Source organism: Rhea pennata, chromosome 4 (genome assembly GCF_028389875.1).
Source record: "Rhea pennata isolate bPtePen1 chromosome 4, bPtePen1.pri, whole genome shotgun sequence".
Lineage (NCBI taxonomy): Eukaryota > Metazoa > Chordata > Aves > Rheiformes > Rheidae > Rhea > Rhea pennata.
Window position 1 is genome coordinate 29,640,097 of NC_084666.1, and position 61,799 is coordinate 29,701,895.

Sequence of the window (61,799 nt, forward strand, 5' to 3'; positions counted from 1 at the left end):
CAAAAACTGTTAGCGGGAGATGTGATGTGATCACACAAGCTTTGTTCCTTAGGAAATCAGCCTAAAAATAAATCTGAGGGTAGAAATCTGAGGGTGCCCACCTTCTGCCAGATTGTTTTCAAAATCTTGTTGGACTTGTTATTTCCAGACACTTAAATAGAGACATCAGTGACAAATGCAGGATATTCTAATGGGGATATTCATCTGTCTTGATAACTATATATCTCCTATCTTTAGACTCTTTCAGCTGTGTATTTATGTTTGCTCCGTTCTTGGCTGGCAGCTTGTTTACATCATTTATGTCTTCATCACTTCTAAAGTAGGTTATTGAAATATGTTCCTCTGGAGTTAAGTATAAGCAGCATCCTTTTGGGTTTTGCATGAAGCTGCCTGCCTTTTGCAGATCACATGTGTATAATATGCAGCACCACAGGTAGAGAGGAAGCACGTCACCAGTAGCCAAATGTCATGCAGTCAAACCTAGTTTTGAAACAGGGAAGTTTTCCAGCTCCAGACTTTCCATTCTTCTTCAGTTGTCTATTAATATATCCAGTTTAGACACCTAAATAACCTTTTCTGCTTCCTGAAACAAAGTTTGGAATCTAAATAAAATTGTCAGTACCTAAATTTAGCTAACCTGTTCTCCAGCTAGTTTGTCAAATGACATAGTTTTATCTCACATGTTGATCACAATCTCATAATTAAGTATAATTTTATAAGCAGTAAATTGAAGCATTTAGTGTTCATGAATATAAGGAGTAGGTGTGCACATCTCTACGTGTCTTCTCTTCCTCACCAACGTGGCCACCAGTGTTTATGAGCTACCTGCAAGTGCTGGTCTTTCACACTCAATCCTGTAGGCCTCCTTTTCTGCACACCATGCAATCACATCTCTCCTTCCTTGCTGCATCCTGTGTTTTCTGCAGCACGTTGGCCTGTTTCTCACACCTTTTGATACAGCCACAAGGCCACTGCATGCCGCACATACACGTATGTCAGGCACGGGAGGCACCTGCGCTGCCCACCTTGCTCCAGCAGCATCTCGTCGTGGGAAACATAGAGGAGGAGACAGCTCAGAAGGGAGCAGAAGGAAGGACGAAAAGGTCTGGCACACCTGGCTTGGGACAAACTGTAAGATATAGGTTTGCTTTATACCAAAAAAAAAAAAAAAAAAAAGAAGAAGAAGAAGAAGAAGAAGCACACCTACAAATATGCAGATGGTAATATAAGGGTAGCAGTGATCAAATTTCTCTGTTTACCATACAGTGCAAAAAGAAGCCACCTAGATTTTCAAAGAGACTGAGGCTAGACTTGAGAACAAACTGCCTAAGGGATAGCAATTAATCAGAGGGGAGCGGCATGCAGAGAAAATAGGAAATTCCTACCTTTGCAAAGGGGAAGTTCTGGATGTTTTTAGGGACAGGATAGGCTGACGTCTGCTAGGGCTAGCCTGGGTATAACTGACCCCTTGGTGTTGCAGAGGGTTGGGCAGAGGGACCTCAGCTCAGCTCCATTCCCCTGTTCCTGTGTTTTCTGCTCCTACAACTTTTCTCTTCGAAGGAAGACACAACTAGAGAGAATGGTGAGTTGGAGCTACCGTCGTCTGTGTCCCTGCATGGGGCAGTCAGCATGGTCAAGGAGTTCAAGTCGAGAAGGCTTCTAACGACTGAAAAGAAGGTACCACGGAGAATAAAAGGGAGCCTGCGAGAAAAGGAGCCTGACAAGGTATGGAGTGGGGAAAGGTTGGAGGAATGGGATAAAGGATGTATGTAGGAACCCTCTCCTGGAGACACTAGGTGGCTCTGCAGCCCCGAGGAAAGCTTGCTTTGCTGGGCATGCTTCGTTTCTCTTAAGAAAATGAAGACAGGGACGCAATATCGATGATAATGGTTTCAGTTTTTCTATTAAAGAGGATGAGCAATGTATTAACAGTAGCTCAGCTCTCCTGTAATAAAGTATTTAACTATACTCATGTATTTTGATTGCATGGGTTTCATAACAGCCTTTAAAATATTTCATTGAACATTTCATTTGCACATGTATGCACTGTGCAAAAGTATGTGTTGTATCACTGTATATCACTATATCACATATGCATCAGTATATATCACAATATAAAGTAAGACTACATAACATAGACGAGAAAATGCCTTCTGTCTATTGTCTTCATGCCATAGATAATCTGAACATTAAGTACTGTCAGCACTGAATTCCACTATTAGTGCTTTTTACAGCAAGTTATCTTTAGGACTAATTTCATGATTTCCCTCTATGTCCAACCATGATGGCCAAGCCTAACTGCCTTTAATAATTTGCTCCAATTTGTGTCTGGGTCAAGGATTTTCCTGGAAATCAAAGCCCTCTCTGGGCTAATTCAGGCCATGGAGCAGGACTCGGGTGGTGGAAGTCGGTGTCCCAGGGTTGCACAGCGGTGGCAGAGCCCCTGCAAGGGCGCCCACGCCAGAGACGGCTTTTCTCTCTTCTGCCGGCGGTTGCTCGGTGAAGGGGCCGGAGGGAGCCCGGACAGGCACGCATACATGTGCCGTGCTAAAACACATCGCTCCCCTCTCCGCCAGGGCTGAGGTAGAGCACTGCAGGGCAGGGGCTGGATTCTGAACAGACGCAAATTGAGATTTATGTCTCAGAACTAGCTTCTGAAAACCTGTTTGTTTTCAGAAATATTCATCAAGCAGCAAACACTTGTTTCCATGAATTTTTAGGCTGCATAATTTTGTGCACAATCCACTTCTGCCTAGTTTCAGCACATGGTTGCACCTCATGGCTCCGTCTGTACCGTACTGGCAGAATGAAACATTTTAATAAAAACCGCTAATGTGATCACACCAGACCTAAGCAGTTACAGGGAATGAGAGTAGCTCAGCAGTGGGCTGATGTGTTGCCAGACACCAGACGAGCACACCGCAGTTTGGGTTTGAGGAATGTTAAAGAGTCTGACTGTGATACAGAATTCATAAACGTCAACCAATTTGACTCCATAAATAAGCTTGGTTGTTGACTCTCTCTCCAAAAATGTATATGCTTTTTTTTTAATTGTTTTTCCTACTGCTTTTACTTTCATCAAATAGGTAGACAGAGATCCATCAAGTCAGAGCTTCCTAGCTATAAAGTATCTGTGCCCAGAAAAACATTAGCATGAAGGTAATAGATTATCAGAGAAGAGTGAGAAAGAACCTCAGGTTCTGCTAGGATTCAGTCTGCCCGGACACAGAGAGGCTGCCCTGCTTATCTGAGCGTATTGCAAGAAGCCACTACAAACCTTGGGGTTTTTTTGTCACTTCCTACTTATCTTTCTGGAATTGTTGCTGGTTGCTGGTAAGGACCAGCGTCTTTGTCGGTCCAACCACAATATCGCTGCTAAGGAATGTCGCCTTCCTCCTGCTGCTCTTCCTTTGCCACCTCACTTTGAGAGCTGTCATGAGCTTCCCGTCTCCTGAGGCATCTCGCCAGGTCTCTGTGTTCTCATCTTCAGGGGCCTGCATGCATCCAGGGTTCAGATTCGGTGAACAGGAATTATACCAGCTCACATAAATGGCCTACTTACTTTTCAGAAGATAGAGTATGCTACTAATATGCCTGAGCGATATCTAAATTTGTTATTTACATAGCGATTTAAAAATCTGACTGAGAGAAATCTTTCTCTAAACAATGACGTTTAAAGACTGTGTGACTACTGTATCCAGGTAGAGTACTGGTTTTGTGTGAACTGCCTTACGTATTCTGCAATATTCAGCTGGTGATGGCTTAATTAAAAACAGTCATGATGTTATGCATCAGAGTGAAGCAAAGCCTACTACAAAAAGCAGGAGAAAACTGTCTTACTTCAGAACTATCCACTTCTTCCCAGGCCAGGACAGATTTTTGTATTTTGGGGGATTATATTTAGTCTTACATTTCTTGTAGTGCTTTTGTTTGCATCTCAAGGTCTCCCATGAACTGCACTTTTGTCATTACCGCATCAAACACCAGCCCCTTGATGCTGTGGAAGAAAAGTGTAAAGCACCTGTCCGAGAGTTGCTCGTCCCATTTAATAGTCTTGCTTGTATTATTCTGTGTAGTGTTAAGGCAGGAGCACATAAGCAGGACAGGATCCCATAGCAATAAACACTACAAAATTGGAAGTGAGACACAGTTCCTACATCCAAAAGCTTTACACCAGCCTTTTTTTCTCATCAGACTGAAGCTGGTTTATTGGTGCCTTGAGGTTTTGTGGATTTATTTTCCAGGTGCATATATCCATATGAATAAACTTAACAGATAATAAGGAAAGACTTTCCCTCACTTCCTCCTCCTCAAATGATTCTATATCTTGGTGTGAATTTCTCCTGAGTGTACAAGAGCCATGAAGGCAGTGTGTGCTTCCTGAGCACTCAGCAGGATTGCAAAACAGCTGATGAAAACTCTCGGTGCCACTGAGCTTGGTGCAGTGATACGTAATTCCCGGACACAGCAGCAAGACAGAAGGAAACATACTGCTTGTACCTTACAGTTTGTAAGTACTTAAACTTAATACTCTTAAACGAGGTGGGTTTTAGTACAGACACAAATGGTGAGAAAGCCATGCCTGGAGAGCAGGAGCAGGACTGTACTCTGCAAACCCTCTCCAGAGTCAGTACCATAGGAGCTGTGCTTGAAAAATAATCCCGCTCTGTGGCAACCGCAGAGGTTTAGTATGAACTTTGAAGGCACATGCAAGGGAGAGGAAGCAGAGGACTGTTTTTCTCTGTGTAAAGCAGAGATAGCAGAGACCATGTACATTCTGTGATCACATTTTATCGGGGACGCTGAAGTTCTGCAGACGCTGCAGAAGAGGACTGCAGTGACGGCGAGAGCCTGGAAGACTCAAAGGTGATTTGGCTGCAGTGAATTTACCTTCACAGGGAGAAAAATCCCAGGTCCAGGGGCACAACAAGAACTAGCAGCTGGACACTGAAGCCAGATAGACTTGATCACAGAGTGATCAAGGGTAATTACCAGTAATAACAAACCACCAGGGGAAGAAGAAGTGGTGCACTCTCCAGCTCTTGCCAGCTATCAGACTCCATCCAGATATTTTGCAGTGAAACTTGAGGTTCTCGTATATTCAGCAAGTCACAGCACTGAGATAATGATCCTCCCTAGCTCGGTAGTAGGGTCAGGCTGGCTCCAGATGAATTATCAGATGTCTTTGGGACACCACAACCATTGCAGCCAGCCGAGGAGCAAGGTGTGCCAGCCAGATGGAGGATGCAGCAGCATGCCTGTACCTGCTCGTGCACCTGAGCCGGCCTGCACGGCATTTGCTCGGCTGCCTGTCCCTGGCCTGTGTAGTGCTTGCTGCTCCCCACTCGCATGACCAAGGAGCATGTGGTCCAGCAGGCGAGGGGACTATCCCTGAACCTGGGCTGGTGCCCCCTTACTCTTGCGCCACACTTGTGTCTGAAATGTGGCCAGATTAGCTTAGCTAGAATTTTCTTTTAAGTAACAGCTGTTACTTACCGTTCTTTCTCTCCTTGGGTTTTTTTTTTTTTTTTTTTTAATGACAAACTTTCCAGCCACTGCTTTTGAGAGCTGACCCAGCTGCAGACGCAACCGAAGGCCAAACGGCTATGGCAAACCAAGTCTGTGCTGCAACTGGAGGGAAAAGAAACACAGCAAGCTTGATCTGACCTAGGCTGTTCAAATAAAGCTGCATGAACTTTCACACTTTATATTGTTTGTTATGATGTTTTCAAAATGAACCACAGATGTTTTACTTTGTTTTTTTCCCCTGGTTGAGTCACCTATTATCCAAGCCAGATCTGGGCAGCTCTAACAGGAATCACAGTGAAGAATTCTCCAAAAGAAGGTCAATAGTTTATTTGATTTTTAGATCATCTTCTGCACATACCTAAAAAGACAAAGGAACCAACCTAATCTCCACTCATGAGAGGGTGCAAAACAGGGTGAAGCAATGAATCCTGTCTGGACTGCTTTTGCTGCCTCTAACTTAAATAGAGCCAATTAGAGTATGTTAGGACTGAGTTTTACCCACAGCTTGCCTCCAAACGTTTTGCCCTGTTACTGTTTAGGAATAGGAGAGACTGAAAAGTTATTGAGGCAAGCTTTGTCCTCTTCAGTCCTTTTGAGCAGCTGGGATGCTGTCGAGCAACTCAAGCCAGAAGCATGACGTAACCTGCCTCTGTGATGGCAAATGATTAGAGATGTGGTCTGAAAAATGCCAGGTGTCTCAGCAAGACATGGAGAAACCCCTTACTTTTCCCTTTGGAAAAAAAGAAAATAGGTGCATATTCTCTGCCAAAACAGATCCATCTCTCTTAAAAGGCAACAGACTACTGCAGCATCCTTTGGGGAGACATGGATGAGAAAATACAATTCTCTGGTAAGAGTTAAACTTGCTCTCCTTCAGCTGTCTGAAGAGTCCTTCCTAGAAAGGAGAATCAAGACCTGGCTATGGAGTGCTGCTTGAGAGAAATAGATGTCAGCTCACTTGAAACAACTGTTCCCGTCCAAACACATCCACAGTTTTTTTTATTGTCTGCTTCGGGTGTTTGTTCTCAAAGAGCTGTGTAATAATACATCCAGATCCCCCGAATGCATGTTATAGCTTTAACAGAGCATTGTCCTTGGAAAGTTTTCAAAGTGTTTCTGGATATTTGCAGTATCTGTAGTTAGCACACTCAAAGCCAGAGTGATTCATTTCCTGCCCAGTGGCCATTTGTTGTTTTGTACATTTTTTTTTCTTGGCTGCACCTTCACAAGAATAATGGAAAAATCACTATTTGCAGATAACGAAAGTGAAGGAATTAAAAATTAATGCATTTAGCAGAGAATTTCAGGCACAAAACTCACTAGAAAATGCCAAAGGAGTGCAGTACTTGATATTGCATAGTCATGGTCAGTGCCTCCATCTCTACAGTTTGGGATCAGCAATTTGGAGTCTGCTAGAGCTTTTGGTTACTTCTACAAAGTTCTTGAGCAGCTAAGAGAAGAAACCTGGATTAAAGCTTAACAATTGATACTTCAGTGTAACTCAATTTTCAGCAAGTCTGTTAACCACTTCTGCTCTGAGTTTTTAGTGGCTTGGTGATTTCTTGTTCAGAAATGCAGCACCTCTGGAGGCTGTCAGAGGCAACATGCCACCCCACCTCTGACACTGTAAAAATTATTGCTTCACAGAAAGGTTGAGGTTGGAAGGAGGTTCTGGAGATCACCTGGTCCAATCCTCCTGCTCAGAGCAGGTTGCTCAGAGCTGAGCCCTGCTAGGTTTTGAATATCTCCAAAGGTGGAGACTTCACAGTCTCTCTGGGCAATATATTACAGTGTTTCATCACTATCACAGTTAAAAATCTTTTTCTTATGTTTAAATGGAATTTTCTGCATTTCAGTTTGTGCCAATTGCCTTTCTTTCTGTCATGGGCGTCACTGAGAAGCATCCAGCTTCTTCTTCTTTACTGCCACCCAGCAGGTATTCATACACACTAGTAAGACCCACCGCCTGCCACGTGTCTCCTCTTCTCCAGGCTAAGCAGTCCGAGCTTTCTCAGTCTTTCCTTGTCCAAGAGATGTTCCCGTCCCTTAATCATCTTCATGAGCCTTCACTAGACCTGTTCCAATAAGTCCATGACTTTCTTGTACTGGGAAGCCCTGAAGTGAACACAGCTGTCTAGATGTGGCCTCATCAGTGCCCCCAGGCACTGTCCACCAGGTGTCCACCAGGTGTCCACCTGGACCCCAGGGCCTTTTCTACAAAGCTGCTTTCCAGCTGGTCAGCCCCCAGACTTTACTAGTACTTGGGGTTATTCCTCCTCAGGTGCAGGAATCTGCACTTCACTCCTTTTATGAGGTTCCTGTTGGTTCATCTTTCCAGCCTGTCAAGATCCCTCTGAATGGCAGCACACTCATCTGGTCTATCAGCCATGGCTCCCAATTTTGTATCATCTGCAAACTTGCTGAAGGTGTACTCTGCCCTATCATCTGTCCTGTCATCCAGGTCATTAATGAAGATGCTGAATCTGCTGTCTTTGAGAGAAGTGATGCCTGGCAGGACTGCTCAGCTCTGTTCATTGCAATCTGTTGGAAGATGAACAGAGATGGAGCATCTATCAACACCTGTGTGTGAATGGTGCATCTCTCATGGTGTTGCAGAATGGACCCCCTGGAAGACAAACTGAATTATCCAGCTCTTGTACAGATCACCAATGGGCAGCTTGGAGACAGCCACCCGGGGAAACAGCTGGGAGTGAAGAGGAAGGCGTGGGGCTGGGGGTTTGGAGGGAAACAGATGACTCTACCTGAGCTGCTAGAGGATCTGCAAAGTCACGTATTCTTAGTGGATAAGAAAGCTACCAAGGACTTCCAGGATAAATTGGCAATAAACCAATTTACAGACATTCAGCTGGACTTCAGCTTGTGGATCAAGGTCAGTGGCTGGAAGCCAAATGACTCCAAATGGCTGTGGAATTTGCCATGTTACTTAAATTTTTTGTTGTGGTAGTGCGCCAGAAAAGGAAGCAGGTGCTAGAAAGGAAGATGGGTGCAGATCACTATAAGCCTAGTAATTTCAGCCCTGTTTTTTTGCTGAGAAACAGTGGTTCTGATATGACTCGTGACAAACCGAGAAGAATCGGAAGACAATGAAATTCGATTTGTAACGTTAGTGAAATCAATCACAGTTGTCTAGAATAGGACGATCACTCAGTTGAATGCTGGTACATTAAAAATAAGAAATGGTCATAAAAATAAATACAAAACAGAAGAGGACAGAGCATCACACATGGAAATCACTCTCTGAGGTGAATAAGGGAAAGGACATTGAGCAGAAGTGGAAATATTTGAGGGTATAAAGATCAGTTTTATTGTTAAGTTTGAATGACAAAAGAACAATTGTGGGAGTTTTGCTACCAAGCACACAGTGCATAAGAATAGCAGACACCACAGCAGAAGACAGGTCACATAAGATAGTCTGGAAAGTGAAAGATTCAAAAATTGAGCTGTCTTTCACATCTAAAATTGGTGGGAAGTGTGTTCTGTTCCAAAATGGCAAAAACTGTGGCTGAAAACCAAATAACTTGTTGCTCAGAGAAGAGGTGAAATCAAAAATCCATGCAGACAGCATTATGGCTTCTGACTTTATAATAAAGGCCAGGAATAGCATAATAGACAAAAATTTGATTTTCAACAGAACTAGTTAAACTGTTTTAAGAAACTGCTCTAGCAGCTATCCACTGTGAAAACTACCTAGAAAAGTGAAATTGGGGAATGATCAAGCAAGCTGCACCCTGAGACCAGCATCTGAGCTGGCCTGAGCTGGCAAAGTTCCTGCGGAAATGAAACGAGAAATTTCATTTTCTTGTAGATACACATATCCAACAAAGACAGTCAGCGTCATTGTTGGGTTTTCCTTGAAATCCACTCATTGGCCAACTGTTTACACGAGGAAAGGACCTGCTCTACCCAGGGCTGTTCGTGTCCGTACTGCTCTCTGTTCCCACGGCGCTCCCTGGGTTGTGCTGCGGCCAGCGCTGGGATCTGCAGAAAGCCTGGAGGAGTCTCACCACGCGCACTCTTCTCTTTGCCTATTGCAATAGTCTGGACAAGAGTTTGAAAAGGATGTTCTTGCTACATAACAAACATTTTTACCATAGCAAACCAAGGGTGTGTTTACACTACTCTCTGCCCTGTGGAAAAAATTGTTTGTCACGGATCTCACTGAACTTTCTGAACTCACTTCATTTGCAATTCAATAAGAACTAAAAATAATAATGTGGATAATCTAATGGCTGATCAGCAGATATCCTGACCACCCTCAGTTGTAGAACATGTGTCCCACGTACGCTAGATGCACGAGAAACACACAAGCTCTCCAGCAGCAGGAGCTTTTTATCTAGGACAAGGGCAACATTTGTGAGCTGTAAAGGCTCTCAGCGTTATCCTGCGCAGCTGATGTGGTACAGAGACCTTCCTAGGACAAATGGCAAACATTGATCTCTTTCCCTGATTGCATATCATGTCCAAGCGTGGAAAAAAATTAAATAAACCCTTGGATTTCATACGCACAGGAGAAATCTTGGAGAAAAGAAAACAGGAAAGCATTTGTAATATTAAAAATAGATTGCTTCCTGGAAGTAAGAACCCTGGTGATCTTTTTGACTTGTTTTTTATCACGTTAAAGCACAGCCAGCCAGCTCTTGACTTGATGTGGAATTTCCCTGAAAAAAAAGATGGTATATTTTATAATTTACTTTGATTTATATAGAGATAGATAGTGATTTAGATGATTTTATATTATATATATATATGTAAATCTATGTAAAAGATCTAGAAAAATATGCTTTTATAGGCTCTGATATGAAATACCGACTTCAAAGCTTGCAGAGAAGTTATCTTTGCCTTAAAATTGATAGATGCTGTCAATGAGAGCAAGATAAATATTCCCCTAGATAATGAATGTCCAAGAAAACAAGTGTTATTCGGAGGAGCTGGGCATTTCCAGTAGAATTCCCACAAGAAATATTGCTGGAAATGGCAGAGACTTCAGAACAGGAAAGCTCTTTAGTAAAGGTCTTTAAGGCTACACTCCGATCTGAAACACGCATAAGGGATACGTACTCAAATAAATGCAGTTCAGCTAGTTCACTTGTCATTACAATTGTACAATGTGGCATCCTGGCTAGCATCACTTCTCCATGAGGATCATATAGCTACACCAAATAAATACAGTGCAAATTTGCTATAAAGTGGGGAGGTCAGCGCTGCGTGAGAATTTACACATGTAGCAAGTAGACTCTAGAGACTGGGTACAGGAAAGGCATGCTCCAGATTGCATTGCAAAATCTTTGTTCTTATTCCTGCTTTTTTATGTTCCCAAACTTACAAGTGAGAGAAAACAGTAGACAGAGGCAAAACTTGGAAGTGGTTTTTGATTTTGATTCTCATTAATTTCTTCTGTTACTCTGAAAATGTGGAGATAGAAAATACGCTTTCTAGATTGATGTCTCTTCAGACATAATCATGTTTATTAGTTACACGTTAAAAACACTTTTTGCCTAAAAATAAGTGTAGATGTTATTAATGGTTTTGCAGTTTTCTACTTGGAAAGCATTGAAGTGAGGAATTCTTTCCTCCAGAAGAGACACAGCTGGAATAAGTTTTTAAAAATTATTTCTTGCTTTTAAAAAAAGTCATTACTTGAATGTTTTTCCTCTTTGCATTTCTACTAAACCTCCTCTCAGGTTTTTCAAGGTGAAAGGAAAGTGCAGCCTGAGTTTTCCACTGGTCATTGGGCACTTGTGAGGTCTCTTGCTCCCCGGGCAGCTTTGGGCACAGAAGACCCACGAGTGCCTTGAGGAAACAGGAAGACCTTTCTCATACAGCTTTTTCTGCAATGCGTTTTTTTTTTTCTTTTCTTTTTTTTTTTTTCTTTAGTGCTGAAGGCAATGGTAGTTCCTGATATCCTCCAGCCAAAGAAACCCAGCAGTCTGCAAATATCACTAAAGATGCTGCATATTTTCTTGTGTAGGAGCTTTTTCACGCGATCATTGAAATATGCCTAACTCTAGACCTGGCACGACGAGTACGACGGGCTCAGCTGCCGGAAGAGCCACGTGCTCGTGCTGCTGTTTCAAATCTCTGCCCTTCACCTTCCCACCTGTAAAATGGGGAAAGTAGGTTTTCAAGCCTTCACATGAAGAGTTTCACACACACCTGTACAGTACATGTTAATCGTTTTTAATTTTATTTTTGCCACATCTCTGCATTGTTGGTGTCACCTTGTCATTGCAGATAAAAACTCGCATGACAGTGGGAAAAACGTCTGCAGAAATGAATGAGTAACATTTCATATTTGACAAACTCTTTTGCTATGTACATTTCTGAGTTTCAGGGGCAGCTTGAAGCCCATTGTACAGAACTGCCCTGTTGATCCCTGGAACACAGACTAATTCCCCGTGAAATTAAGTGTTTATATGCACCTAAGTTGTGTCCTCATACTTTGACTAGGATAAACACTGACCAAAGTGGTTTATATGCGAAGGTTGTTTTTCTTCTGAAAGATGATCTCTAGAGTAACTTCAATCAACAGAAGTGCAAAGATGAATGATGATTTTCTTTTTCCAAGGATCTTTCAACAGATCAGCTTAAAGTGCCATTCTTAAGTTATGCCTAATTGCATGTAAATGAATCACTCATCTTTGGCTGTTAATTACAAGTTTTTATTAGTCAAACATTTTTTTTTCTGTGAAAATATTAAACCTCAAGATCAGGACACTGTCTGTCATTTTTATTAACTAGATAAATATAATTTTAAAAGCATGCAACAATTCCAGGACAAGAAGTACCAATAGCATGCAAGCGGTGATGGCAAAATCAGTTCATCCATGTGCAAGCCTGTGAACGCTGAAATGGGCAGCTGTTATCCTTGAATTACTGGACATGGGTCAGTGTTAGAATCTCATTCCTCCATCCCATCTCACTTCACACCCTCCCAGGCATGCTTCTCAGCTAACTCTCTGCTAACACTGTGTAGAAAAAGACAATAAATGCAAAACGATAGGAGATTTCCAACCAGCCCATTAGGCTGGAGAAATCCCTTGGAGAGATTGCCCCAGCCATAGTGTTCACCTCGGCCAAAGTGATAAGACAGTCTCAGCCCAGCTGCCACTTCTGGTCTCTTTTTGTGGCACTCCTCCAGCCTCTCCCACAGTCGTCCTGTTTGGCAGCCAGGAAGAAACAAATCTGCTGCCTTGCTTGTTCGTCTTTGCCTGCCCTCACTTCATCCTGGAGGTGGAGGACATTGGTCTCCCAGCCTTGTTCCCTTCCCTGCTCCTGTGGTTGGTGACTTCTCAGCCTTGCTCACCAGGGGCAGAGACACGAATGTTCAAGCACTGCTTCAAACTCCTCATGTCCCTGCAAATGGGAATTGGGTTCTTGAAAAACTTATCTCCTCTTATACTCCCTTTTAAAATCTTGAAAAATTAATCAAAATGGCTGTCCCAGACCCAGGGGAAATTCATATGGGTTTAGAAGAAACTATTCAGAAATGAAAGGTGTCAGAGGGTAACAGTGACTTAATACTAATTTGGATCTGTTTCTACCAGAAATAAAAACACAGCAGGAACCTGATCTTAAAAAACAGAAGCCAAAGCAAGTGATCAGAACAGATGCAAACTGACAGGAGCAGAAAGAGAAGCAACCGCCTGTTTTACCAAATGAGGAGTGCCAAGTTGGGGAACTAGGTGGGCAAGAGGCTGGCAGGGCATAGTCCCAACTCCACATGCAGAACCTGGGGCTGATCAGACTACCCAGTCTACAAAGCAGGTGAGTTCATCTTTCCCTTGAAGGATGGCGTCCTGGGGCTTTGACAGCTGATGCAAAAGAAGATCCTATTTCTTTAGAGAAAGTCATCAAATTCTTAAATGAAAGTCAAAACAAAATGCCAATTACAGCCAACTCTGTAGAGTATCACATTTCAGCTTGCTGTGAAGGCCATAGTCTCCATACTGCAGAGAAAGACATTTTTTAAAGATGTACAAGATGTGGATTTTTAGGCTTAGAGACCACAAAACAACTGAAAAAGAACACAAATATTTTCAGTTCAGACAAATCCAAATAACAAAAGGTGAGTGGATGCTATAGAGTCTTCACCTACCTTCACTTCATCCCAGAGGTGGAGGACAGCAGTCTCCCAGGCTGGTTGTCTCCTTCTCTTAACCTACAGTGTGGTCTCAGCCTTGCTTCCCAGGGGGAGAAGCAAATGTTCAAGCACTTTTACAGACTCCGTATGTCGCAAATGTGGCCTCACCAGTGCCAAGCAATCAGTGGGAAATACTCACTTCCCTTGACCTGCTGATGATGCCCTGACTAATGCAGCCCAGGGTGCAGTTAGCCTTCACTGCTGCAAGGGCACTTCTCTGGCTGATGTTCAACATCTCGTCCACCAGCACCTCCAGGCTCTCTGCCGCAGAGCTGCTCCCCGACCAACCATCTCCCAGCCTGTGCTGCTGCATGGGGTTACTGCACCCCACACGCAGGACATTGTGGTGCTCTGCAGATCCGTGTTGAACATTGCAAGGTTCCCCTTAGCCCACATTAGCTTGTTCCTCCACTATCTCAAGGTCTCTCTGAATGACCTGTAAAGAGATGACAGTCCCCTAACATTTCTGCCCCACACATCAAGCTACATACACATCAAATCCTGTATGACCGTGAGAGGCATACTTCCTGGGACTGTCAGTGTGATTAGTCTGTGGTTAGGTACTGGGCATCAAGTTTTCTTGACCCCTTGTCATGAAACAACCGTACCTGACCGTACATGTGAATGTATATGCCCTGTGACTGTTTTCAGGCATCCAAATACTAGTGTATTCTCACAGTGAAAGCAGGGGAAAGTGCCAATCATTAGGTTAGATGGTGCTGACAGGTGTGCCTCCTCCTTTTTCCTTTTTTGTTTTCTTTTTGCAGTATGGCTTTTCGGTTTAAGAATTGATTGAGGTCCATAATCCTGTCCTTTTTTACAGGGGAAATGCTGTAATATCTCTTTCTGCATTATCAGCTTGATATTACGCCAGCAGAATGACAACACTTCCATTAATCTCAAGGAGCAGGAACGAACTTCTTTGTTATCTTTCATTTGCCATTTATTATGATGGGAAGAAACCCACTTAACAGATATACTACTTAATGGATGACCAAGGAGGTTATGGAAAGGTAAGCAGTAGTAATAATGATTGTAATGGTAGCAATCAGAAGCCAATAAAACACATCTGACGCTGACCTCAATTAACACCGACATGCACTCTCATCTCAGCAGTAATATCGAGTAACTGCTACAACATAGTTAAAGCCCAGAGCTCTGCTTTCAAGGGACCCTGGTGACAGTTCTGTTTTCAAAACAAACAATTAGAGGCCACAAATCAGGATACCAAGTTGAAATGTGGTCTCCTGAGGGCCTCGCGATCCTGAGCTTGAGCCCTCAGATAAACACAGTGCTGTTACAGAGAGATTCACATTGCTTCTCTTATTCCAGATGATAAACAGGTGTAACCTGCAGTCTTAAAATCCTGCCAAGAGCGGAGCAAGTATCTATAGCTGGGATGACACAAGCTCTGTTCCAGTTTATAATGGCAGATAATATAAGATACTTATTGAGTAGCAGGCTTAACCTTTGAGGTTAAAAAGTTCAAAGCAATTTGTTGAGAAAAGCTAAGGGCTCACATTAACAAGTCTCAGAAAGGATCCTGACAAGGAGATGTGCCTGGACTTACAGTGGTATAGGAAATGCTACAGTCAAGAACAATATTCATGGTGGGTAGCTAAGGCTGCACATAAAGTATCATTTCTGTTGTATTTAGAAGCCCATTTCTGTAGCAAATCTCCCAAGGGTGAACACTTTGGTCATCCCATGGCACTATTTCAGAGCACACTATTTCAACGCGCAAACTGAACTCCCTTCACAAAACTAAACTGAGCTCTAGAAACACAACAAATGTGTCCTGGCCACTGATGGGTATTTAGTCTGTAAAGCCAGATTAGAGGTAGTCCAAGGTAACCACCTCTCCCCACATACGATGTGGACATTGGGTCCTCAGCACCAACAGACTCCCTCTGCAGCATCTGCGCCCGTTGGGCTGCTTTACCCGCTAAAGCAGAAGAAGCCTTACAGACAATGTCTGTTGATCTGCACAAACAAGAATACTTAGTCATGTGTGATTACGCAGGTACAATAACAAAAAGCCAAGAAATGATCTCTGTATTGATGACTTATTCTTTATCCAACGAACATGATTTGAGCTTGCCTCTTCTTTTTTGCCTAGCTGGTGGCAGGGCATCCTCCACACTGCAGAGCTTCAGCCTGAGTGCCTGGATGCTATCCTCACATGACAGAAATAGTCTAGGACCAAACCAAAACCAGACATGTCTCTTCCATTGATCTCAGCTGGAGATAGGAGCCTCAGTATTTCTGAGCATCCAGACACTTGCTCCAGACCTCTCAAGAACCAAAATATCAAAGTCCAAGTACCAATCTCCTCCCAGTACCTGAAAAGCCATTTAATATAGAAGAGCATTTCATCCACTTAATGTCACCCATGCCACTGAGTCAAGTGAAAACATCTGTAAGAGTTTTTAATTAAAATGTGGAGCTACTGTAGATTTATGCCATTGTGAAGCCTTGATGGTGGATTCTTTTAGTTTGAATGAACAGATGGTGAGATCAGCCTTGGCTTCCCAGGGTGTTACCATGAAGGCTACCATTACTTACCTGTTGTCCCAAGGCAAGCCTACCTGTGCATGGCTTTCCAATTTTAGCACCCCATGTAATGATTTCTCTACTAGTCCAGGTTGTTGGTAGTAGCAAACAGTATAAAGAGAATCTGCTTAAATATTTGACTGATAAAAGATGTTCGCAGCAAGAGAGCAGGTGGGCTGCATCTGAAGGTGCTGAGAGAACTGGACCCTTTTGAAGGTCCTTCTCCTTCAAAAGGTTGTGGGAGATCAGGAGAGGTCTGCAATGATTGAAGAAAAACATGTATCATCCAAAAAGGTCAAAAGGACAATCCAGGGAACTATGGGCCAGCCATCCTCACTTTGATCCCTCGGAAAATCATGAAGCAAGTCCTTTGGAAGCTGTTTTGAGGCTTGTAAGGGAGAAAAAAGTGCTTGGGTACAGTCAGATCCTTTGCGAAGACATTAAGCACAACCTATGTAGCTCCTTTAGAGGCTACAAGCATTCGAAATGCAGCATTTATCAGCATTCTGTGCCCTTGGTTATAATGATTGTTGCACATGGTTTCCCATCTTCTTCTTCCACATCGTGCGTTTGTTAATCTCAGAAAAGGATGGCCGTCTCTTACAGATCACATGCTGGCACTGTAACTCATTTTTCGCTCTGTTGTTGGGCAAGTAATGAACTTCAGTGTCCATCTCTGACTTCTTACATTTTAGCTGGGCGTAATGGGCATAAATTCAGTGCAAGGTTTTCCATGCAAAGAGTTAAAAAGAAGAAAAAGTGAGTCAAATTATATAGTCAGAAAAGGGCTGCGTGTCCTGAAATAGACCCGCGAGGATCAGCAGTGTAACTCAATTTCCGTGTGAACCTGTGATTTTTATAAATACCAGAAACTCTTTCCTTTCAGCGCTGAAGTTTACCTTCCTCATCTGGCTTGTTGCTTCCTTTAGAGGCGCTGGGAGTGGACTGCTGTTCTGCAGGGAGAAGCCTGCGTTATTGTTATTTAATTCACCTTCTTGTTTTTTTCCACAGATAATATCCCACGGGCTTCAAATACTGTGAGACCAGTGAAAGGTGATTTTTCTGTACACAGTTTGTGAGATCCTGTAGAGATAGCAATGTGTAAAATCTATATATTAAAAAACTCCATTAAATCTATATTAAAACCAACAGTGAAAGCACTCCCAGATTTTAGTGAGGACAGAGTTTTGCCCAGTTCCCTTTGCAAGACACTGTTCCCTGCTGAGAAGAGGTTCATAAGAGGGCCAAAATCCAGTGAACTGCAGAGAAAATTTTTAAGTTCGCCCTGAACCCTGGGAAAAAGATATTAAGTTGTTGTGGCATGGCATGTATCAAAGTCCTGCCATTGAACTTTTTGCATAACGTTGTTCTGATGGTTCATGCAGACCCTGGAGGGGAAACCACGTTTATGCAGCCACCTGGCTGTCTGACCTCTATTCCTGCCTCCCTGAGAAATTTTTTAATGCACTGAGTATTTTAAGCTCTTTGCTTTCCATGTTATCATCTTACATATACCTTAGCGTAGTGAAAAGGCTTCAGATGGGGGGTTGTAGTTTGCTGGGCCGTAGGCAGTGTGAGTGGGAGGCCAGCACAGCTTTGCTGGTGCCACGGCTCACGGGGCAGCATGGAGCTGCCCCAAAGTGGGATTTCCTGGGCCTTCCCTCCGCGTGGTGCACCACCAGGACCTCCTTTGGTGCTCCCATGCCAAACCGCAGCCATGCACAGAGGAGGAGGAGGAGGAGGGCGAGGAGGGCTTGAGGAGAACATGTCCTCTGGGGCTGGGGCTGGGGGGCACGTGGGCTCCCTCGCTGGCGGTGCCCAGACTGCTGATGCTGATGCACCTGATTTTGAGGAAAGACTGTATCGTTGCAGGCAAATCGGGTTGGTTTCCAGTGCATTAAGGAGGTCTGGTGAGGCTATGGCAGTGGGGGCTTGGCTCAGTCTCCCTTTCGCTAGGCTGCTCCAGGCCTGTCTGTTTTCCCCTGCTATTCCAGTTACCACTAATATTAACATAACCTTTCTCTAATCAGTTTAATTTTGAAATGCCCTTATCTGGGCAGGGCTGAGTTTAGAGAAATCCAACAGCAGCTGAGTTTTCCCTACTACTGTCGAGCTCCGTCATGAGCGTCGGTTACGAGGGGCTGAATATTTCTCGCTTTTGCAATGCCCATCGCCGCCTTGCTTCTATCGCCATCTTTCCCCAGCGATAGCTAAGAACAGCTAGGCCGAACTTGCACAGCCTTGTTCTAAGGATCCTGGGGAGGATAACTAATGAGAAAGCAAAGGAAAAAAGCTATTTAAACACTCAAGACCTACAGGCTAATCTTAAACTCTCCAGATAGAGTCTTTCTACAGGAGGAGCAAAACGAGTTGTTTCTGAAACTTCCTGGGGCCCCAGCCCAGTGCTGTGGGAACGTTTGCGGAGGAAGCTGGTAAAAAAAAAAAAAGAAAGAAAAAAAAAATCCTTCACATCCCTCGGTCAGGAGGACAGGAGGACTCTTGCAGGGAGGCAGCAGGTCCCTGGAGAGGCACACAGAGAGCGGGGCGCCAGCCCAGGCAGGGCGTCTGCCCTCTCTCGGGGGCGGCTGTATAAGGCTACCGGCTCGGTTTCTTCAGCGTGATGGGGAAGAAGTAAAAAGCATGAGAGGAAGAAGTAAGACAAGTTCACTGCTGCGTTACAGCCCTGCAGAGCTGCTTTACTAACGCGCGTTGCGCGGAGCTGTGCAACCCGCGGGGCCAGAGCGGCTCCCGGACACCTACCCCAGCCAGCACGGTGCGCGCAGGGGTGGTGATGCCCGTCCCGGGCCGCAGCTCCCCCGGCCCCATGCTCCGTTACCGCCTCTGCAGAGAAGCCGTGGCCATGCAAGCCTTGCAAGACGCTCTCAGCAGCTCAGAGCTGAGCGCACCGTGTTTAGTTGTTTTCTCGCTGCAGGCTTTCCCATGGCCAACAAATCTGAGTATCTCAGAAAGGTTCATGTGGCCAGGGAACATTCAAAGACCCAGAGGTAAACAGTGTTTACATCTCATTGACTTTCTGGAGTTGTTTAGCACCTCTGTGCTTTGGTGTCCAGGAAATTTTTCCAGTGATGTCAGTGAGTTTTCCCTCTCTGGGCATTGCTGAGCAGGGTATGGTTTAGTGCCTAGCAAACTTTCAGACACAAACATGGAGTGGTAAAAAAGATGTGCTTTATCTTTGGCTTTATTAATTACAACTTTACATTCAACTTGTGCTTTTCTCTGTCTTAATAAAGAAAGAAGAGTAAATAGGCTGACTTCTTTGCCAAGAGTGTGTGGAAATGCAGGATATATATATTTAGCATGAGTCAATCTGTTTAGAAGATGTAGGAAACCCATCAGTTCCTGAGGCTGAAGGAGATTTCCTCTGCACAACTTGTCATCAGCCCACTATGGCTGGTGATATTCTTGCTGTGTACTTGAAATGCCAGGAATGTGCTGTTGTTTATTTGCAGCCAAAAGACTGAAAAATCAGGGCCTAAAGTCTCTCATGCAAAGGTTGCATTGCTTAAACAAACTGCTGACATTGCGTATAACCTGCGCAGCTGGTACACGGCAGCGCTGAAGCCTTGTTGAAATCAGACTGCGCCCTGCAGTCGCACACGCTGGGTAAAGCTCCCATTCAGGGTCTGTTCATTGGCTTTTTGGAGACCCATTAATTTTCCAAGGGCTCTGGACAGCTCAGAACGATTTTCGCAGAATTCGCTGTACTAACCTGCATGGTGCTCAGTGCAGACCCTTGCAGCCAAGAGTTGCAGTTTTAGTGTGTGCTGAAAAATGCCTGTGTAAGTTTTTTAATGCAGCCTGAGAACTATAGCTCTTGTAGAGGACTACTTTGTTAAGTCAATGTTTTAGTTGACTGTAAGAACTTATAAATTAACTTGTAAGAATTTCAGAGCTTTTATGCATGCTGTAGTATGCTAAAACACTATTCCAGGAGCTTTTAGCAGCTGACAGTGGAAGCCTAAGGAAGAGTGAAAAAGCATATAACAGAGTTTCTCCCAGTTATCCCCTCCCAGTTTCCCAAGATTTGCAGCTGAGAGTCTTCTTGAATTTGAGGTGGTGGCTCTATACTTAGTACCTGCAATTTTTTTCTCCTTCCATTAATTTGCCCAACCGTTTTTTGAACCAATGTAAAATATGAGGACCCTGCTGCAAGGAGTTTCACAGGTTCACTGAGTGCAGATGAAGAAGTTTCACCTTGGGTTTGTTTTGAACTTGGCCCCCTGCTGCTCCGGTGATGTGCTGGAGGAGAGAAACACCAGCATTTCCCTGCAGATGTTTCTCGCTCTACAAGATACTTCTTGCTGATGTGAGGAACTAGCCAAGAATTATCATTCTTCTCTGTATCACAAAAAAAAAAAAAAAAAAAAAAAAAAAAAAAAAAAAGGAAGAAAGAAAAAAATAAAGAAAGTGAAAGGAAGAAAGAAAAAAAGAAAGAAAGTGAAAGAAAGAAAGAAAAGAAAGAGAGAACGAATGCAGAGAACTGTTTTGGTGAGGACTTTAAGCATCTGCAGGAATATCTTCAAGTTTACTAGAAACCCTTTTGGCTAGAATGAAGACGATAAATTGATATATAATGGTCAGGGAAAGGTGCCTTTCTCTCTTGCCACTTCAAAAAGTGCTCCGGAAGGGCTGGTGGGTGGCTTTTGTCCTCTGCAGCTGCCCTGGCGACTGCTCACGCCAGGTCACTGCTCAGGAGCCTTTCAGCTGGATTTTGCTTGCTCAGCCTGGCTGAGCAGGTATCCCTCTTCCTCCACAGCCCCCATCTCTGCCTTTGCACTTTCTAAAACATGGTCCCATGCAGGTTTCTCTGCTTATACATCGTACCCTGGCCTGTCTAGTTTATTGGGATGGGACAGTCTTCTGAACTCTCGTTATCCCATGTTTGCCTGGGGTACCTAGATACTGCTTAGGTATTATGACTACTAGTGAAGCTGATGCTAATGAATTATAGATCTATCCAAGATTATGTCAGGTGTGGGGTTTTTTGCCACAACAAAAGAAAGTCACAGTATTAAAGCTCTGGTTACTTGTCGTCTGCCTGCACTTAAAGTAAAAGCCCTTAAAAACATGACATTATGAAGAATGAAAAGCATTTCATCAAAACTCAGAGCATAAATCTGTCACAGGCATCAGCGTGACATACAGTTTTGCACCTCAGATCAGTGAATATTTGCAATAGGTGAGAAAGAAGCACTTTCACGCTACACTGATTTGTATAGATACACACACATATGTGTTTCTCTATGCCTATTTGTAAAACTGTTTGAAGGTCGTGTAGTGGTAAGAAGCCTCAGTGAAGTTTAGCAATCAGAGTTTGGGGAAGACAGTTAAACCTATAGAAATGATTTTCTGTACTTATAAAACTGTCACTTGAATGCAAAGACTGTGGACAGATTTTGCAATGCTCTCTTGAACATCTAAGGCATTTAGCTCATTATGCAAAGCCCAATTCCAGCAGAATTATAAAGATTCCTTCTTAAATTGACTCTAAAACTGGTCCCATAACAGATTCCATGAACTGTATAGCCATTAAGGGATACTACATCATACAAAATTGATTTCTCTAATATCCATATAATTATACTAAGATGCAAATTGCTAATAAAACTTAATAATCCTCATGAAAAATTAGCAATATTATCCTGAAAATAAGCTTGAAATGCCTGAAGCCATTGTTTCAATAGCATTACCAAACCATACATTAATAATTGTACTGCTTTATCCGCATGCTCCCCGCTGTTGTGGTATTAACTAAATTGTAATGTTAAATAGTTGTTTCCAGTTTAAGAACTTTATCAGAAAATATAAAGATGTCTTTTGTGATTGTAGTTTAAAACTACACATAAGTGCACCAAACAGTTCCACTTGTGAAGTTATCTCCTGAGGGCTCTGTTTGTGGGTATTATCCAGAGTTTAAAGAGACTTTTTATACCCCAAGTCTTAACTCACTAAGTAACTGATAAGATAGGCCCTACTTTCACTCTGTTCTGCTAGTTTGCGGAAGTAACTGGTGCCTCTGTTTGTGCTGCATTCAAGCAATTTAGCCACTGCTTTCTGCATCTTATCCTGCCCCAGAGCCAGCCAGGAGCCAGTTCAAACAGTCTGGGAATGGGGCTACGCTGGACACACAGGAGACAAGTTCAGCCCAACCGTTGGAAACATTTCCCCAGCCAAAAATAGCAAAACTGAGAAGATGCCAGCAAACTGGATCTTGACATTGACTAATGTTTGCAAATACTGTGGTACATCTGTCACACAAATCATTTGATATACTCCATCCTTTGATAAGTGTCCCACACTCTCTTTCCGCCAGCCGGAAACTGAGTGTCTTGCGGAGACCTGCTTTGGGACTCAGGCCAAGCAGATGTCACCTCCTCACCAAGAAGGACATACTTTCAGATTTTTGGAGATACAAACAGATTTTATTATAGGCTAGGAATCTCCTGGCTGGAAAGGGAATGACTGATCCATAAGATCCTAAATAACATGGAGAATATGAGTGGGGAATAACTGGTCCATGCACTGGAAAATGGCTGGGGTCATCAAGTGAAAATCTGCATGCAGCAGATTCAAAAAAACAAAAATTGATGGCTCTTTCTGAGTAAGGTGCAGAAGAACTTGCTGCCAAGTATGGCAGATGCCAAGAGTTTACATAGGCTCAGAAAGCAAGTGGGAAATACATAGAAGAGAAATATATCGAAGGATATTAAATATAAGGGCCCATTGCTGGTTCATATGTTTCAGCTTGCCTGATCAGCTCTTGAACATGGTAAGATACTCAGCAGTGCACTTCGTGCAACTCTGCAAGTGAATTACTAGAAAATTTTAGTGAAAAGGGGGCCTGTTTCTGCATGGAATACACACCGCAAAGCAGCTTTCAGATGACCAATGATAGGCAGCAGTAGCCTTCCAGTCCTGCCATGCAACCTGATGGTCTGCAATAAGCTTAATCCTATTTCTCAGTGCCTAATGTAAAGTAAAGTTCTCCAGGGCACGGACATATGCATATTGGAAAAGGACATATGCAATTATTAAAGTTTTCTTTCAACCTTTTCCTCCTCTCCTCTCCACACTGATGCAGCACAGCCGAGTCCAGGCAGCCTGAACCCAAGGTCCTGCTGGCCAGAGGTCCCCTCAGCTGCAGTGTTAAAGCGGCTCCTCAGAGCAGGGGATTGCACACTAGTTAGTACGCTACACTTTCTGCGGGCGCGCTCGGCGCCGGCCGCACCGGCTTTGCTGCATGGCCCGCCGCCCACACGGGATGCTACGCCAGGCAGAAGCCCAGGCTGCTTAATCTTCTGAACTGATTCCGGTACTTAGTCTGGCAGGCTTGAAACTACTTTGGGTATATCTATAATGTGCTGCAGTCATGCTTCTGATTATAATGTGAAATCAGCCCAAGAGAAATAAAACTCGAAGTAGCTACATTTCCAGTTGCCTCTGTGAAACCATTATTAGAGCTAGGAGGCCACTTAGCATAATTACACAGAACAAGAGTACAGCACAGAGCCCGGGGAAACAGCCCTGTGGGATGCTGAACAGCTCAGCTCTCCCGGCAGGGCAGTTAAGCCTCATAAACCCCAGTTCATATCTTCCACTTTTAAAGAAAGGCCTTATTTATTTATTTATTTATTGGGTTTTTTTGTTTGTTTTTTTGTTTTGGGGTTTTTTTTTTGGTCAAGACTCAGGAAATTACACAGTACTGACATTTTTCCTGGCACCAGAGGCTGTGTTAGACACATGAGCTGGGCCTGGAAATTGAATTCATTTGCTTTTTTTTTTTTCCTTCAAACTTACAAAGCAGCCATCATTCACCGTAGCATGTCATCCTAACAAGCTGCAAGACAGAGATACTTCACATTTGAACCAACTGCTGGCAGTCAATGAATAACATCTAGGTAACCAGAACACCCTTCATCATGAACCTGATCTGTTTAACAGCTAATTAAATCTGTGTGAGGATTAGGCTTTACATTGTATAGTTTTATGGCAACAAAACCCAAGCTTCCTACGATTACACTGAACAGTTCCTTATCTCTGCCTCTGCGATGTTTATCAGCACCATATGTTAAGGACTCCTGCTATGTTTCCCAATGACCTTCTGGGACTTAATCAGCCCGAATGTCAGGGGTCCAGGAGCTGAGGACATATATTATGACACAGAATGCAACATGCAGCCAGGCAGAATAAAAATCCAGGGCTGAAATCCAAAGAAAAGGTCTCCGTTGCTTAACTTCTGTCCCTAATAAATTTGTCAATTAGTAAGAACAAACGTTAACTTTGTTTTCTTTGCCCTTGCTGTTGCTTTGTTAGGTCCCATACTGCGAGGTAACGCAGGGTGTGTACTCAAGTGTCAGTGATGAGGGGAAACCTCAGATGATTCATGGTTTGGGAATGTTTCACATAAAAACAGCGATTTCCAGCTTTACGTATGGAGGCAACCCACGTTATCTAAGCATGCTTTCCAGCCTTAGAACCACCAAAAAGAGATGTAATTAGCAGGAAATTTCTGTCTCTTGATTTCAATGGCTCTGTGTTTGTACAGAGTTTGCCATATTAGTCACACACTACACTTTTAGGATTAATAAGTACTAGGTCTCAAGAGTCTGGCATGGTGCTTGGGGACAGTCACATCAGAAAAAGACGGAGAGGATCATAATAATAATAATCAGCTCAGTTGAGGGTCTTTTTATGCCTATGTGAAATAGAGTTGCTTGTGAGTGAAGCTACGTTAGCAAGAAAAATTGAGGCATGAATTGGGTTTCCCAAGGCATTTCCATGTAAAGAATAGGATACAATACATTTTAAAAGTTGCTTTGCATGGAGACAGACTAGCAGGCGTGCTTGAATGCCCCTGCATTCTTCAGATGTTCAGTGCTTACACTGACAGAGCTGACAGCAGCCATCCTCAAGCCCCCAGTCTGCCTGTTTCAGGCACTGCTCTGCTTGACTCCCCACTTCCAAACCCATCTGCAAGTCCAGGTCATTCTGGAACAGTCAACCCAATCACTACTTCTCCCCACTTCTACACAGCTGCTTATAGATCCCAGACCGATTCCTTATTGATTCTATGAAACCTTGCAAATACCCCTTTTGTTTGACGTTTCTTGGGCTCAGATCCGGACTGGAATCTCCCATGAACTTAATGGATATGGACATTGATCTAATACTGGTATTTAATTGCATGGCTACAGAACAGGGATAAAGATAGGTCTGATTTGGGAGGCATTTGCAAATCTGTGCACTGTGCCTGCTCTATCATTGAAAATAGCCATTTTAGAATTGAAAACACCTACAAAGACAGATGTAGCTTGACTACAGTATAGCTGAACATGCTGTATTCAGAATATTAAAAAATTCCAGGTGTTTTAAAGGATGTACTAGCCATGGTCTAAGAAAAGAAATGTGGAACTGGCTGCCAAATAAATGAACACATTTATAGAAGCTATTCTTGTTCCTAACACTGAATATACATGTTGGTTTTTTTAAAAAAATCTGAGTTCCTTTCCTAGAGCAGGTAGGCTATTTCATACATTTTCCAGGTATCTTTAAAATGATTTGAACCCACAAGACAATTTTGTTGGCTGTCAAGGATTTCAAGTTAAATCTCACTAGCTGAAATGGCCGTTTTGCAACTTGATCAGTTTGCATCATGGTGGATGACTGTTTCAGATACACCACAAACACTGGTAACCTGCACTTGCACATCTGATGATGTGTGCAGCACATACTGTCAGTTACACCAAGCTGCAGAGGAACCAAACATACAAAATTTGTACCTCAAAAGTGAACATCCCAAATCTTAGGGAACTCTGGATTAAGGGATGATGGATATTAATGACCAGTCTCCATCTTCACCTCTCTGCCAGGGCTCTCAAACTTGTGGCTCTGTAGGGAACCCTTCAAGCTTCTGCCAGATTCAGTATTTTATGACAATCATATAATAATATGCATAAGAATACTTTCATTAAAGATGCTGAAGAATAAACAAATTGGGAAGGTGATTTAAAAAAAAAAAAAAAAAAAAAAAAAAAGAATGCAACATTGCCTCTCAGTTGTAGTCTACTGGCTACAGTCTTGCCCACGAAGCAAAGCAGATCTAAGAAGTTTACAAATTACTTTTCTATCTAGCCTCCCAGCTGTTGCTTTCCTGGCTCTAAAATGCTTCAGGTTTAAGGAGGGGAATGGAGAAATATCTCAAGCTGGACACCCTACAGCCCTGCAGCTGGAGCGTTCATCCAGGGTGTAGAAGGTATCTGTCCAGTACTCAGCCTCAGGAGAGTTCAGCAGTGAGATCTCCTGCTTTGTGGAGAAGTGCTCTAACTACGCAGTAGCCTATAAAGGTCTCATTTCCAACTGTTCTAGACAGAAATTGAATTAAAATCTGAAGTTTGTGGCTTAGTTTCCATTGCATATTTTTTAGCATAAGTTGTTACTAAATCTTTGATTCCCGATATGTTTCTGATGGTCAGCCTTGCACTAAGAAAAAAGGAATATACAGTACAGAAGAGAAGATCAAAACATGCATTTTTAAGCACAGACTTAAAATAAAATGTTGCTGCACAAGTATTTCAGTATTTCAGCTCTAAGAACAGACACAGAAGCACAAATGGGAAAAGATGAACAAGGCTTTAGGGGAAACAGCTTCTACCCAGGCAAAAGCCACAATACAATTAGATCAACCTTTCTCTAACTCAAGATCACACACACTTTCAGAAGAGATTCAGTCTGTACAAATAATCTATTCCTCTATTTCTTCAAAAACAACAATTTTCAATCATCAAAAACAGCTGAAGTTTAGTTAGTATAGGTACCCACAGAAACATTTCTAGTCCTGCATGATGGTATAAAATACCATTCATTAGATGGTACTTGAAATATAGAGCAGATGAAAAGCTTCCCTGTTAACACAGGGAATTTAAGAAAATAAATGCAAGAAGAGCAAACAGATCTACTCATAGCCCCACCTTTAAATTTCCAAACCCTTTTAATAAAGTGAAAAGTTTTAGCTATTAAAAATTGTGACCTTTGTAATGCTACAGAACACAGATAAAATGTGAATAGTACAATATCCATTATATAATATATATATTTATATTTTAATATATTACATTTATTTCTACATAAAGAGGCTATAAATACTGTATATGCCTTATACTCATGGTTCCCAGCATTTGACATAGTAAGTACAAACAAAAAAAGACCCCAAACACTAAAAAAATACAAAAAAGAACTCAGTAGAAATAGCTTTACATTTTAAAATCTTGTAGTCTGCATTGTGTCTACCAACAGAGCTCTGGCACTACAAGAATACAGGTAAAAAGTTGTCCAATAATTAATCAAAATACCATCACTTGGAGAAGATGTGAGCTGCTATGAAACCAGTCACTGATACGCAAGACTGTACAGGCCAAAATCTCTGCTGGTGCAAAAAAAAAAAAATCGAGTTTGCAAGTAAAAGAATCTGATGGATGGTTAGGGGAGGGAGAATGAGATGCGAAGGTAGGTTACATTTAGGATATCTCATCGAACATGGATCCCTATAGTCCTAAAGTAAACTACATTGCCTTTCTACCTGTTTTATAGGCTGACCCAGTGGCAATTCCATGGTGAGAATTTTTTGCAGTCATTTCAGTCTAGCTCAGAAACAGGTATGTAACTGGCAGAGGCTAAGGGTGAAGAGGAGGAAAGGTTTGCTAACCCCCAAACCACCTTCGGAGAGGGGAAGCATGCCCTAGGCACATGTGTCCTATCATTTGGATCAGAGCTCAGCTTCCACCATATTAATCAACCTGACCGGGAAGTCTGCCTCAAGGTAATGCAGCTCATGAGGTCTTGTACAGCATTTTTTTTCCCTGTTAAGGACAGAGACCATCAGCCCCATCTATATTTAACCCAGTCTGTGTTAGTCACAAACCATCAGTGTGTGCCAGAGCCTTGAGCTGGAGGTTCCTTTTTTTGTTTGTGGAGGTGCAAGCAAGGGATAACGCTGAGAAACAAGAAGTCAGAACCATGTTGTTTCCTTCCTGGAGTCCAGCCACAAGAGGAAAAACAAAAAAGCAGGGCTGTATCTTTAGTTCCTACAACTAGAAACAGTAAGTTGAACACCATTCCGCTGCTTGTTTGGGCAGACACTCAGTGCCGCTATGTGTTTTACTGGGGTCCCAAAGGCCACCACATTGCCTCTGCCATCAGGACAACACAACACTCACAATCACAGCAGCGAGAGGGCTTTATGTCAGCTGCCAACGTCTCTTGAAGAAAGTGTCCCCATGGCCTATCACTGCGCAGTTTTGCTTCAAGATATTCCTGTATCCTCTTCACAAAAAATAAACATCTTTTCTTAATTTCATGAACGCAGTCTTTCTATACATAAAACCTGAACACCACGAGCCCAATCAATAAATGCACATCCTAGGGGAATCCACAGCTGCTCACTTTGCCCTAGAGTGGTGGGGAGGAGAGCGGAACAGCGTTGTCGTACGCAAGCGTTTGCGCGCGGCAGAGTGGGGGCAAACCCTCCTGGGCACACAAGAGTTCAGTCTCCTCACTGGAGTAGACGGTGGTGTCCATGTCATCTGAGTGGTACCCAGACTGGTAGCCGCTCGTCTGGTTGGAAGCTGCAGACATGACGGACTCATTACTCTTGCTAGGCACCAGTGTGCTGCAAAAAACAAAAACAGGTCTGAAATATTTCTCCTGAAGGGCAGGTAGGAGATCCCTGCAGACAGCCGTTTCCCACCACAGAAGAAGAAAAAAAGAAAAAGAAGAAGAAGAGTGAAATAGTACATTTCACAAAATTGCTTTAAGCTCTTCTAAACATGTGCCAGATCACAAGGAGAGACCTCTTCATTCACATTAGCTTCACTAATAAATATAAAGGTAATTTTATGACAGTATAGTCAGACACTATGGGAGGTAGACTGTGACCACAGATGAAACAGAAAACTTTGAGAGCCTTTATACCTTTCAGCTATGTTGCAATTGTAACTAAACTATACCTTTGTTGGCACTAAAGCTGTCCTGGAAAAAAATAATTCCTCTGAGAAGCTCTCTGAAAGTATACGTGAGATTCCAGCTACAGGAATGCTACTGTGTTTCCTGTGAACTGCACAATTAAAGCCTTGTACAATGCGCTGAAAATACACCCAGGTACATCCTGAAAACTCAAGAGTTAGCTTAAAAAAAAAAAAAAAGAAAAAAGAAAGAAAGAAATCTTGCAGACAAGCCATCACAAAACTGCCCAATTGTGTGGCACTGGCTCAGCACCTTCATGGGGTTGTTGGTGCTTTTGCAGCTAAGAAATACAAGCCCTTTCTGCAGTGCTGTCTGACACTCTCAACAGCTGCATTACCTCTCATCTCTGTGCACATGGAAGTCTTAGTATCAATCACAGAAAACCAGGCATACAATGCACTGTTTCTCATTGTGTGCTTTTGATGGTTTAATACGAAAAGGGGTTGTCTTTACAGAAAATTCACACAGTTATGAATCTTTTGAATTACTACAAAAAAGGTCATATTCAAAAAAGGTCACATACAATCCTATCTGCAGCCTGAGCCTTACCTAAAGGGTGTTTTCACTTGTTTATCCCTCTCTTCCAGTGTTTTCAGTTCTTCAGATGCAAGAACCATCCCACTGTCTGTCTGGTTTTCCTGTAAAGATATTAGAAATGCATTAAATACAAAGGGATAAAGAAGAAAAAGCTACATTAATTAAATGAAGAGACATACAAAGGACATCCTTACCTCCTGAACAACTTTTACAGTGGCTACTAATGGGACATCTTCAAAAGTTTTCACACTCACAGGTCGGCTTTTTCTTTTGCTACCTTGTCGGTACTGACTGAAAAGGAAAAAAAAAAAATGTTTTCTTTCCACTATCTGCGATTTGGCTGCTAATGGCACAATGATATCAGAATCCTTTTATCTCTCTATAGAGAAGTTAATCCTTTTGTCAAAACATATTATGCAAACCTCAAAATATCTACTTATTGAAAAGGATGAACTGCCTAGAAAATGGCATGTTTCTGACCTTCTGCTCCTGACAACCTTGATCTCAAACCAAATTCTAAGAAATGACTTTGAGAAAACAGCTCCTTTCCTTAGTAATGCTGGAGGGCTTCATTTCCTGCAAGCTTAGCTTAGAAGTACAATAAACAGATGAGCTTGAGGCACAGACATGTGTGGTTTTTTTTTTTTTTGGACTGCACTTCTGAGACCCCTGGCTGGACCTAGAACAACAACTGAAGACTCAGCAGTCTGCCTCCCTAAAGCCACAGGAGTCAGGAAGGGGAGCACTACATCTCTCTTGAAGGCTCTTCTCCAAAATAAGTCCTCTGGCCTAGATGATGTCTGTAACCCAATGAAAAAAAAAATAGTGGCCTTTGATGGAGATACTTATACAGCAAACACAGCAGTTACTCTCCACTTTCCCTCTGTCTAAGTGGTAATGTAATGAAATGGATGCTGTCTCTGGTCTGGCCAACATAAAATCAGAAAGGAAAGGCAACAGTACTGAGGTCTCATAAGAAAGGCCTGCTTGTACCTCATCCCTACCATCTCACTAGGTAGATAGGACCAATTCATCTTCCTAACAGCACTGGAACAGGTTGCCTAGAAAGGTTGTGGAATCTCCTTCTCTGGAGATACTCAAAACAAACCTGTCTAATTTGCTCTAGGTGACTCTGCTTGAGCAGTGAGGTTGGATTAGACGATCTACAGAGGTCCCTTCCAACCTTACCAATTCTGTGATTCTCTGATTCTAACAGCTAATGAAGAAAGAAGGTATTCCAGAAAGTTATGGACTTACACCCTCATACACCAAGCGAAGATGCGGTAGGGTATCCAGGCCTTTTCTAAGGGAGGTGATTAGGGCAGTCTGCATACAGTAGTGTGGTGCTCTGCTCAGGGCAATTTCTCTCTCAGCAGGGCCCTGTCATACTGTAGCACAAAGCTGAAGGCAATTCAGAGCACTATTCATCCCACTTCCCAGCTTTGAGTCTAACTATGCTGAGTCCTGCCCATCTCCAACAGACAATCATTTAATCTGGCAGGGATTTTACCAGTTCCCTTTGCGGCCTGCTCAGATGCTCAGTCACAACTTGGAATGTGTTTGAAATATAAAACCCAAGTCCTTCTTGTTGAAAATAAAACTTACCTTATTGCTGGGGTACTATGGGAATAATTGATCACTATCCTCTCTAGAGCAACCTTTTATACACTGAAAACTGTTATCATGTTCCCTCTCTATTTTCTCTTCTTAGACTAAGCAAAATAAGTTCTTTCAAGCTTTATGCACTGACCATGTCTTCCATTTCTGTTATTCTCTGATGGTATCCAATTTACTTCATAATTCATTTCCCACCCAATCCAGTCAGGATTCTATTCTTTCAAAGAAGGAAACTTAGATCGGTTTGACTTGATTTGCTCTTGACAAATTCATGTTGGTTGTTGTTGCTTTATTTTCCTGTAGGTATTTACCATTATTTTAGTCATTTATTCCAGGATAGTTCCCAGGAATCAAGTTAACCTTATTCCTAGATGACTCCTTTTTCTTTCTTTCTAAAGACAGGCACTATAATTACTCTTATTCAGATCTTTATCTCACCATCACCTGACAATCTTTCTCAATGACACTATTTCAAGGTTCAAAAGTTGCCTTAGCTAGTTCCTAAGCCAAACATGGCAAATGTTATGAGGGCCTACTCATTCAAATTTACCCCCGCAATCTAAATATTCTTTAATCATATTCCTCTCATGCTTACTTCTTTTCCTCCAGCTTTGAAGACCACATGAATCAGTCTCTCATCTTAGCTAAAGAGACATCACTGAACAAATTAACATTTTCCACTACACGTATGGCAAGATCTATGCCTGCAAAATAATTTTCAGCTCTAAGAACAGATGAAGTCCCAAAACATGTCTCATTGTCCCCACTTTGCCTCTTCTAGCATGGTTTCTGTATGGTTTCTCTCAAACTCCATCACACTATAAGACAATACAAAAGCTGCTCAAAGTCTATTTAAAAGTTTGATGAAGAGATTTAACTCCATAACAAGAAGTGTGGACTGGGAAAAGCCACATATGAGGTGTTAAAACTTTAAAATTACACGTGATCTTTTCAGTGTCATATCATACTTTTGCTTCTTTTAAATATTTGTATTTTGGATTGCCTCACTACTAAAACATGGGGCTGGGAGTTCAGCTCTAGCATCACAAGTTTACCTGAAACTCTAACTGTGCAGTGCCTAGCTAGTCCTTTTCAGGACCATATTAAAACATGATTCTAAACCACCTATAATCACAGAAATTTTGTCTTTGGTAGGTATAATACAAGCAGGGAGGAAGACTGCTCAGACAGCACTGTGGAAACCGTAAGATGGCTATCAGCAGAGTCCATCTCTGCCCTCATCTTTTGCATTTAAGTCTTTCTATCCTCCTCCTCCTTCTCAAATAGCAGCAAGCACCTCCAGACTCCCAGTATTTAAGCTGATTGAATTTACTTATAGGCAGTTCTGGATGAGAAAATCTCATTATATTCCACATTCCTGTGGAAAGAAACCTCCACATAGGCCCCCATGTGCAAGGTCCTCGCAAGTTCCAGAGCCTCGTCTTAACATAAACCCTGCTGGGCATTACTGCAAACTCCTTACCAGGGGCAGTCATCTCTGCTACGATACCCAATAGCATTTGCCACTACTAGAAGCCCATCAGCAGCCCACCAGAAGGCAAGCAATATACAAAAAATGGTAGCAACACTATTTACTTTGCATTCTCCTTGGCTATTGTTTCATGACCTGTTTACCGATGATTTTTCTGTTTTAGGAACAGAAATGCCAGGGAGGCTACCTACAGGCAGATCTATTACCACTAGTATTCTAGGGAGTTGCAATATAAGAGTGTGAATATAGTTGGATTAGAAAAACTTTGTATTTGTTCTGTTTCTTAAAAAATAAATAACAGTACTCTTTTTTTTTTCCCGAATAAGAATACTAAATCTTAAAAGGACAGTGAAAAAAAAATCCAAAGATTATCTCTAACATCTGGGGAGGTAAGAAACTAGTTTTTGCCTATAGAAAGTCTAGATTCATTTTTATCCCTATGGACAAGGTTAAATATGGACCAGAGCAGCTGAACTCTCTTCCTTTCATTTTCCCTGCCCCCAACATGAACAAAAACCGCCAAGAGGCCCCAATAGGATGTCCACCATATAAAATACCTAATTCCTGCTGTGTTGTCATAATGGAATTTAGGATCACAGACTTCCTCTTCCTCCCTACAGGAAGCAGGTGAAGTTGGGAGAGAGAGACCCGAATCCTCTTCCATATTCAGTGATACTGACAAAGGAAGGACAACATAGTCTTTACCATCCTGCAAAATACAGTAAAAAATATAAAAATAAAATATGCTATAGAGATATACAAAAACAAACAGTTACACACACATACATGGAGAATGTATTAGTTCAACAGAACTACCTTGGTTATTTTAATAAACTATGAGCATTACATCTTTTGATATGCACATATGTCTTTGCATGAGCAGCTATACTAAAAGAGGGAAATTTAAAGAGCCACTGTCAAATAGTTTTATATATTAAACTATGATTTTTAAATGACATCCTGTAGTGTAATGCAGAATCAATGTTTTTCTTGATGTCTTTGAAATTAAAAGTGTAACCTTTAGTAATGTTTGAATCCCAATAACACAAAGAACATGAACCTGAAGGAAAATATAATCTTAAACTAAAAATGAGATTGAACTGGACTACAGCACATGAACTATAAAGACTAAGCTAAGCCTAAAATGTAAATGAAAAAAAGAATAAAACAGACAGCAAATGGGGAAGCTTTCTAAAAGTACTTTGGCATTTAACTGTATATGAATAACAATAATAATATTCTTAAAAATGTTTTTACACTCATTTAAATTTCCCTTTGAGGTATCAAGAGAAAAATGGATTATGTATTCTTTGGTAATACATTTACAGTCCCATAGAAAATCCTTTAGTTGATTTTATGAAACCTTAAAATTTTTTGCATTTCTCCCTTTTAGGGACGTACAGTCCATTATAGTTCATGGCAAGATGGTCTAAATCATTAGTAATCTAACCATATTGATTAGCTGAAATACGCACAAATTGTACCCTGACCATACACAAGATTCAAGAGGTTCTTTAGAGAAGCAAACAAACTATTCTTTCTCAGCTTTGGTCTGTACAGAAGATGTGATAATTGTAAAGAACCAGGAATTCCCTCACTACCAATAGGACGGATAGAGACAAGAAGTCTAAAGGGAGAGCATGAGGCAAAAATCAGCCTCAGTCTAAAGGGTTTGCATCCATTTCCCAGGCTTTGTCCACATTTGTGGTATATGAAGAGGGAGCCACAAGATGGAGAACGAGGAAGGAGGTCCATTTACTTTACCTGGAAGGCTCACTTACTACAGCACTCAACAATTATTAATACTGTGATACTCATGGAGCTGCTGATACGCAGAGAAATGTCTGTGCCCTAATTTTCCAGGAGAGTCATTAAGACATTATGGCCCATATCCTTACATAGGCTATGATACCTATCTTTTATAGTGGTAAAACCAATAGGAGTAACCTGTTGAAATGTCTTTGCAGTTAGACACACACATGGAAAATGGATACAGAGCAGGGAAGTGAACTTGTGCTGATAACTCACTAGCAACCCAGTTGTTCAAAGGTAAATAGCCAAAGCAGTGGTGTTACGGGAAACGTTTGCTGGCAGGCTGAGGTAGCTTTTGGTCACCACAACAGACCTGTGTGATCTTTTCTCTCTCAAGCCATTCTTTTCTGACAGTTGTCCCAACCACTGATAAGTGACAGGAGCAATAGAAAAACACAGGGTTCCACTAAGTCAGTAGTGGTCAATACTCAGCCACAGGATTTCACAGTGGCTAGAGAGTAGGCAGGGTTCAGCTGCTGGTTTTACCAAGCTCAGAACCGTTTCATGTACCTGACGGACATTGGCTTGCAGTAAATTTCCCAAGTGTTCCACTAGCTCAGAAAAAGTTGGTCTTTGTTTAGGATCTCCATGCCAGCAATCCAGCATTGTTTGGTACCTAGAACGATAAGCCCATTAAAATATTAGTATAAAGAAAAAAGAGCATATTGCTTATTCAAACATCTGCTATTATTGTGAGATATATTTGGACAGTTAGAAGAACAGCTTCTCACATTTCTGGTGTCGTATAGTCTGGTGCTCTCATTCTTGTTCCTTCTTTCAGTCTTCTGCAAAATTCCTCATCAATTTTCACTCCAGGGTATGGCGAAGCACCTAAAATGAGAGCAAGGGCAATTTTAATGCATTAGATATTTAAATTCTGGGTTTAATTTTCAAACAAATAACTCACTATGGCCTGAGTTAATACGGTAGTTCAGCATATGTGGATGTGCAAGCAATTTATTTTTATGATGGCAATGGCAATTGATTGAGTAAATGAGGCACATAATCACATACTGAAATTGTATGAAGATGCACTTCAAGTCCACATTCTTCTATTTGTACTTTGAGAAAATTTGAGTATTTTATTTTGATGGAGAAAATAAAGATAGAACAAAAAAGGTTTTCATGATTTTGAATTTTTGAAGAAGTAAAATGTTAAAGATGATCCAAGAACAATTCTACTATTTTCTTTAACAGACATTTAAACTTTAAGGTGGCTCAGCAATGAAATTGAAGTAACTCACCTAATGAAAATATTTCCCACAGCAGAACTCCAAAAGACCATACATCACTCTGAATAGTATATACTCTATCAAAAATGGTTTCTGGTGCCATCCACTTTAGGGGTAGTCTGGCCTGAAAGCATTAAAAATAAAGCCAATATATCACAGATTAGTAAAACACCAAGTTTTCACAAATGCACTTATGGTGAAAATGCAGTCATGACTTTTAACTGAATCTTTCTCAAGTACAGTGTCTGAAACTTACATCTCCTTTCCTGACGTAATCTGGGTCTTTGTAGATGTCTCGAGCCAAGCCAAAATCACAGATTTTGACCACGTTATTGTCTGACAAGAGGATATTACGAGCAGCCAGGTCCCTGTGGATGCACTGCAAAGAGAAGTAAACAACCTGATACACTGCCTGTTGTCACAACTCTGTCCACAGAGATGATCTCTTTCACATATGTGCTCTCCCATCCTCAAAGGTCAGATAATTCTTAAAATCTTCTAACCAAAAGAAACCTCAGCATCAACTGTTATAGATTGTAAGTGCTTTTTTGATGGTCACAACTGATTTGGCTCAGAAAGACTTGTATTCTCAAGTCCAAACATACATCTGTTTATCCACCATGCAGACAAGCTCTTTGAAGTTAGCTAATTAATTATCCTAAGAAGCTGACAAAAAACAGGTTCAGATCTGATTATCTTTAGGATCATGTAGGCTCACTCAAATCTGTAAGCTCTACTCTTCCTCTGAAAAAATACCACAGTGAATTCAATTTCAACACGAAGTAATCTTGCCTAGAGAAAGGAAAGTCCATATTGTTGCCTCTATAGTTGTTGGCTAAATTGTCGTTCTAAAAGACTTAAAACTCAAGCTTCGATAGCTTGAGGTAAAAAAGTCAGACTCTGTAAGAGGTTGCAGATCTGCTTCCAGTACGGACTAGGAATACAGATCCTGAAAAAATATACATATACATATATACACTAACCAGGATGTATAAAATGTAGATAAATGCAGAAAAGGCTCTGAAGTCTGCACTTTTATACCTAACAGGCATTCTAGAGCGTACTATACTCTCAGCTTCTATTTCGTTTTCCTAAGTATAAGTACTCTGTTTTTGGGGGATTTGTTTTTTGGTTTTGTGTTTTTCTTTTTTTGGGGGGGGAGGGGCGGGGGGTTGTGTTTTTTACAACTGCAGGCAATTGTCTCCCTCACTGGCATTTATATCCTTTGAAACGCACTTTATGCATTTAGGATCAAACCCCACAGGAGAATGCCAAAATGCAGCGCAGACGCTACCGACTGTCTGAGTATTATTTTTTTGGCAAAAGATTCTCCAAGGAGAGCTTCATGGTGTTTCAGAGGCAAGCATCATCTCCCCTTCCAATCCTACCACACAAGCTATAGGCAATTTCCTCAGAGCAAACTCTTTTTACTCTAGCTTAGCTCCACTACTACTTGACGTAAGTCACCTTCTCTCCTCCAACTGCAACTTTCAGATCATTCTTCTGAAAATCAGTGACCCATGAATCATATATAGATCACTAAAATTTGTGTTGGTAAATGCATGGCCTGTTTCACTCTGCAGTATTATGACTCAGGTATGTTTTAGGGCAAAAAGAAAACGCTGCAGATGATTGTTAGCCCGAAGATGAACATACTGTTTCCTTTCATAGACCTACAGCACTATTTCCTACAGTCAAATAAATAACATGCCATTCTTCCTGAGAATTTCCTTACTTTGCGTGAAGCCAAGAACTCCATTCCCCTCGCCACCTGGAAGCTATAACAGATGAGGTCCTCCATGGTCAAAGGGTTCTTGCAAAGGTCTTCAGGACCACCTGCAAAGAATCAGATGACAGTCAAACCTGCCCTCTGCCACTGATTTTGCTTAAATCTACTTCTTAGGTAGAAGCTAGTGCTAAACTTATGCCACAGGAAGCCAAGCCATTTTCTGGCCATATGAGACCCATTTCACATCAGACTAGCTCTGTGCAAAATAAACTTCAAGAACATGGGTTATATCCCACACCTCCTTGCTTATTTCCAAATGTCTCATCAGTGGAAAGAGTTGCAAAACACTCCCAAAAGAAAAACAACAAAAAACCCAGCTCACAAGTTCCTAAGACAGAAAGGCTTGCTTTCATTTTAACAGATGACTTTGGAGAACGATGAGAGGGAGGCCTCACCTAATCCTTACAGAGCAATAACAGGGAGAAAGACCTGAGTTTGGCAAAAAGCCCTGCTAATTTAGGGAAGAAGTCTAACCTCATCCTCTAGCAATGTAGAGGAAGAATATACTTGAGTTCCAACAGTTACCTAGGCATTTTGTTCCTGCTGAAATAAACAACAATGGGTCTCTGCTCAGCTCTTGATTTTAAGAAGAAATTTATCAACAGTTACAACACTGGTGGAAAAGACCTCATCTCAAGGCCTGCTTTAGGCCTGCTGACTACTTCTTGCATCATCCCAGCTCAGACAGTCACTGGTTACACCAGAACAGTCTGAAAAGGACAAAAATGATGTGAAAATGCATAATCAAGTGCATTGTAAACATCATCTATCAAGATCACATTGAAACAGCAAGATCATCCTCTTTCTTAATCTACTCATGTTTTTTCTTTACATTAAATTATTTTTAGAAGTCTGGACACAGACAGTTGAGCTATGGCCACCATCTTGGCCAGCCTGATTCTACTGCTTGCTGAAATCAGTTCTCTGTGAAACATTTTGGCTGCACTGAGCACTTATGACTACCACTTCCAAACCAGAACATGGCAAACACATCAGTGAAACCACTATAAAGAGTATGCATATCCAGGAGAGGCTTTAAATGAGAGTATGAATCAGGGTTCCTGTTTCTGACATACCATCTGCAGAGAAGGAAAGCAAATCAACTTCTCTGCTAATAAATAGTGAAGCATGTGGCATTTCATGATATTTAACTTCAGGGCAAACATTGAGGAAATACAGTTAGCATTCTGGTAAACCCTGGTACCTCCCTCTCTGCACTGCCTTCAGAGTGGCCATTGATTATTACTGAAGACACTGGAATGTTAAAAAGACTGGTCTTCAGAAGACACATATGTACACTCTTTCTAGATTGTAAATTATTTGGGATTGGGTCAAGGGATTTGGGATGCTAGACTACAGTGATCCACAAATCAGGAACTTTGGTCATCCAGGAAATACTCTGTGCACAGTCTCAAGGGAGCTTTGCAAATCACTCAGTTCCCTATGCCCTACATCAGACCCTGCCTATGAGAGCTGTTCCAAAACCAAGAGAAGATGTATCCTACCATCCTCCTCTTCCACATCACTCAGGGACCGCTCCTCCACAAACCCAGAGCTTGCTGAGCTCTGGCTGCTTGTGATGCTGTCCAACCGTTGTTTCAGGTCTGCGGAGATATCACCAACGTAGTTCTCTTTCCCCTGCCTAAACCTGGTACTTTTAGTCTAGAAAGGAAAAGGAGAGAGGAGGAGGGAAATCAAAAACAAAAAGCGTATCAGAAGCTTTTCCAAAAGAGGAGACGACATTCCAACTGCTCTGCAATAGGAGCATCACTGAAGGCACATCACAACGACAGCTTGTGGGCCACGGTGTCCAGGCTGCCTGCCGAAAGCCCAGAGCTGGTAGGGCAGGCAGCCCTGTACAGGTGCCTTTGTGCTGCTTAGCTCTAAGCTGGCCCCCGTCAGGTGCTGCCTTGCCCATCTGGGCTGGTGTAGTGACTGCACTAGCAGACCATGTGCAAGCCAGCACCAGCCTCCAGCTCGTTACCCCATGGGCTTGCTGGCTCTGGTGTCTATTGGCTCAAGCATTACACCCCACTTCCCACTGCCAGCATACTTTTGCCTGCTCCCCCATCCTTCAGCTGCCCCCAATGCAATGTTTCTGTGTTTAGGAAAAAGCCATGCTCACAAGCACCAGGCTGTCTGGCTCACACAGCCTGTGGCCTGTCTCTGGCTGGATTCCTGGTTCCCACAACTTGCTAAGCACATATGATGCTGATGAATCCCCTCTAATACTGCTGAATCTTTGTATACTACTATTGCATCCTCTTCTGTTGCAGAGACCATTCTGCTAAACCTTAACCTCGGCCAAACCCTGAACAGCTCTCAAAATCTGATTTATTTCCTTCTTCCCCTAAGCCACTGAATGTCTCTGGAGAGAATCCCAGGTCCAAAGACTTCCTCTACTCCATTTCCATTCTCTCCTGCTTCAATTTTGTTACTTCCCTCCCATGGCAAGCAGTGCTAGCTTTTTCCGTTACTGATTCCTACTCCCATTGCTTGTATAAGCAAGGGTCAACACCCTTCTGAAAGTTTGTCTCTTTCTGCACAGCCTCTCAGATATTTGTTTATCCTTTTTACTTCACAAAAGCAAGTTACCTTTGCCAATATAAAATAATAAACAATGGCTCCAAGGATAAAGAAAAATAACCCCCTGGAGAACTGATAAACATTTTCAAGAAGCTCTGATCTAAATACAGCAGCTGCAGGAAAACAGAAGCGTAAGCCTACCAACGCTGCAGTGCACAGCACAAGAGCCTCCCTCTGGGTTTTGGTGAAGAGGGTTAGGGCTCCTGATCATGATACTCATTACTGAGCACCCACAGCAGTGTTCTTCATCAGGCATGTGATTCTTAGAGGGAACGAATCTACCCAGTCCTTTCTGGAAATCAACCCCCCTCACACACGTATCAGAAAAAAGCCTGAAAATGCCAGCCTCCATCCCCCTTTAAAATCGGAATGTAAATATGGGATGTTGTGATGCAAATCTGCCCTTGTAAAGAACCTTCAAGATGTAAAGTTTAACAGATTCAATAGATATATTGGTTATACAAAAAGATTAACTGAACAAAGTACGTATAGGCTAGTTCGACTACGAGCCAAGTAAAAAGTGGAAAAGATAATGACATGGTGTTGAAAAATATCTATGGATATTTGATTTATATATACACTAAGTGGAGAATGCAGTTATTTAAGGTGGTCTGGAGCTTAACTGAGAAAGGAAAAAATTCAGGCTGATAATCAGAAAAAACTTCCTGACAGATACAGCCAAGTGTAGAATAATCTGCCAAGGGAAATAGTGGAAGCCCAGTTTCTTTGCACATTTTAAGCTAACAATAACAAAGTAGCTACAATGCAGGGGCCAGGGAAAGACTAGATGACCTCTGATGTCTTTGCCATCTCTCATTCTCATGAGAAGTACTAGATACTTTTATTAAGCATCCTCAAAAATTGCCACTACATTCTCCACTAGAAGTAGAAAAACTGTGTGAGGAAAAAAAATTGTAACAAACATTATACGATTAATCTTGACTCCAGTACCTTGTATGGAACAAATTCACCCCTCTTGCTTCGCAGGTAAGCTGACAAATTTCCGAACTTGCAATATTCCACAATCACCATGAGTGGCCCTATATAATACATGGAGCAATTACTTAGAAAGATTATTTATATCCCAACTTATTTTAAGCATGATTTGTGATTAGAAATACACACATTTTAAAAAGCATTCTACTGCTTTCTCAAAGGTTTAAAAATATTCATAATAAATAAATTAAAAAAAACTATTCAAAGCAGGAACATTACTCCTCTTCTGTTGTATAAGGAAGGAAAAGAAAGCGTGTGCTTTTCAAAAGCACGGGCCTAATTTTTTTTATGTTAATAAACATTAAAGTGTAAATATTGTGTGCTGATAATTGCCTAAGCTAATTGACACTGTAAGGTTGTAACACATACATTTGAATGAACTTCAGTGCAGTTAACCACTCAGCTGTAGTAAAATACACAGGTATATGATTATCCATGCATTTTTGTGCAGACAGTTAAGTTCTGAAAACTTAAAACAGGAATCTGTTTCAAATATAGACGCCTTAATATACAGCTCAAATGTGTTACTTCATGCTCAAATTGCTTCATATATGCATGCTAAATTGATGAATTTCCTCTCTATTTTCCAGATACTGGACATGTCTGTTTTATTATAGAATAAACAAGAAAAGAAATATTTATGGATTGAGTCTCCTTAAACAATTTTCACGGAACCTTACAAATTAAATTCTGATCTCAGAGTAAAGCCACAAATCAGCTTCCCTGAAAAATCATTGCAAAGTTATTTTGCACTGAATTTCTTCCAAATCAGCATGCATTGATGGTTTGTTAAACTAAATGTCTGTCCCAGATAATAAAGTAAAATAGGTTCATTCACCCAGAGATGGAATCCAGATTGCAATCTCCCCTCCTACACATCCACACACACCATCCAAAGCCAAGGAGAGGAGTCACAGCCTGCAGTTGCCCTGTAGCCGGTGACAAGACTTCTGAAATCTAGTACTGGATTCAGACTCCAACCCTGTATACATGAGGTGCCCACTATAAAAACTGATCTGAGGTACAGAAAGACAAAGTGATAGAACAACCCAGGGACAGAGCTAGATTTAGAACTCAGGGCTCTGGACCTCTTCCCCCTGTTGCTGAACCTGCTCACTTATCAGGAATCACCTTGGTGCCACCACTTAGAAAAGACAATTTCTTTCAACTCTTGATGATGAAACTCATTTCCTTGTGCTCCATAGGGTTTTCATTAGTACTTTTCTGCTCACTGAAAATGTGGAGGATAACCCCATTACTTACCTCCTGGTTTTGTACAAGCTCCAAGTAAATTGACAACGTTTAGATGATGGCCAATATGAATGAGAATCTTCAGCTCTGACATAAGTGCTCTGTGCTCACTGTGGGTTGCACCCTCTGTAAAGGTAACAACACAGGTAAGAAGAATCGCAGACAGAAAGGTTTGCCCTTCTCCAATTCCCCTTCATTTATTTTTTTCAGCCCATCTAATGAGAAGTTTTGTTGGAGGAGGTCTTGTCATCAGGGTAATATATCAGAACAGGGACACAGACAGTCCAGACTAGCAAGTATCTTTTTTTCTACAGATCTTCCAAGTAGTTCATAATCTGCTGTTTGACCCTCCAGGCCCAGCCCACTCAGCAGTTACTCGCTGAGCAGAGCTAGAAACATCACCCCATGGCCTTTACTAAGATCCACTCTAGGATTTGATGCATTCACAGACTGGGGCAGATTTGGCCAGGGGGTTGGAGGGCCTAATCCCCCCAGCCTCACCAAAACGCTGGGATGAGGCAGGTATCCCGATCTCTCATAGACAGAAAAGAGAAGAGGAAAGAGCTGAAGCAATGAGAAGAGAGAGACAGAGGAGGCAGATCTCTGTAGGCTGCCTGAGCACCAGGAAACCAGGGGGACAGGGCTGCACCCCTGTCATTACGGCATGCTCATCCCACTGGTAATGAATCTTGGCAACATACCACCATCAGTGTTAATAGCAGTGCCTAAGCTCTGTTACGTGCTGTACTGTCAAAAATCCCTCAGGCCTTTCCCACCCTTCCTCCAGTACAGCACAAGGCTGGGATACATCCCCTGGCCACAAAGAGCTCCACTGCTGTTCCAGCTAAGTCCTCTTCAGGAAACAAGCGTTTCTGGGAACTGTAGCTTTGAACTTTCCATGGTGAAAGTGAAGCAGTATAACATCTTCTAAAGTAAGGAGAAAGCTGCTCAAAACTACTAATTCATTTTGGAGCATGGCTAAGTCATTGTTTGAGACTTGGCAGAAAGCTCCCCTGTCAGGCAGCGTATAGTAAAAATGGACACATGCAATGTGCTTTCAGGAGTAAAGTCACATTCTGAACATTGACAGACTTACAACCACAGTTGTAAGAAACCACAGTGGCATTGATCCAATTACTAAAGAGGTTAAAGTATGTACTTAGTCTAGTCATTGCCTCATTACATCAGCTGTTAAGCTAAACTTGTATACCTCATTGGCACAAATACTTTGGTTGCTTTTGTTCCCTTTTCCTTCTACAGGTTGTAAGACTGGCAATATTCTTCCATTTGCTGGTTATGAGTCTGGCAATACCCACACATTGTGTCTTCAAGGTGAAATTTTAGTCATCATTTTTACCTTTAAGCATTTTGACTGCCACTGTTTTGCAGGTAGCGGTTTTGTCAATCCCAAATGCATCTGCTTCTATCACCTGGCCAAAAGCTCCACGTCCAAGAGGTTTGCCTTGAATAGAGGAGATGAACAGACTGTGATTTATTTGCCTTACACAGTGGGCAAAAGATGCAGAACAAACAATCGCTGTAAATTCAAATTATGTACTAGAAATTAACACAGGACTGATAACAGGGAGAGGATACATTAAACATAATCACTAACTTTTTCTCCATCGTTTGAGTCAGGTAAGGTTGTGATCCAACAGTCTCCTATGGGCTTTGACTAGTAATATGGAGGAAGGGCATTTTGACATCTTACCCAACAACAGAAAAGAACTGGTCTCTTACAGTGCCAGTTCAGCATGCAACAGCCTCAAAGCACACCCCAGGGGCTTCAGTAGCAGGGCAGTCCACAGTAAATAGGCCATGTCCCAAAATATCTCTCAGCCCAGGGCTGCAATATTACTAAATGATTTATGTAGTGAAAACACACCTAGCTTTAGTCGGTCTCTGGGAAACTCCCACTTGCTGGCATCATAAGGGAGCCGTTCACAGTGCTCATCTAGAGGGACTTCATCAGGATCCATTATGATTGACAAGTAGCCAGTCTTCATGTCCCCTCCATTGGCCTGGAAAATGATATTAGTTGTAGTTGCACAGATTTTTTAGTGGAGATGTGCAGACAAAGTGCCAGTTTCTCACTCTGTAGTGTTCTACTACTTCCCAGAACGCCAAGCTACCATTCCCCTACACAATGTCATTGTGAGTGTGATCATCATTAATTATTTGTATTTTTAATAAACAATTGAAACACTTTTTGCCTTCTGAGGGCTGGTTCAATTAAAAACAAATTTCTGTGCCTTCATTTCCAGGCAAGAATGCTATGGTATGGAAACAAAAAATGTGTCTGTTGATCTAAGAACAATGGAAAGAAACAACACAAAAGAACTCAAGTCAGCTTTCATTTGTCATGCAAGACCAGTGCTGATAGGACAGTAAGAGAATTATTTCATTACCCGCTTAACGGTCCGGAGGATGATTACAAGAAGCAACCAGAAGAACATGGCAATCACTGCAGTGCCAACTAGGATAATGAGCTCCAGGTTTGTTTTCTCTTCAGCGCCTGGGAAGAAATAAATGAATATTTGAGTGATAGTTCGAAGCACACTGGTTTTGTTCATTCATTAAAGTACAGAATGGAGTTCCCTTTTCTGAAGGTTCGTTTTAAAAGTACAACATGCAGTAAGGAAATAAAAGCAAAGCAAAGCAGAAAGCTTGCATTTTATGTTGGATTATTACTCTTAGCTCTGTGTTGTTTTACACCACTCAGTTGCTTAGCATCAGTTTTGTTCATCAAATGCTGAACAGGGCTAACCAAGGACAGAATCTGGACCTTTGACAACTAATAAAAAGCAAAATCTTACATTTTAAAAATAAATTGTTGTTTTAGAATACTGCAAATGAATGATTTTTCTTCAGAAAAATATATATATATCATGTAGTAAATAAAATGCTGTAAAAATGATCCAGAGAACAATCTCTCTCTTGTCTATTTACATGCTTCAGTGGGGATATGAAAAAACGTGGTTCTGCAACAAAATATGAAAATGAGTACTTGTTTATAGCATCCCTTTTCCAATTCAAAAGTCACCAGCAATACCAGTATCTCTTCTCCAGCTCCCATTCCCCATATTATGTTCCATTTTATCCCTTGTACCATGTAGTTTCTCTTATTTAATAACACACTAAGGTTTTTTCCATTGTTTGGCCCCTCATAAGCTACATTATAAATTCTGATAGTGAAACAGTATGTCATATAGACGTTTCCGATTTTTATAGACCTGCAGATCATAACCCAACTATATTTACTACATCAGCTGAAATCTACACTAGTGTCATCTGCAGATAATTTCTACTTCATGTAAACATGAACAGCTTGATATCCTAATGGGATCTATGAATAACAGAATACCACTTTAAATAGCTTGATGTAATAGAACAAATAGTCACCCTGACTAATATGACAGACTTGTGTCAGAGACTTGTGAAGGGTTCAATGACTCATTTTCATAAACATACTAGTATCATGGACAGGGAGCTTTTAGTTCAAGATTTTTAATTGCAAAGTCCTAACTCTTCTTGGAAGGTCCATAATGGTTCCATTGAGTGGTTACTCAGACCATCGACTAACCTCCTGCTGGGATTTACTTTTTATTTTTGTAGGTTGCAGTTCAGTGTGTCATAATAGGATGGGAACAAATGAGAGATGGGTCTCACAACCACTAATTTCAGAGCTTAGTGGATCAAGCCTTGAGTCCCTTAACCCCAAAACACTATCTGTTCCTATCACTGAAATTGGACAGCATGACAACAGACTGCACAAAGTCTTCACTCTGTTTTTCTCAGATGTTATGACAGCAATTAGATAGTTTTAAAAGCTATTATGCTTTAAAAATCATCATCTGACAGTTGAGTTACCAAGACAACAGAGATGTCCCAGGACTTCTGCATGTTTAGATAAGTTCTGTTTTATAGGTATACATGCAGTTTAAACTGTCACAGTTTTCTTTGCAATAGATTTGGTTTTTGTTGAAATGCAATAAACCTTGTGGAGAAGAAAGCATCAGCTGTAATAGCTGGAATTATAATGCTGACAGTTGGTTACGACAGGACCCAATCTGAGGTTTCTGGAATTGTTAGGACTTTTAATAAAGCTCATGATATAATTTTAGAAATTTGATCAGGATAGCAGGTAGATTTTCCTTTCAGTGTTCATAAGAATTTCACGCACAGTCTAGAAACAAATTGATACTAACCTTCCACTGCAAAAAAAGCCACTGCTTTTCTGCATCCAAGGACATTGCAGGCAAGGCAGGTGTATAGCCCACCATCTTCTTTCCTTACTCGACGTATGGTTAATGTTTTGTTCCTATCTTTCAAAACAATACCTGGAAAAAATAATTATTCTTATTTCTGCTAGCTTTTTGACAGTTTGTGTTAAGAATTAAACTTATTTTAGATCTATACCTGTCTCCATAATCTTAACAAGTATGTCACACTAAAGTGAGAAGAATAAGGACTTAAAAAAAAATCAACAAAAAAGAAGGAAAAAGGTAGAACTAAATCCTACCAAAAAAAAAATTTTTGCAAGATTTGTGAGGAGCAAAAGTCTGATAATTTTATGTTGTATCAAATGAACATTTAAATTGGCCCACACTAAAAAGGTTGGCTTCAAGTTTCAGGCCATTTTTAAACTTTCTAAAAAGTAACAGTGGGTAATACATACAAATGAAATGTCAGTTCCAAAGAACAAAATTGAGACATTCTTAAAACTCAAAATGAAACTTTTCTTGATGGAAGTTAGCAGTGCATTCCATGAAAGGAAGCCCTTAAGTAACACAAAATTCATAATAAAGGAGCAATCCCTCACCAGAATCTTCAACAAGTGTTTCATTATTTTTAAACCACATGATGTTTGGAGGAGGAATGCCATTTGCTGTGCATGATACTTCTATAGTTTCACCAATGTTTGTTGTTTGATTTTCCAGATTTCCTATGAGTGTAGGTGCCATAGGCTCTGTTGGTATAAAAATAAGATATAATCTCTGAGAATTTAAGAAAACATCTACTTTTGCAGTACTAGCACTTGATGACACATTTGACAGAATAAAGAGGTCTCAAATTCGTTTATAACATCAATAGTCCCAAGGTTCATGTAAAGATCATAGTTAATCTTACATATCACACGAGAAAATCATAATACCTAAGAAAGTTTTTAACAGTATTGAGGTAACCTGCTTTGGACTGTACAATTTGTACAGGCTTCTGAGGGAAGAGGGAATAGGTGAGAAATTGTTTCCCTTACATTTCTATTTTCACATCTGTTAAAAGAAGTATGAAATTGTCAGTTCTTCAGACATTGATTCAGGACAGCCCATGAGCATGCACAAGTATTTTCCTCAACTGGCACACAGTTGCCTGACATCCAGGCCCCAAAACAAAGTCATCTTTATTTGAATCAAAAGCTAATTGCTTGTAAGTTTGTATTGCTGGTGCCTAAATCTTAGCGTTATTTGATCACAGTTTTAAGTTATATATATAATCTCAAACTCAAGAATCAATGACAATGCAGTAACATTAATGCCACCAATATAAACAGGCAAAGAGAAACAGCTAAAGAGAAAAATGTTTTGAAAAGTAAAATTGCAAAATTACTGAGCTACAAACATGTGCCGTTATTTGGGCAAAAGCCAAATTCAACTCCTTGCATAGCACAATTGCACTGTCAATGTTTCCTCACCGGTAAATCCCCGCTGCCTGGACAACTCTCAGACCCCCAGTCAGCAGTGGTCAGTATGTTCAAGGCACGCCTTTTGTTCACAACAAATATCTAACTCCATTTAACAAAATGAGCATACCATTAAGTGACACACACAGGGCCTGAAGATACCAATCACTGACACTAGTGCAGTAGTTTTCATATGCAACAGCTCATTTTGGTTCATTGTTAGAGATCCATACCTTGAACAGTGAGGTGCTTGACTAGGCAGTGCTGTGTTTTAGCCTTTTTGTCCTGAGCAATGCAAACATAATCCCCTCCATCCTGAAGAGAGATGTTACGGAGGATGAGCTCTAAGGTGACATTTTCACCATTGGTATTTGAAACTGTCGCATTCAGCTTCTGAAGAGCATTAAGGTTCTTGCAAACAGGCATGGGTAGCCCTCCAAAGGGAGTCTGTGAAGCATGGGCACTGAGTTTGTACCATGATAGCTTCTCAAAGGTGAATTTGTCTGCTGTGCACTGCAAGGACATGTTATCCTTCTCTGTCAGTTGATTCTGAGGCTGGAGATTAATTTCAAGACCCCCTGCAAATTAAAAAATAGAAGAAATTTTTTAAATTCCTATCAGGAATTGTACATTTGTACAGTTGTACATTTTATTGCCAACATTAACTTGAGAAAGCTTCTTTGGAAGCCTGCAAATATAGCCTTACTCTCATTTTGCCCAGATGTAAATGAGGAAATAAAATACCTACAAATCAGAGCTATTATTTATATAAAGAAAATAATCTCGTTAAAGCAACACACTTAATATGGATCAAAGACAGGCCTGTGTAATGAGGGGCATTCTTCCTCCCATAGAAATTCCTGGCAGCCTAAGATGATTCTTAGCATTATTCTATGGTTAATTTTTAGATTTGAATTAAAATATTATTTCGGCATGTAAATACGGTGACTGATTTTCAAGAAGACAGATGCTCTTTTACACCCAACTTTGAAAATGTTAGTCTTAGCTTTTATAGTACAACTTCACTCATTTGGTGACACTAACATAATTTCTCCCTTGCTTTTTTTCAGTGACTACCAATTGTAATCACCATCAGGACAATAGTGCCCATTCTAAGTCACTTTCATGGGCCTGTCACTCCACTGATGCCAATAAAACTTACCACTTAGTAAAAGGTAATTAGTGATTTTAAAGACTGTATTGGGAAAATATTCAGTAGGCCATAAGGATTAAAGGATTTTATAAAAGACAGGAATCAAATAATAGTGTTGAAGCTCATGTCATTGAAGTAGAGGAAATAAGATTAATTTAACATGACTGTTTTCAACAAGGTATACTTACTGGTCACATGAAAGGAGATAACTCTCTCACTTGACCCAGCTCTGTTTGTAGCCAGACATCTGTACAAAGCAGACACATTTGCTGCTTGAATCACAAGGGTGCTCACAGTCTACAGAAGAACAACTGAGTGTTAGTGCCAACTTAAGAGAGTCTAATCATCAAAACAGTTCAGCAAAGTGTCGTGTAGGTATCTATAAAACTGAAAATTCCTCCCCACAAACCCATGACATGTCATGTGCATAGTTTGTTACTGTTGTTTACCTTTTTTTGCTTAGGTGTATAACAGTAAGACAAAAGAAAACAACAAAAAAACCTCCCAGAACATACACTTCAGTGTATGTGTTAATAAACATCGCATCCACAATTTTTCCTGCTCTTCAGCCTCTCCAGACTCCCCTGATGCAGTTAAATGGTGATATTAACTCACCTAACTTGAGACCCACAAAGAAGAAGCACTGAAATCTAAGTCAGTTGGGTTCCTCAATGGAAGGTCACTTTAGGTAAGTGTCTAAAATATTTGAAGAATCTATCATCTCTGTCCATTACTTTCAGCAGGTGCATAAATGACTAGACTAGAACAGATCTTAAGTTTTAAGTGGCTAACATTAGGTGAAAGGAGACTAATCTTTAAAGACATATTTCCAGATCCTTGGATCACTGAACAGGGTTAATCATTCCCAACTAATAGAAATGAAAATCTGCTCACCTTCATTTTCCCAGCGATAGTAACAACTTGATGTTTAATTTCAATCTGATTCCCACCCTTTCTCTCTGAGATCACTTTCCATTTCCTGCATGCATATGGATTGGCTCCTGAGCGAACTTTTCTGAGAGATAGGTAGAGACATATGCATTAGATAAGGCAAATATTAGCCCTTCAAGATTATGTGGATTTTTCATTCTCTTTGTAATATACAGATAAGTATCTATAAATCAGATGGATAAGTAGCCACACTACATCTGAGAGAGAAGAGTATGTTTCTGGAAGCGTTTCTACTAAATTGCGCCCTATAAACTTCTGAGACCTTTGTGCTCTATAAAATAAAAATTCCCCAAGACTAAAGGTGAATTTCCTAATTAATCTGCCTATGTCAGCTCAATCAGGATGCTTGGAGGGAAGCAGCTATTCTGGGAACAAACCTCCATTCATAAATGGATGATTCAAGTTAATTTAGTTCAAAGGAAGACAGAGAGACACAGAAATCACTGAAGTCCCTAAAAGAATTTCTTGAGGACAGTAGCCCTTGTGTAGGAAGCAACCAGGCACCAAAGGAAGAAACTACTGGAAGTCTTTTTAAAAACAACAACAGGAAAGAAGAATGCTTTTTTTTTTTTGCCTCTTTTTTTTTTAAAAAAGGAAATCTGGACTTATGGCAGGCCCAGATAAGGAAAGCTGCGTGAATCTCAGTCAGGCACTCTCTCTATCATTCCCCAACATCAAGCAGTGCACTTCCCCTGAGATACACTTTCACACAGATAAAGAGCACCATATACTCAGCACTTGACCACTGCAAGAAGAAAACCACAGAGATCTGTAATTAGCATAAACAGCACATTTCCTGTGTTTGGGATTGAGTTTTGGGCCTGCAGCTGCCCAATGAGAGATCTGATGGACAGCATATAGATAGTTGTCTCTGAAACCCAGCGCAAACCAAGATCCCTTCAAGAAGGCATGAAGACAACAAATGAGTGCTGCCAGCTTCTTGCTGAAGGTGGCCCTTGCCTTTACAGCTCATTGCCTACAACCTTAGCAGAGCCTGACTGTGGTAGCCTGCATATTAAGTAACACAGTCTTTCCTTGTTTGGTTATTGGGGGTTAATTTTAACCAGGTCCTACCAACATGAAGTCATTTTGAGCCTACAGTTGTCATAAACAAAAGCTCAGCCATGACTTAAATGGGAGCAAAACAGAGAGAGAGATCTATCTGGTGGCAACAGTTCCTGAGCCTGAACTTTTCTGTGTCCAGCTCTGTTCAGCCATTTATACTTGCACAGGGTGGCCCTAGTTTTCCAGCCCAGTTCAGCTGAGTTCAGTTCAAAATCCAGATGGAGTTACCTTCCAACCCTGCAATTCTTATCAAACCCTGGTCTAAAACTTTAGCTAGCTGTGCTAACTCTGTCTCTAGCTGAGAGCAGGCTTAAGAGGACATTTCATCAATCAGTGACCTTGAAAGCAGAAATTTTCCAGCTATGATCATCCCCCCCCCCCCCGCCCCCGTCCAAGAAGCTCCCTGTCCTTTGGGAGAGCATCTCAGGGAAGTTAACGTTCCTTTCTTTCTGCCCCATATCAGAAGTTCTGGCTGCACAGGGCTCAAATTTGTACTCAGTAGAGAGCCTGGTCACAAAGGCGGTAAGCCAATGGACACCAAAAAATAGACAAAAAAAGAAATCTCTGAGGGACTACAGGAGTCCCAGAAGATAGAAGAGTTGCCATATCACTTTGCACTTACTGGGGGCTGAAAGTGCACTCCTCCTCCAGCTGCCAGTACCACAGGATGGTGGAGGGAGGTGGGACTGCGTAGACAGTGCAGGTGAGCACTTGAGTCGAACCATACTTGTAGGAGTCAACAGGTGCCAGCAATGCATTCTCACCAATCTGAGGAGGAACTAGAGGAGAGAGTCAGCATGTTACACCTCATAGGTGGACAGCCCCTCTTCTGCTAGAGAGGAGGGATGTTCTCAGACTGCATAGTTTAAAGAACCTCTCATAGCAACTAATTCACTCAGCATCCCGTATTGCTTCATCCTATAGGAAGCTGGCTGTACTCAATGCCATCTGACTGCAACAGAAAGCATTTCCAACAAAAAAGTACATATAAGGAAGAGATAACATGCCCAACACCTTGCAGGATCAGGCTCTCAAGACATAATGCTTAATACCTCTAACAAAAACTTCCTTCATTACTCTCCAGGCTTAAAATGTAGCCTTTAAACTTGCACTACTATCTCCAGCCATTAAAAGCATATTACTTCCCGGCTCTGACCCCACTGCACTTGGGTCACTGCCCTTTTCAAGACCTGTGGTTTCCAAAGTGCTCAGGCTAGGCTGTTTCCTGGGAAGCAGAAAGGAGGAGGAGGGCTCGGAGGGGCAGGGCAGAAGAGAAGGAGCAGTCTGCCTGGGGCAGGAAGGATGGGTGAGGTAGGCCAGGATGGGGGAGGACTCCGGCAGCAAAGCAAGCGGGAGAGAGCATGAAGGGCAGGAAGAGAGTAGGACACAGAGGCAAAGAAATAATATACAGAAAATAGAAAGGAACACACGCACGCACACACACACGCACGCACAAGCATCATCACAACAAGAGCCTGCAGTCTCTCAAGAGGTAAATTCTAGAACAAGAATGGGCCATCTCTGCATTCCCATGACTGAGGTTAAGTGATCTCCTTCAGGCCCCTTTCCCCTCCACCATTTAAATCTTCATAGCACTCAGATGAATTTAATCCTAGAAATGGTAATAAACTTTGTCTACACGTAAAAAGAAAGGTATCACTCATATATCACTTACCATTCACCAGGAGGTTGAATGTATGTCTCCTCTGCATCTTGTTAGTGGGGTTTGTAAGTACTACAGTATAATTCCCAGCATCCTTTTCAGTTGCTTCAGTGATTATTAATGTGTAGCCAAGTTTAACTGTATGATTTGCATTGATAGCTTTTCCATTTTTATACCTAAAGAAAATATATGGTGCTTTGAATACTTCAAGGATTTACCTTGACTAAGAAAAGTTCAGTTTTTCTAATATTTTGTGTCCTGATTCTTACCATTTTGCCTCTGGTGGAGGATATCCTTTATATCTGACAGGAATTTTGACTGTATCACCTAACTTTGTCTCAACCACATTCTCCATTTTCTCCAGATTAATAAAAGGACTTTCTGTAAAAAATAATAATAATAATAATAATAATAAAACAGTCTTTTCACATTGACAGAAATGTAAATTGTCTCCATTTGAATTTGCATTTAACAGCACATGACAGAGAAAGATCCATGATGGGATGCCACCGAAATAGCACAGCAGCTTCAAACCTAAAATTTGAGACAAGCCTGAGCCCTAAGCCTCAAGTTGGGCTCTGGGGAGATGGACCCACCATGTCCACAGTCCTTTCCATCACACAGTGGAATGGACCAGTTCCTTTACGGGGTGCTCTTGAGAGCAACGGAGACAAGACTCTGCTCTCAGGACTGTACATCAGCTATCAGACACTGTCTAATATCTAATCTCTATTACTTTGTGACAAAGCAATCCTCAGAAGTGAAAGGCACATGCTCAGCTGCACAGGATTCCATTTTAACCTTTCCACTATTTCCACTTATATATATGTGTGTGTATCATAAAACCAGCTTGATCTATTCATTTCAGGAAATAATAGTATTCAAAACTGTATGTGATAGTTACATAATTGAAGAGAGGCTGAAAATATTTGCACACGCTATTTGCAATCACAGAATAGACCGAAATGATTGACTTTATTTTTTAAAAATATATACTCAGACTAAGACAGTGATTGGTCTATTGGCTAAGATTTAGGATGGTATTGATTTAATATCTGGTACACTCCCCACAGCCAGCAAAACTCTTCTAGAAATCAGTGGAAGCTGCTGGGGCTCTGCCCAAGAGGACCTTGAGTAAAAGACTGTAGGACATGGCCCCATATTTATCTATGCTCTTAACCAATGTTGTTTCCTTTGCAACATTTCCATATGACCAGAACTAGAGTTGATTCAAATATTCATAACATAAAGACCAAAAGTTTTATTCTCCTAGCTTCATTCATGCTGATCCAGACTCCTGTTCCACACAGCCACCAGAATCTATCTTAAGTTCACTTAGCTTTACAGCACCTCAGAGGACCAGAGGTCATCTTTGCTTTATTCTACTGTCCATTTCCCTACGGGATTGTATAGCTTTCAGTAACAATCGCATATATTATCTTTTAAAAGCTTATCATCAGACAACCATTTAGTATAAATATAACTCCACTGAAGCAGATGCTAGAGAGTACAATACTGTAGCTACAATTTGGTTAATTGCTGTACATTGACATTTTTTACTATATAACATGGCCTGTATATGGACATTCTGCATCCTAGTAATCAATTCCAACTCTGAAACAACCAACAGAACTGAATCTGAACATCTCATACCATGGATAATGAAGTAACTGCTGTTCTTCATGTTCATACGGCCACTGGATGCTGCACAAGTATATCGACCTTTATCACTTAAGGACACACTGTCAATGGTAAGAGTGCTTACAAACTTATTTATTTCTCCAAACTTCTTTATTTCTCCTGCAGTGGTTTTTAAATCCCTTATAGTTGCACGCTTTTCCTGTAACAGATAAAAGATAGAATTGTTTTGGAACTGGTTTATTCTTATTCTTCCTCTCGTACTTTACAGGACTGTATATACAACAGACTAGACTTTGTGTATTATTCACTGTTTTGTTAACGTTATAAAGGAGGAAGCAACACTCTAAGCCTAATCTTGTTGTGATGTCAACACCTTTAAGTTATGGTTTTACCTTGATAGAAGGGTAGTCCCATTTAAAATCAATTCCCACATTCAGCTCCGTCCTTACGGTACAATTTAGAACCAGTTTTTCTCCTACTGCAAGTTCTGCTTGGTAATGTGGGTTCATAGTCAGGTCATAAATTAAGTATCCTAGAAGAAGAAAAACGGCACAAAAAATTGAGGGAAGAAAAGCTTTCTTCGCGGAGTTTAGCAGCCACTTTCCCAGGAAAGCCAGTTTCCTCGAGAAGCTCTAGCACAGTGTGATGACTGGTTAAAGAAGCCTGGAGAGAAGGGATATGTCTGCACTGACCACTTCTGATCTGTGATGTGTGAGCTGCATCAGACAGCAGTGAAGCAGCACATACACACTTGATCAGAGTCCCCTGATGGGGTCAGGAGAAACCCTCCCTGCCTGAGGCAGGGTAGGAGGTGGACAGGAGATGCTGACCCACACCTTCTTTTCCAGTGAGGTGCAAATGAGGTCTGTCACACTTCCAGGTGACCGGAGGCCAGGCCATAGCCCCCATAAGCACAGCACTGAGCCTGAGCAAATTCACCCTATGCCTCAGCAAAGCAAAAGGGACATCCCTGTCTGTTATCAAGCAGCTGATTATAGGAGAAATTCAATGAGCAGCTATCAGATCCTGACAGCACAGTGACAAAGCATACTTCCCATCATTGTCACTACAGCTTGAAAGCAGACATGTGGAGCAGGACACCCTCAATTCCTTCTAGACACTTAAAGCTAGATATTTAACCTGAGCTGTTTCTCTCCACAGTTAGAGAAAGGCAAGGTATATCACCACAGAGCAGTTCATTTGGCCAGTCTCAGACATCATTTCAGCCTTATGAGATCTAAAGCTAAAGAAGATGAATCCTCACCCCAACAATAACTTGGAACTTTTTACCATCATCAGATTGTCTTCCTTAATAATTGCCCAAAGTTTACTTTGTGAAATCGAATATCTAAAATATTCCAAAATATACAGAAATTCCAAATTTGCTCCAAATCAGAGTAAAGAATGATGAACTAGGTGGAGAAGCAAGAGTCTGCCACACAGAGTAAAAGATGGTGGGCTGTTACACTTATGTCTTCCTGCTCTAATGGCACTGCCAGGTAAGTGAGACTGTCTGGGTGCTAACTAGCCTTTTCAAGTGGTCTTTGTGTCCTCAGAGCCAAAGAGAAAAAAAAATGCAGTTTCAGCTCAGGTTTGAGCCTTCACAGAATCATCATGTTGTTTGTGAGTTTTGATGAACAACTGACAAGATATCAGGAGAGTATAAATTTCTGCCAGAGTCAGGACATAAGTACAAAGACAGAAAAGCCAAACAAACTCCTAGTGTTACACCCCCTCTTCAGTTCCCCCATTCCTTTGGTATACCCTCAGAGAACTCCCTTCCATCTGCTGCTAAAGGATGCCTGCCTTTAGTTCCCTTCAATTTTGACTCAGACCCTAGATGAGTGAATAAAGTACAAGTGAGAGTGACTTCAGAAAAAAAGGCTTGCATTGTTGGAAAAAAAAATCCTGGGCATCTATGCAAAACACTAAAAATAGAAGCACTTATCCCAGCGATCAACCAGAATGAACACAATACATTGCATTTACAAGAAAAGTAACATATATCACAACATCTATTTTGTATTAGCTGTATTGTCAGTACTAAACAACCTACAGTCCAACAAAATATAGTTGGTTCAGTATGTTGTACCAAGCAAAACAACAAAGGCTATAGAAAAAAATCTTTGGCTTACCTACAACTGCAACTATGTATATCATAGACTGGTAGCTTTCATCATTTATTTTAGCTTCACAGAAGACCATGCCCGCATAGTTGATTAAATGACTGGGTATAGTGAAGCCTTTTTTGTTATTCCATGAAATTGATTTACCATCAGGAACAAATATCTTCTCTGGATATTTCTGTTTGAAATATTGATAAAATATATAATCAAATTAAAAAAAAATATCAAGCAATCCCAAAGTTTTAAGTCTAATATTTTCCAAAATAGCACGAGCCTAGTTTTAACATCTTAGCTCAGGCAATCTTCCTTTCACAATCACCCTGTATTTTCAGAGTGCAGGAGCATGGATGAGTATAGTTACAGCACTCACCTTCTAATCACAGGCTGTAAAATTCCCACAGAAACCAGTTTTAAAGAAACATTCATACTTCATATTGACTTTAACTAACTTAAAATAATAATAGGCTTTTTCCTTACCGCATGTAGAGATACATTGAGATTTGATACAGTTCCAAGGCATGGTACTACCACTGTTTTATTCTTAGTGATGTACACAATGCCAAGTTGATCACTAACCGAAGTCACAAATGGAGATCTGTAATCTAGAAGAAAATTTGGTTGATAAATAGGTATTATCTGTCAAGTGATTTTGGAGCAAATTTTTTCCATTTTTTCTTTCTCTGTTTATTCCTTCTCAAATCAGTTTTATTTCTTTCTACTTGGTAAAATGCTTAAATGATGAGATTAAATGGGGAGGGGGCTATGTTTTGACAGCCACAAAGTTTTATAATACTATTATTCTCAAAGCAGTTATCAGCAGGAGTACGCACTTCAGAAAATAGCTTCCTGCCCCAGCACTCTCTGTGCTGGCAAAAATCTGATTTACCCTAGTATGACTTTGCTTGCGTAAGTATTACAGGAAATATCAGTTAAAGTAGTGACATGCTATACAGCCCCCAAAATGGCATGGTCCAAAGTGAGTCAAAAAAGAAGTAAGTTCATGATCTTACAGAACAAGCTAATGCATGTATATAACAATACCTCATTTTTAAACATGCTAGCCATAAGTTAGAATAAAAATGAAATAGGGTACACGGGTATCAAGCCAAATGCAAAAAAGGCAAATGCCTTAGTGTATGTGCCTTCTTAAGCTGAGAGCATAACAGAAGGCTTTGCAGTGGCTGCCACACACATCTGCATTTCTATCAACAGAACTGAGTTTGAAATTTAGTTTTTAAATTATAAATAGACTTTACTATTATAGTCAACAAATACATGGAAGTTCATGGTTTTTGGTCAATTTTTTTGAACAGTATCAGATGGTACAAATGGTAAAAGGGAAGGTGATATATCCATTTTAATAAATATATACAATCTCTATAATCCTCCCTTGTATGAAACACCTACTGAAGTAATTAATAGCTCTGCATTCATGAGGACAGGCTCAAAGCACAGCAGAGATATGCAGGCTGAGTTCTGGGCAGAGGAGAATAGTAGACCAAGTACAGTGAGCACAGAGATTTTTCTATTGATGGCAGTAAGCATATCGGCATGTAACTGCTCAACATGACAATGAGTAGGAAAAATAATAGTTTCATAGGACTAAAAATTCTAGTATTTAGAAATTTTAATGCCTAAATAATTTTGAGAATCTTGATGCACTCCTTCATTTTGCACTCCTTCAGATAGGTGGGAGGCACATAAGAACCGTGTAAGCACTTACCTTGAACATACACATAAATGGTTGTAGCTGCCTGGTTGTCCCTGTAAAGGCATCTGTAGTCTCCTGTATCATTGCCTATTACTTTTAGAAGAGTAAGCATCTTACAGTAGGGACCATCACTACAATTTGTCACAGCAATACGCTTCTCAGTATTGCTCTGATTGTTCGGCCAGAACCAGTCCAGCGCTCTCTGACCACTAGGAAAGCAAACGTCAGAGAAACATTAGCACATGATGGGCACCAGTACTATTGCCAAGTTGGTAAAACTCAGTCCTGCTAGTCTCTACATGTACAAAAAAGAATTGGCTTCATTACATAACATGGATTGGCAAGCCATATATGACAAATTCACATGAACCGAGATATTATTAATACCTATGTGGAAGTTATTTCATTTTGAGAATTCAGCGGTGGTGAATCTAATTAACACAGAACCTAAAAGGGAGAGAGAGGCGACAGCCTCACTCCCCGGCACCCTGCGAGGATCCAGTAAACGCCACATTTCCCGGTACTCCCCAGCTCCTCTCACCAGGCAGTGGTTAGGACTAGACCAAAGCTACTTCCAAGTGTTTTTTATGTCGTGTCCCTCAGCTAGCCTGCTGCTGCACCTTTCTGCAGTGATCTTCCCTTGCTGTAACCCTTTAAGATCATTTCTAAAGCCCACCAGAAAAAAGCACGGGGGAAGCGGAATCACGAAGAGAGGGGAAAGAAATAGGAGAGAAGGTAGGTGAGAGAGAGAGAGATTCATCTGTAACTCTGTACAAAAACCCGCTGCATAAATCATCCACATCAAAATCATACTAGCCAGATTTGCCCTTACCTGCAAGTAATATTTAGAGTAGCATTTGCAGTTATTGTGAGGACATCTTTTTGGATGCTAAGGCTTGGCTGATCCAGAGAAATAAATAAACCTGCAAAAATATATATAATAAACCTCAAATCAAAGAAACAACAAGACAAAAGTAAACGCTACACAACCAGAAAAGCATCATATACAAGCATATGGCATATGTTTCAAAGCGGACACTTTCACATCATCTGCTTAACAGTGTAGGGGTAAATAATGACTTTTCACACATCCCAGAAAGTTCAGAAACTCTGTCATAACAGGAAGAAAAGGCAGATGGTCAGGACCTAGCTGCAGAGCACTACAATTCATCGAGCCAGGGTGGAGTTCCTGTTTTTTTGCATTGCCAACTTCAAGGTCTAACAAGAGGATGTGGGACATTGAAATAAAGCGAACCTTCATCTGATGATCTCACTCCCTGGGGAAAGGATTACCAGCTTTTCTTATAATAAATTGAATATATTTATATTCTTCAAGCCTGCTGATTGATTAATTCTGTGAAGAATTGTTTCACGTCGTTTGTCACAAATTCAAGGCGCTACGAACCCAGCGGAGCGCTGCTACACCGTATTTTTGTAATGCCGTGCCTCTCTTCCCAAGCAGCTAGGCAGAACCCACCACCCCGCAGCCTTCCCACCACGGAGCTGCCTCGGGCTCACTCCGCGCCACCCGCGCTCGCGAAGGTTTCGGGGCCAGCGCTCGCTCTCGGGCGGCGGCGCAGCTCGCGGCCCGCTTGCCGGGCGGGTGGCGAGAGGCCTTAGGCCGCCCCCGGGGCTCCGGTGGGGAACACCCCGCGGCGGGGAGCCGGCAACGCCGACGGGCGCAGCGCTGCGACGGCTGACGCGGCGGCGAGGCCAGGCCGGCCCGCTCCCTCCCTGCGCTTCCCCAGTGCTTCCTCGCGGTCCCCCCCGCGCCCGTCCGCAGCAGGTGATCGCCGGTGACAGCTCTCGCGTCCCGGCGACGCCGCGCTCCCGAGCCCGACGGCGACCCCGCAGCCCGCCAGCAAGGCCGCCCGTGCCGCGCCGCGCCGCGCCGCGCCGCCCGCCGCCGCGCCGCGCCTCCGCCTCGGCACCCCGCGGGGCCGCGGCGGCGCAGCGCCCGGGGCCGGGCCCCGTCCCCGCGCGGGGCGCCCCGACGGGTGCCGCTTACCGGGAGCCAGGCACAGCACGACCACCAGCACCAGCGCCGCGCCGAGCTCCATGCCGCGGCCGCGGGGCGCTCCCGCCGGCCGGGGACGGCTCAGCGGCGGGCGCTGCGGAGCGAGGAGCGACCGCCGGCGCCGTCGGGCAGCGGCAGGAGCAGCGCAGCAGCCGCCGCGGGACGCGGCACCCAGCGAGCGCCGCCCGCCCCGCCCCGCCCCGCCCGCTCGGCCCGGGGGCGGGGCCTCGCCGCCGCGGCCCCGCCCCCGGCGGCCGTTGGCCCAGGCGGCCGTTGGGCCGTTGGGGCGCGCGGCCGGGGAGCAGCCGCGTCGGCAGGCGGCGAGAAGTTGTCGGGGTCCCCCGCGGGGCCTCGCTTCGGAGGTGCCTCAGAGCATCGTCGGAGAAACTCGGAACTGCCAGGAGCTGCCTCGTGGTTCTTGGGGCACGCGCGGGAAGACACAGTTATTTTCTTGCGGACAGTGACTTTATCCAACCAAGCTTTAAGGGTCTGGCATACGAATACCCGCGTTTAATGGCGTGTACTGCACATCCACCAGGTTAACTGACTAAATCAGCTCTAACCGAATCCAGCAGTTTCCCATAAGATCCAACCTTTCTACCCTTTAACCGCCAAATCCAGTACTCTTTACCCAGGTATCAATACCAGTGACAGTAATGATTCCTCTTTCATCCTGAAGGTTTGATATTTTCCCCCAGAAATTAACACACACCTAGAACTGTACTTTTTAGTCAAAATTATTAACCCAGCCACTGTTGAAAGACAAGTTCATGTAGCAGTCCTTCGAGGAAAATAAACACATGGTCATAAATGCTTTATCCATACACCTAAATATACAGCCTCAGAGGGGAAACAAATACACCTGCAGTAACAGATAGATAAACAGATAAAGTAGGTGGGTAGATAGATAAAGTAGGTGGGTAAATAGATGAGTAGGTATCCAAGTAGGTAAACGGACAGAAACACAGACCTATACAAATAATTGCCATATAGGTACATACTTATATATCTACACAGCACAGTTTTCTCTTTACCTGCAAATCTGCATGTGAGCCTTGTCCACAAATGAGTAAGTTAATGAAGCAGTGGCTTTATTTTCCATGCTGTGCAATTCCAGCTGTTTTACTGTACTTGGAAATCAGTGCAATTTCCTTTGGAACACCCCTGTTGCTCACAGCAAAATACAAGGACTGAGAGAA

The 61,799-nt window shown here is 41.8% G+C and overlaps 1 protein-coding gene across 1 annotated transcript; it reads right to left on the minus strand.

The window, feature by feature from the left end:
* Positions 1-26,817: 26,817 nt before the first annotated feature.
* KDR (kinase insert domain receptor) lies at positions 26,818-60,708 on the minus strand. The gene is made up of 30 exons (XM_062575565.1): positions 60,592-60,708; positions 59,416-59,506; positions 58,596-58,792; positions 57,350-57,474; positions 56,882-57,050; positions 55,139-55,278; positions 54,759-54,945; positions 53,375-53,486; positions 53,118-53,281; positions 52,065-52,221; positions 50,321-50,441; positions 49,615-49,723; positions 48,507-48,851; positions 47,416-47,562; positions 46,802-46,933; positions 45,002-45,108; positions 44,479-44,614; positions 43,951-44,055; positions 42,606-42,719; positions 41,298-41,386; positions 39,266-39,422; positions 37,707-37,807; positions 36,228-36,350; positions 35,984-36,095; positions 35,471-35,570; positions 35,250-35,355; positions 33,485-33,636; positions 30,013-30,109; positions 29,831-29,919; positions 26,818-28,928 (listed from the first exon to the last, which is right to left on the minus strand). The coding sequence occupies exons 1-30, from the start codon at positions 60,641-60,643 to the stop codon at positions 28,709-28,711; spliced, it is 4,056 nt and encodes a 1,351-aa protein (XP_062431549.1). The 5' UTR covers positions 60,644-60,708; the 3' UTR covers positions 26,818-28,708.
* Between the last annotated feature and the right edge of the window lie 1,091 nt (positions 60,709-61,799).

Bases quoted from the DNA above. Each gene is read 5' to 3' on its own strand.
- KDR (XM_062575565.1), bottom strand. From the start codon at position 60,643: ATGGAGCTCGGCGCGGCGCTGGTGCTGGTGGTCGTGCTGTGCCTGGCT. The intron at 54,946-55,138 runs GTAAAACCATAA...TATCTGTTACAG, and splicing joins GGGACTACCCTTCTATCAAG to GAAAAGCGTGCAACTATAAG. The intron at 35,571-35,983 runs GTGAGTTACTTC...CTCTCATTTTAG, and splicing joins GTGGGAAATATTTTCATTAG to GTGCTTCGCCATACCCTGGA.